Below are 72,089 nucleotides of genomic sequence, written 5' to 3'. Positions count from 1 at the left end.
TTGGAGAGAAACAATTATAGCGAGAGGGACCTTGTCCGTCTTAAGGAAGATCTTGAAAAGTCTATGAGATAGGGAAGATAATCTAAACTAATGTAAAGTACCACAAGCCAAAGTCAACATAATGGGAAATGTCTAGGAAGTCCAAGCATTTATCCTCCCTATAATCCTCACAGTAAATATGAGTTTGTTTCTAACAAGTTTATTTATCTTCATTGCGGTCGTAATAGCCATTTTAGAAGGATTGTCCAGCTCTTAAAAGGTCAACAAAAAATTTGATGTCTTATTCTACAAAGAAAAATATAAAAAACAAGGGACCTTCTCCAATTTCAAAAGTGTCTAAAATGAGAAAGAGTGATTTGACTCATTGGGCTAAAAGTTCTCTTATCATACCTTTATCTGCTTATATGGGACTCAGACTCAATTGGGTTCCCAAGTCTAATAAGAAATCTTTATTGCAAGAGACTGGAGGAAGTGGCAATCATTGGTAGTACATGGACAATGTATGTTCAAAGCACATGATTGGGAGGGCTGACAACTTTATATCACACAAGACACTTCAAGGCAGAGGTATCTCTTTTGGAAATAGAAAGACAGGATACATTCTTGGGGTTGGAAGAGTGGGAAAGTTGTTGGATCACCTTATTGAAAATGTGCACTATATAAGTGGACTGACATATATTCTTCTAAGTGTATCCCAAATATGTTACAACGACAATGAAGTAAAGTTTTAATAAAAAAAAGTGTGTAGTTATTAATCTGGTAACAAGGGAAGTAATTCTAACTGCAAGAAGGAAAAGGAACATGTACATTGCTGATCTAGATATTTTTTAGGGAGATGAGCTTACCTGTCTCTATGCTCAAAGTGAGAATGTCGATCTATGGCACACAAGGCTCAGACATGTGAGCTCCTCTCTACTGAACAAACTTTTTTCAAGGGACCTTGTCCGTGGGTTACCAACAGTAAAATTCAACGACAACAAGATGTGCGATGCATGTGTCTAAGGAAAACAAACAAGATCCACTTTTAAGTAAAAGAAGCAGTGAGTTCTTCACGTTCCCTTAAACTTATTCTTATGGATATAAGTTAACCTATGGGGATACAAAGCAGGTGTGGAAAGAAGTACATTTTGGTAATTGTCAATGATTTCTCAAGATTCACTTGGACTATGTTTCTAAGATCCAAGGAGGAAAGTTAATTTGTGTTGATAACCTTCTTAAAAATGATTCAGGCTAAGCTAAATGGGAAGATTGCAGGGAATAGGTCTGATCATCAAATGAAATTTGAAAATACAAAGCTCTACAACTTATGTGCTAAAATGGAATTCATAATAACTTCTCAACTCTAAGAACATCTCAGAAAAATGGTGTTTTGGAAAGGAAAAAACCTAAACAAAACCCACCCTACATAAGAACACAACCCAAACCAACCCTAGATGCATCACAATAAATAGTGTAATTCTCATCACACTTTGGCAAAGTAAGCACTGGGGCTGAAGTGAGTCTGTCCATTAGCTCCTGGAAACTATTCTCACAAGTCTCCGTCTATTCAAATTTGAATTTCTTCTTCGTCAAAGTTGTGAGTGGAAGTAAGAGGTTTTGGCCAGCTTCTAACAGCCTCAGTCTTCTTGGGATCTACCTCCACACCTTTATTGGACATAACATGACCCAGGAAGGTCACATATCTGAGCCAAAAATCACACTTGCTGAATTTGGCATACAACTGATGTTGTCTAAGTACCTCCAAGGTTAGTCAATCTCTCGAAGGGGAGAAACTCAAAGCAAATAATCAGGAAATACATCTTGGAACTCATTCACTACAGATAATGAGTCTATGGAAGGAATGTCATGATCTAAATCATTAACACTAACAAGATTACACAATAACCCCTTGGACATCATTTTATTGGCCTTAAGCTTCGAAGTCAAGGGATTAAGACGAATCGAGTTGTACCCCTCCTAGACTAGTCTTCTTCATCAGGGAAACGAAATCGAAGAACTGTACTACAGCAATCCAGGCAAGCATAACAACTATGAAGCCAGTCCATCCCAAGAATAACATCAAAATCATGCCTTGGTAACTCAACCAAATATGCACACATAGTCTTACCACTTACAATTATTGGGCAATCATTGTATACCCTATCAGTTCTTACATTTTCTCCTAACAACATAACAACCACTAAAGGATCATGTGAAACTTCAGGTAATATCTTAAAAGTGAGAGCAAGAAAAAGAGTTACTAAGTAAAGCGCAAACCATGGATCAAGTAAAGCATAAACAGAAGTTGAGAAAACTTGCAGCATACCTGTGACCAAATAAGCGGACTTCTTCTGCTCTTCCCTTCCCTTCAGGGCACAGAACATGTTCCTTTTAGGAGGCTCGGCTGCTGCTGCACCCTTTGGATTAGGCCTAGGATGAGCATTATCTCCAGCCTGACCTCTTACACGTGGGCAGTCTCTAACAATGTGGCAAATCTTACCGCCACCGAAGCAGGCTATAGTGCCGTGTCTGCACTCTCAACTGTGAGCATGACCACACATAGCAAAATCCTTTCTGGGATGCTGCATCTCACCTCCATTGCCCTTCTTGGGCTCATGTATACCCCCTCTACATTATGTACTCCTCTGAGAATTAGAGTTTCGAGAACTCCGTTACCTCTTTTTGAACCTGGGCTGCTCACGGATGCCAAAATTATTTCTGTGGCCTGCATGGTTGGGACCTGCCTGATCTTGAGGCTTAGGCCTCCTAGCATCACGAACGCCCCTCTTCTTGCGTCTTTCCTCTACTTGTTGGACATGCACCATCAACCTTGAGAGGTCCATGTTATCATGGAGCATCGCAGACCAACACTCCATCTCCATATCTCCGTTGATTCATGTAAGGAACCTACTCATCTCATCCCTGCAGTTAGATACAAGTAAAGTAGCATACCTGGATAGTTTAACAAACTTCAGTACCTATCTCATCCTTGCTGTTGGATACAAGGGAAAGTAGCATACCTAGATAGTTTAACAAACTTCAGGCAATACTCCTTGAGTATTATTGATCCTTACTTAAGGTTGATGAACTCCTCAACCTTTTGCTGCATCATCACCCTGGGAAAGAATCTCTTTAAGAAGGCTGTTATAAACATCTCCCAAGTGACCGGACCTCTGCCCAAAGCTCGGCTATTCTGCCACATCTTGCACCAAGTCTATGCAACATCCTTGAGTTGATAGGAAGCCAACTCTGCTTTCTCAGTATATGTGGCCCCCATAGCCACCAAAATCTTATGCACCTCATCCACAAACACCTGAAAATCCTCTGCATTCTAGACCTTGTGAATATAGGAGGATTAATCCTCGTGAAGTCTCTCATCCTGTCAGCCATGGTATTAACCAGTGGGTTCTCCCTCTGAACATTTTTCCGGTTAACCTCGTCAGTCATGGCCTGGCCCTGCATGGTGATGGCATGTGCCATCTAAGCCAAATATGCCTGCACCTCCGCATCAGTCAACCCAGCTGGGTTGACCGGCATCACCACTCCTTCAGCTGGAGCCAGGGATGGAACCTGATTGTCTCCTCTCCTCTGACTAATGGTTCTCCTAGTATTCATTCTGTGGAAACAAAAAGCATTGATGTTAGATACGTTCATAAAACCAATCAAATAAGACATTAGGTAAGGCATGATAAGATTAGAAGAAGGGAAATTTTCCTATGCAACATGTACTCTCTAATCTGGGATAGTGGTGCACTTCACTATCATGACTTAAAAACTACTCAATGTGGTTGGTCTGAACTTATTATTTTTGGAATTTAACCTAGCGCTCTCATACCTACTTTGTCACGACCGGATTCTAAACCCAGAAGAGATCGACATCGTTGACCTCTCAGAGGTCGCAGCAAGTCTACATACGTCATACTTACTTCATCTAGGTTAATTTTAGCGGAAAGTTAGAACTTTTTGTTTTCTTAAAATACATGTATATATACTACTTAATATCATGGGCGTTCAAAAATAAACCATCGAATATATAGATAATCAAATGAAAGAAACAATCATAATTTCATTAACTTATTTTTGCCAAAATGGCACCAATACAAAGTATGAACCAAAGATTAATGAAACACTAGTGGAACATGCTCGACTAGATATATCCTACATCTAAGATAGATAATAACGGTAGACATCCTCGAAAGCATGAGGGCCTACCAATTTTGAATGAAAACTCCACGTCTGGATAGCTGCAACGTTAACCTATAAGCTATAGCGTCCACCTTTGCCTGCACCTAAAATTGCAGAAATTTATGGGATTATTACACACTTTTACTAAGTATGGGTATATTCAAGTACACACCAAGGAGATGCATGAGTTAGAATGGATCTTTCCTAATAACATGATTTATGGAAAGTCAAGTCAGTGGACTTTCCAAATTTGGATTAGGAAATTAGTGACTTTCCAAACTTGGATTAGTAAAGTCATGCCATGAGAGTAACATTCATCATCATACTTCTCATATTGCACACATCACATAACATCTTGCACATAGTACATAACATATTGCATATAACACATAACATAATGCATATATATCACATAACGTCTTTCATATCATTTGTTCATATTCCATGAGACCTTGGAATCATGGACTTGACTTCAAGTCTTTTCCAAAAATGAGGGTTCAACATATGGGACCTCAACTAGGGAGCCTTATTTGGGAAAAACGGAGTCGGATTCACTCTTTCATACGTGCTTCATTTCATTTCATTCATAGAATAATGTGCACACCACCTATACCTAGGATGTAGTTTAAGACTTTCATCGGGTTTGCTGTGCAATAATCACGACTGACCTAGTGTCATTACATAAGTCTATCTCACCTCTTGGTTATCCTATCCTAACACCTTTGGTATCATTTGTTTCATTATGTGCATCATTTGTGGTTTGCCTCATTCTTTCATGGAGAACTTTAACTCTAACTGACATAGATCATGTGAGCATCATGAAATCCTGTGTCTCTCTCACACAAAAAGAAGTGGAATCACCGACCAAAATAACCCAAAACATGCACGCGTATATGGGAATTGAACCCTGTCAGATCCCTATATTGGTAGTATAGGTTCGAAGACTAGGAGATATAAAGAGACTTATACCCTGCGGGACAGTCTCATCTCATGAGAGTCAAGTGAACTTCCTCCCTTCATGAAAGAAGACATGATTTCTCATAGCTAGTCTATCGGTGCTCACTATATAGTTCCATTACATTTAACCCATACGTCAAAGAAGTTGTCTTCTAGTATGAGGAGATCATAGCTTAATAGATGATTTCTCATCTCATCATTAGTATTAATTGTGTTAATCTCAATACATTAATTAGTGTTTTCATAGAGAGTGGTCTCATCATTAACTTTACACTCTCATAGGTAAGTATGTTTTGGTAACATTTACTCACGCTCATTTGAGATTGATCTCTTCTTTTATATTATCCTCCTATCATGTTGTAACCACATTCATTAACATTAGCACATTTGATCTTTATAATTACTTACCCCTTTTTACGTGAATGTTCATTTCATTATATCACAATGCACTTGGTCATTTAGTGTGTTTCACACTCTTACTTAACCTTTGTGGGGTTTCATCATTTCATTGTTCATTTAAACTATTCCTTGTTCATTTCATCATGTGCCAATGCACTTGGCCATTTAGTGTGTTTTACACTCGTACTTTACCCTTCTAGGGATACATCATTTGATAAGATATATCTTAGGTTCACTTATTCTTTAACGTATGTTAGACTTATGGGTGTACACATACAAGCCATGAGGCTTCATTCACAGTTCGTTTAAGTGATTCATATCTTTCAAAGATTATTTGGAACAAAACTTATGCATCTTGTATATATGCAAAGATCTCAATTTCAATCTTAGTAGGCAACATTATTCTTGAATATTTAATTCACGTATGACCTATGTATCAATACGGAATTCAGGAAAGGGAACTCGGTTTCGAATCCCTTGGACAACACTTCAATTTTATTTTTCATATTAATTTGAACCATGTGGCTAGAGGACTTAACATCGTGACCCAAGGCCTTCATTTTATTTTTTCCCTTAATTTTTCTCTTCATTTTTTGCTCAATGGGACTGAGAGGATGTTGGACAACACTTCCATTTTATTATTCATTTTTATTTGATCTATGCGGCTTGTATTTCCCTTAAGTTTTCAATTCTTTTAATTTCTCTTCTTTGGCCGAGGGGGTGTGGGTTCGAATCCCACCGTCCCACTTTAATTTATTCTTCTTAATTTCCTTCGGTTCTGCCTAGAGTTCATGGGTTTAATTTCCACCCGCCTCACCCTTTATTTTTCTTTTAATTTTCTTATGTGGACCTGGAGGTTGTGGGTCGGAATCCTACTCCTCTCATCTTATTTCATAATTCATTTTCCAACCAAGGTCATGGGTTCGAATCCCACACGCCACATTCCCTTTTTCTCACCTTATTTTATTGATTTTTAACATAAGGAGGTCACGAGTTCAATACTCAGTGATCTCACATATTTTAATCCATTTTCTTCATAGCATTAAAATCCCCTTAACTTGGCCGAAACTCATTAACAAAGATGCTGGAAATTTTTGCAGCCTATTTTCTTACTTCTTTAACATTAAATGTTTAAACATTTAAGTAGTTTTTAGTGAGTTCTTTAGGTGAATTTTCAAGATTTCATTCGATAAATAAATGCACTCAAATCAGCATATTTACAGCACTTATGAACCTCATGATTTTCATAAACATGTGCGAATGAAATACAAATAACTAACATCACATTTTAGAGCCTTAACCCCAAGGCACATAGTCACGGTTCACATTGCATACACGCACAGAGTTTTGGATCACATAGGTTGTCATTTATACGATTTTAAACATATATTTATGAAAATATTCATCATGAAAACAAAACACACGCCTAACATCTACAAGCAAATATACCCAACCTACGAATCATTGGGAGCTAGTGACAGGGACATGAAACGGGAACAACCCTAGTTTTTGGAATAGATTCGCCTAAACCTTAGGGGTCTTTTGGGAAAGGGACTAAGAGATAAGAGAATCCATACCTTGTATGAATTTAAAACCTTGTAGTTTCTCCCAAAACATTGTCCAACAATCACATCAAAATCCAAGTTTCAACACCAAACTTTCGACGGAAAATCTCGTCCCTTTGCCTAACGCTTTTGATTAGTTGTTTGTTCAAATTTTTTTTGTGAGTTTTTCAAGTGTGAAAAAATTAGATTTATATTCTGTTCTTGTACGTTATTCGCAGAGAGAATGTGAAAAAGAAGAGAGATCGAACGTGTATTGAGAGATAGATGTGAGAGATGGATAGTTTTATTAGGCTTAGGAGTCTAGTTTAGGACTTAGTCAAATAAAGATTTTATTAAATGATAAAATATGATTTACATTTTATTTAAATCAGCTAATAAATAATAAATAATAAATAATTACATTAATTTACCAAATTAAATTTTTTTAAAAAAATTCATTGCTTCCACCTAGGTTCGAACCCGGGTGAAGCAAGACTTCACTCTAAGAGCCAATTTTTAGCCCTCTCAGCAAAATTCCCTCCAACTTATTAATTAAATATTTAAATATATATTTAGGATAATTATGATACTATCGTTAGCCTAGTAAAAGACCATTTAACCCCTAGACCCTCAAAACCTACGATTTTCCCCTTTTAAGTCCTGTTAAGACTCATTCGAGTAAATCGTCGTATTCGGAAGCCCTACATGGCTGGACCAACCATTTCCTAGATAAAATAACTCCCCAAGTTAGTTGTCTTGGCTGCCACAAGGGTTCAGAAGTGTGTTTCTACGCGCATCAATCCGTGTGAACCCGGACTAATCATAGGCATCTAGACACATTAAGCATTACTTAGCATCTCTATTTTTAGGCTTGTTACATTATCCCCCCCTTAGGAACATTCGTCCCTAAATGACACTAATAACTAGATTGCGTATTCATGTCAGATCATAACATAGTTATTGTACACAATTAATCAATAACAACATGAATGGAGAGATAAGGAAACTTAGTCTGAAGAGTAGGAAGTCTAACCTCAAGAGCTGAAAAGATGAGGGTAGCGGGATCTCATATCAGCCTCGACCTCCCACGTAGCACCCTCAACTAGATGATTACTCCACAATACCTTCACTGTAGCAATCTCCTTGTTCCTTAACCGCATGACTTGTCTGTCTAACATCTAAACAGGTACCTCCTAATAGGACAAGTCTTCATCGACCCCCAAACCTTCAACAGGTAGAATCGATGATGGATCACCTAGGCAATTCTTTAACATACAAACATGAATGAATGGATGAACAGAAGCTAACTCTTCAGGCAATGCCAACTCATAGGACACCTCACCTACAAGTTGTAGGATCTCATATGGCCCAACATATCTCGGCCACAGCTTCCCCTTGCTACCAAACCTCATCACCCCGTTCATAGGTGATATCTTCAAATAGACCTGGTCATTAACATCAAACTCTAAAGGCCATTTTCTGTTGTCTATATAAGACTTCTGCCGATTGTAAGTAGCACCCAACCTATCCCTAATCACCCTGACCTTCTCTAAGGCCTCATGAATGATCTCTGGACCCAAAATATATTATTCTCCAGCCTCGAACCACCCAACTGGAGACCTACACCTCCTACCATACAATGCTTAAAATGGTGTCGTTCCAATGCTGGAGTTATAGCTTTTATTATACGATAACTCTATCAAAGGTAAATGTTCATCCCAACTACCTCTGAAGTCAATCACGCATGCCCTCAACATGTCGTCCAATTTCTGAATGGTGCGCTCTGCCTGCCCATCAATTTAAGGATGAAAGGTTGTACTAAGCTTCACCTGCACGCCTAAGCTCTTCTGGAAGGATCTCAAGAAATGTCAAAGTGAAGTGAGCTCCTCTATCTAAAATGACAGACAAAGGAATCCCATGCCATATCACAATGTCATCAATGTAGAGTCTCGCATAATCCTCGGCTCTCTAAGTAGACTTCACAAGGATAAAGTGGACAGACTTAGTCCTCCTGTCATCAATAAACGTATGGAGTCATGTTGTCTCCTATTATTCGGAAGACCAACCACGAAGTCCATATTAATGGCCTCCCATTTCCAAGTTGGAACTTCAATAAACTGAGTAAGACCGTCAAGCTTAAGATGTTCTGTCTTAACCTATTGACAATTAGGACACTTGGCCACATATTCTGCAATGTCCTTCTTCATTCCATCCCACTAATAGATCTGCTTAAGATCAGGATACATCTCGGTGGAACCTATATGTATGGAATATTTGGAACCATGGGCCTGTACAAAAATCCTAGTTTGTAAATCATCCACATCTGGTACACACAGCTTGTCCTGGTACCTAAGTACATTGTCACCTCCAAAATCAAAAGACTCATTCATATTAAGTAACACTGAGTCCTCCAGCTCAATCAACATAAGATAAAGTTGTTGTCCCTTCTTGACTAAAACTACTAAGGATGATTCGGAACTAGGATTAACTAAAACACCCCGACTAGTAGAGTCAACTAACCGTACACCCAGTCTGTCCAGTCTGTGTACATCCTTCACCAACTCATTTTTCTCATCCTAAACGTGGGATGTACTTACTATGCTCATCTTACTCAAACCATCAGCTACAACATTAGCATTACCTAGATGGTAGTGGACATTCATATCATAGTCCTTCAACAACTCCAACCATCTCTGCTTATGTAGATTCAACTCCCTCTGTGTGAACACGTACTGAAGACTCTTGTGGTTTGTGAATACATCCACATGCATTCCATACAAGTAGTGCCTCCATAATATTAGTGTAAACACCACAGTTGCCAACTCCAGTTCATGAGTGAGATAATTCCCTTATAAACCTTGAGTTTTCGGGACGTATAGGCTATCACCTTACAACCTACATAAGAGCACAACCCAAATGAACCCTAGATGCATCACAATAAACAGTGTAATTCTAACTACACTTAGGCAATGTAAGCACCAGGGCTAAAGTGAGTCTGTTCTTGAGCTCCTGGAAACTTTTCTCACAAGTATCCGCCCATTAAAACTTGACTTTCTTATTCGTCAAAGATGTGAGTGGGGCAACAATGGAAGAAAAAACCTCTACAAACCTTCGGCAGTAACCAGGCAATCCCAATAAGCTACGGATATTAGTGGGATTAAGAGGTTTTGGCCAGTTTCTAATAGCCTCAATCTTCATGGGATCTACCTCCACACCTTTATCGGACACAACATGACCTAGGAAGGTCATTGATTTGAGCCAGAATTCACACTTGCTGAATTTGGCATACAACTGATGTTGTCTAAATACCTTCAAGGTTAGTCTCAAATGTTGTTCATGCTCTTCCTTTTTCTTAGAGTAGATGAGAATGTCATCAATGAATACTATGACAAAAGAGTCAAGGTATTCACAAAAAACATTGTTCATGCGATCCATAAATGCAGCTGGTGCATTAGTGAGACCAAATGACATGACTAAGAACTCATAATAACCATAACGGGTACAAAAGGCTGTCTTTGGGATATCTACATCCCTAACCCTAAGCTGATGATACCCTTAATGAAATCAATGTTAGAGAAGAAACTAGACCCTTGGATCTAATCGAACAAGTCATCTATTCAGGGAAGTGGATACTTATTCTTTATAGTGACTTTATTGAGCTGCCGATAATAGACACACATTCTAAGGGTCTATCTTTCTTTATCACAAACAACACTGGAGCGCCCCAAATGGATATGATTGGCTGAATTAATCGCTTATCAGTGAGATATTTTAACTGCAGCTTGAACTCTTTGAGTTAAGCTGGAGCCATTCTCTAAGGAGGAATTGAAATTTGTTTAGTATCGGGTTCTAAGTCAATTCCAAAGTCAATCTCTCGAAGGGGAGGATCTTCAAGCAAATCATCAATTAATACATCTTTGAACTCATTCACTACATGTACTGAGTCCATGGAAGGAATGTCATGATCATAAGATGACACAATAACCCCTTGGACATCATTTTATTGGCTTTAAGGTTTGAAGTCAAGGAATTAGGAATACTCGAGTTGTACCCCTCCCAGACTAGCTCTTCTTCATTAGGAAAACAAAATCTCACAACCTTACTACGACAATCTAGGCAAGCATAACAACTATGAAGTCAGTCAACCCCAAGAATAACATCAAAATCATGCATGGGTAACTCAATCAAGTATGCACACATAGTCATACCACTAACAACTATTAGGTAATCATTGTATACCCTATCAGTTCTTACATTTTCTCCTAACGATGTACTAACCACTAAGGATCATGCAGAACTTTAGGTGATATCTCAATAATGAGAGAAAGCAAAGGAGTTACAAAGGGAAGTGTAGACCGTGGATCAAGTAAAGCATAAACAGATGTTAAGAATACTTACAGCATCCCTGTGACCACAACAGTGGACTTCTTCTACTCCTCCCCGTCCTTCAGGGCATAGAACCTATTCCTATTAGGAGGCTTTGATGCTGCTGCACCCTCTGGATTAGGCCTAGGCTGAGCATTACCTCCAACCTGACCTCTGTTCTGTTGGTAGTCTCTAACCATGTGCCCACTCTTACAGCAACCGCAGTAGGCATAAGTGCCCTATCTACACTCTACACTGTAAGCACGACCACACTTATTACATTCCTCTATGGGATGCTGCATCTCACCTCCATTGCTCTTCTTGGGCTCAGGCCTTCCCTCTCTAGGTTTTGTACTCATCTGAAAATTAGAGTTCCCAGAACTCTGTTGCCTCTTTTTGAACCTGGGCTGCTCACGAACGCCAAAATTTTTTTTGTGGCCTCCATAGTTGGGACCTTCCTGATCTTGAGGCTTAGGCCTCTTAGAATAAAGAATGACCCTCTTCTTGCTGCTATCCTCTACTTGCTGGACATGCACCATCAACCTGGAGAGGTCCATGTTATCATGGAGCATTGCAGTCCGACACTTTATCTCAAGATTTCCGTTATTTCTTATGAGGAACCTGCTCTTCTCATCCCTACTGTTAGATACAAGTAAAGTAACATACATGGATAGTTTGACAAACTTCAGTACCCATCTCATCCTTGTTGTTAGATACAACGGAAAGTAGCGTACCTGGATAGTTTAATAAACTTCAGGGAATACTCTCTGACTATCATTTATCCCTGCTTAAGGTTGATTAACTCCTCAACCTATGGCTCCCTCATCTCCTTGGGAAAAAAACTCTCCAAGAATTTTGTCATCAACATCTCGCAAGTGACCGAAACTCTGCCCAAAGCTCGGCTATCCTTCCATATCTTGCTCCAAGTCTGTGTTACATCATTGAGTTGTTAGGAAGCCAACTCTGCTTTCTCAGTATCTGTGGCCCCCATAGCCACCAAAATTTTATGTACCTCATCCACAAACTCCTGAGGATCCTCTGCATTCTTAGACCCTGTGAATATAGGAGGATTCATCCTCGTGAAGTCTCTCAGCCTATTAGCCATGTTGCGAACCGGTGGGTTCTACAATTGTATATTTTGGTTGTTGACCGGGTAAGTCATTGACTAGTCCTTCATGGTGATGGCATGTTCCATATTAGCCAGAGATGCCCGCACCTCCACATCAGTCAACCCAGCTGGGTTAACTGCATCCCAAGTACTCCTTCAGCTAGAACCTGGGGTGGAACCTGATTGTCCTCAGCATCTGCTCCTCCTCTGCTCTAACCAATGGTTCTCCTAGTATTCATTCTCTAAAAACAAAAAGCATTGATGTTATAAAATCTCATAACACCAAAAAAACCAGACATTAGGGAAGACACGATAAGATCAGAAGAAGGGAAATTTTCCTACGCAACATACAGTCTCTAATCCAGGATAATGGTGCACTTCACCACCATTACTTAGAAACTACTCAATATGGTTGGTGTGAACTTATTATTTTTGGAATTTCACCTAGCGCTCTGATACCAACATTGTCACGACTGGAGTCTAGACCCCAGGCGAGACAAGCGTCTTTGACCTCTCTGAGGTTGCAGACAAGCCTACATACGTCATACTTACTTCATCTAGGTTAATTTTAGCGGAAAATTAGAAATTTTTGTTTTCTTAACATAGATGTTTACATACTATTTAACATCAGGCGTTCAAAAATCAACAATCTAATATAGATATAATTAAATAAAACAAATAGTTAATCATTTCATTAACTTATTTTTGCCAAAATGACACCAATTCAAAGTATGAACAGAAGTGCAAAGAAACGTTAGTGGAACATGCTCAACTAGATATATTCTACATTTAATACAGATAATAACGGTAGGCATCATCGAAAGCATGAAGGCCTACCTATTCCGAATAAAAGCTCCATGTCTAGATAGTTGCAACGTTAACCTGTAAGCTATAACGTCCACCTGCACCTGCACCTAAAATTGTATAAATGTATGAGATTAGTACAACTTGTACTAGGTATGGGTTTATGGAAGTACACACCAAGAAAATGCTCGAGTAAGAATGACTCTTTCCTAACAACATGATTTATGGAAAGTTAAGTCAGTGGACTTGCAAAATTTGAATTAGGAAAGTTAGTGGACTTCCAAAATTTTGATTAGGAAAGTCAAGCCACGAGAGTAACATGCATCATCATACTTATCATATTGAACACAACACATAACATCTTACATATAGCACATAACATATTGCATATAGTACATAACATCTTTCATATCATTCGTTTATATGCCATGAGACCTTGGAATCATGAACTTGATATCAAGACTTTCCCAAAAATGAGGGCTCAACATATGGTACCTCTAGTAGAAAGCCTTCTTTAGCAAACACAGAATCTGCTTCATTCATTCATACGTACTTCATTTCATTTAATTCATAGGCTAGTGTGAACACCAGCTATACCTAGGATGTAGTTTAAGAATTTCATCGGGTTCGTTGTGCAATGATAAAAAATGACCTAGTGTCATTACTTGAGTCTACCTCACCTCTTGAATATCCTATCCTAACAACTTTTGTATCATTCGTTTCATTTTGTGAATCATTTGAGGTTGACCTCATTCATTCATGGGGAACTTTAACTTTAACAGACATAGATCATGTGAGTATCATGAAATCCAGTGTCTCCTCCACACCGAAAACAGGTGCAATCACCGGCCAAAGTGACCTAAAATATGCTAGCGTACATGCGGATTGAACCCCGCCAGATCCCTATATTGGCAGTATAGGTTCGAAGACTAGGAGATATAAGGAGACCCATACCCGGCATGCCAGACAGTATCATCTCATGACAGTTACGTGAACCTCCGCCGTTCCTAAAAGAAAGGCATCACCACACATAGCTAGTGTATCGGTGCTCAGTATAAAGTTCCAATACATTCAACTCATATGTCATTGAAGCTGACTTCTAGTATGAGGACATCATAGCTCATTAGATTATTTCTCATCTCATCATTAGTACTAAGTGTGTTAATCTCAATACTTTGATTAGAGTGTTCATACAGACTGGTCTCTTCATTGTGTGTTTATATCAATACTTGAATAGAGTGTTCATATAGACTAGTCTCTTCATTAACTTTACACTCTGATAGGTGAGTACATTTTGGTAACATTTACTTAGGCTCATTTGAGATTGCTCTCATCTTTTATATTAGCCTCATATTATGTTGTCACCGCATTCATTAACATTAGCACATTTTCTCTTCATAATTACTCACTCTTTTTGCGTGAATATTCATTTCATGATATGCCAATGCACTTGATCATTTTGTGTGTTTCACACTCTTACTTAACCCTTCTAGGATTTCATTATTTCATTGTTCATTTCATCATTTAAATGTTGATATCATCATTTTCTTGTTCATTTCATCATGTGCCAATGCACTTGGACATATAGTGTGTCTTACACTCTTACTTAACGCTTCTAGGGTTATATCATTTGATTACATATATCTTAGGTTCACTTATTTTTTAACGTATGTTACAGTTATGGGTCTATACATCTAAGTAGGCAGCATTATTCTTGAATATTTAATTCACGTATGGCTTATGTATCAATACGAAATTTGGGCAAGGTAACCCAATTTCGAATCCCTTGGATGACACTTACATATTATTATTCATTTTTATTTGATCCATGCGGCTTGGAGACCCAAGATCGAACCCCCACAACTTCATTTACTTTTAGTTTTCAATTCTTTTAATTTCTCTCCTTTGGCCGAGTGGTTTGTGGGTTCGAACCCCCACAACCCCACTATAATTTCTTCTTCTTAATTCGAATTTGTTTTGCCTACAGGTCGTGGGTTCGATTCCCACGCGCCTCACCCTTTATTTTCCCTTTAATTTTCTTATGTTGACTGAGAGTTTGTAGGTTCGAATCCCACTCCTCTTATTCATTATTTTCATAATTCATTTTCCAGAAGAGGTCATATGTTTGAATCCCACATGACACATTCCCTTTTTATCACCTTATTTCATTGATTTTTAATATGGGGGAGGTCACGGGTTCAATCCCCAGTGATCTCATATATTTTAATTCATTTTTTTCATAGCATGAAAATCCCCTAAACATGGCTGAAACTCATTAACAAGACACTGGAAATTTTTGTAGCCTATTTTCTCACTTCTTTAACATTAAATATTTAGACGTTTTAAGTAGTTTTAACTGAGTTCTTTAGGTGCACTTTCAAGATTTCATTGGATAAAGAATTGCACTCAAATCGGCATCTTTACATCACTTATGAACATCACAATTTACATAAACATGTGTACATGAAATACAAAGAACTAACATCACATTTTAGAGCCTTTAACCCTAGGCACATAGTCATTGTTCACATTGCACACAAGTAACATAGTTTCGGATCACATATGTTTTCATTTATACTATTTCAAACACACATTCATGAACTTATTCATCACGAATACACAACACACGCCTAATTTCTACAAGTAAACATACCCAACCTACGAATCAATGGGAGCTAGTGACAGAGACATGCAACAGGATTCAACCATAGTTTTTAGAATAGATTAGTTTGAAACTTAGTGGTCTCTTGGGAAAGGGACGAAGAGAGAAGAGAACCCTTACCTTCTATGTCATTCAAACCTTGAAGTTTCGCTCCAAATCTCACGTCCAAATAAAAGTTTCAACACAAAACTTTTGACGGAAAATCTCCTCCATTTGCCTAACGCTTTTTATTAGTTGTTTGTTTAAAATTTTCGTAATGGAGTTTTTCAAGTGTGAAGAACTATGGTTTATCTTCTGTTCTTGAACGTTACTTGGCAGAGAGAATGTTAAAAAGAAGAGAGATTGAACGTGTGTTGAGACATTGACGTGAGATAGTGAGAGTTTTACTAGGCTTAGGAGTATTTTTTTTGTGCATTGAACGACTTTGTGATGGGTCAGAGGCTAAGCAACACCCCCAGGCCTTATCATTCATAAAATCGAAGATTACATGAAGGGGGACATAAACCTTACCTTCTATCATTTGGTAGGTATAGAATTGACTTACCTACTAAGGTTAGTCAATTCAACCTTATACAATAAGATGCACTCTATAGAACTAAAAATACCTAGAGAGGACTCCTCTCTTAATACATTTTTCTAAGAATACATGAATTAGGGAGACTCTCCCTTTACAAGAAAAGATAAACAAGAAAAAACTATTCACCTAACTATTCCTAGTCAATGAATAAGTTTAAGTGTCATTTGCATAAATCCAATCATTTGCTGCCTTGTAAACATGCTAAGGTGGTTGTTTGATCATCTTTATTTTTCTTCTTCTGAAATTTTGTATTCCCATCTTTTCCAATATGTAGCTTCCTCTAATTGATCCAATTAAATGTTGTGCAGTATAGAAGTGTTGTAAGATATCCAGATTATGACTCCATTTGGTAACAAGTCTGCCGTACCATTTGCTCCTCTATAGACATGCTTGCATTGAAAGTGTTCCATTTTTCTTCTTATTTGTTGAATTTGTTGGACTGATTGCTGACATTTCCTAGGAAGGCTTATTGTATTATTGATCCATTTACTCAATAATTATGAGTCTATTTCCAATACAATGCTTTTGTATCCATGTATTGCACACCAATCAAGTCCATAAAGTGCAGCCTTTATCTCTGCAATATATTTAGTGCCAAAACCCAAAGGTAAAATAAAGGCATAGATCAATTTACCTTGATGATCCCTTAAAATTCCTCCTCCACCTATCTTCCCTAAATCTTGCAAGACATTTCCATTAGTGTTTAGTTTGTGTATGCCTTCATCTGGTTTATTACAACATACCATGGTTACCTTAAATTGCTGTTGACAATGATCAACAATATTGATCAAACTGTCCCAGCTTGGCTGCAATGGTATGATAGGAAACACTATTCTAATAACTTGCATGATATATTTAAAAATACCATATTGTACCATTTGTATACTTGATTTTTTTCCTCCATATTTCACAGCACACATGTTCTTCCACAAATTCCAACATATAATGTTACGTAAAATATGAATAAGTAATTTATGTACCTCATTTTGTACAGGCAGATTCCTCCAATATAATAGCAAACTTCTCAAATTTGTTTTTCCTTGCATTGCACCAACTTTTGCTGCATGGTATTTCCAAATGTAGTTGGCAAAGTTTCCTGTAATTAATATATGGTTGATATCATCTTTGCCTTTTCTGTAACAACAATAGCAGTTTGCTTCAGCTCTTTCAAATTTCTGTAATGTTTCATTAGTTGGTAGTTGGCCCCTCAAAGCTCTCCAAATAAAAAAGGCTATTTTAAAAGGAATATTCTTATGCAAAACCATGTTGTTGATTGGGTCTTTAATTTTTTTCTCTCTAATAGCTTCCCATGCAGATGCAATAGTGAAATTTCGATTCTCCTCAGGTATCCATATGGAAGTATCAGCAATTCCTTTTTATAATTACTATTTGTCTGAAGAATATTAGGCACCAACACAGGAGGCACCTGTTGCCTAACAAATCTCTCATTCCACTTACCATCTGTTAAGAATTCAGACACTAAAACATTGTTTAAACTGGAAATATTGTCACAATATTTAGCTAGTGGACCATTTCCTAACGAGTTATCCCACCAGAAGCTGCTTGTCCCTGAGTGAATATGCCAGTTAATATGAGGTTATACATCCTCTCTATTTCTAGTAAGATACCTCCAAACCAAAGAATCCCCTGAATCATATTTCTTAGCCAAAGGGTTAGCTCTTTGACAATATTTGGCCTTTAAAAATTGACTCCACAAGGACTTCTTAGTTCTATACTCCCACCATTATTTATATTGAAATGCAGTGCAAACATCATCTAACAGCCTCACACCTATGCCTCCTTCATTAGTTGGATAAGCCAAAGTTTCCCAAGATGCTCAATGATACTTCTTCCCATCTTTATCAATACCCCAAAAAATCAGCAATTACTCTTTTAATATAATTGAGAGTAGTCTTGGGAGGAGATATAGCAGCTAATGTGTGAATAGGAATAGACTGTAGTACATGTTTTACAAGAGTAACTTTTCCTCCAAAATTAAAAATCTTAGTTTGCCAACCAGAATTCCTCTTGATCACCTTCTCCACTACATCAGAATAATAAATGATTCTTTGACCACTGATGTATAAAGGATAGCCTAGATAAATGATAGGACTTTTTTTCATACGAAAACAAGTTTCCATCTTGATATCATCAATAATATCTTGTCTAGTTTTAGAAGTTACCATGAAAAAACTTTTATCCTTATTCACTTTCTAATCAAACAGTAGTTCATACTCCTCAATAGTCTTCATGATTAGGTGTAATGAACTTCTATCAGTGGAAGTAAATATGATTATATCATCTGCAAAGCTTAAGTGATTAATTTGTGGGCCCCTAACTTCCATGTGAAAACCATTATAAAGATGATTGTGATAGAACATATTGAGCAGTCTTGAAAATACTTCAGCACCTAAAATAAATAGTGCTGGAGATAAGGGATCCCCTTGTTTAAGACCTCTAGATGAATGAAAATAACCATGTCTTATACCATTGATCACAATAGAATACCAATTATTACTCATAATTCTCCAAACTCTATCAATGAATAATTCACCAAATCCCATTTTTCTTAAAAATAAAAATGTATAAGACCAAGATACTCTGTCATATGCTTTCAGCATTTCCAGTTTGATAACTACATTCTTCCCTTCTTTAGGTAATTTTATACCATGAAGAAACTCCTGAGCCAACATAATATTCTCAGATATACTCCTTCCTTTTACAAATCCAGATTGATTATCTGAAACTATAGTATGTAAAATAGGAGCTAATCTAGAACTCATGATCATGGAGATAATCTTATTGGTAAAATTACTAAGACTAATAGGTCTAAAATCCTTTAACTTGTTTGGATGATCAACTCTAGGGAGCATAATGAGGCGGGCATGAGACATATATTTAGGCATATCATAACCATTAAAAAAAGAATTCACTGCAGCAAGTATATCTTCCTTAATAATATCAAAGGAAACTTGATAAAATTTTCCTCCAATACCATCAGGTCCAGGGGAAGAATTGGGATTCATACTGATTACCACCCTTCTCAATTCCTTCTCTGTAGGCATTCTTTCCAAATCTGAGTTTTGTTCCTGAGTAACCATATTAGGAATACACTGAAGCATATCCTCCCTTATTTTCTCTGTTTTACCAATGAAACTATTTTGTGATAATCACGTGCTTCTCTAGCTAGATTCTCCTCCCCTTGAATCCATGCACCACTGTCAGCCATGACTTTATGAATAAACATTCTTTTCCTTCTTCCTCTAATCACAACATGAGAGTATTTAGAATTTGCATCACCTTCTTTTTACCAATGCAATTGAGTTTTTTGTTGAAGAATTGAATATTATAGCTTCAAATATATAATAAATTGAGCATTAGCGGCATATATCTTTTCTCTGTTTTCCTTACTATTATCCATAATAATATTTTCTTCAGCATTTTTAACAACCTCCTCATACTGTTTCACTTTGTCAAAAACATCTCCATATTCCTTCTTTGACCAACACCTTAGAGTTTTAGTTAATCTCCTCCTGTTTGTATGTAAAATCCACATAGGATTGACTACAACCTTTCTTTTCCAACAATTTTCAACAGTTTGTAAGAATGATTCATTATTAGTCCAACAGTTGAGAAATTTAAAATACTTAATCACAGTTGCCTTATTATCATTCATTTCCATCAGTAAAGGACAATGATCAGATCCTACTGATGGGAGATGAGTAATATTAGTTTGTGGCATATTTTCCAACCACTTGTCATTAACCATACCTCTATCAAGCCTTTTCCTAATTCTAGCACCATCCTTCCTATGATTACACCAAGTATAAGTCTGTCCATTTTAACATGTTGTCCCATAATGGTGTCCTCAAATGATCCTCACACTTGGCATAAACATAAGGCATAAGAAATTTCTCACTACACTCATCATGGCTTACTTCACAATTGATATGCTGTTGATCACTCTCCAGAATATTACAATTCACCTTATTTGACCAAAGTAACCATATTTTGTTATTAGGATTACTATGTCCATTGTTCATCAACAATTGCATTCTATAAGAATCTATTTGAGAATGGTTAGCAAAAGGTTCTAAAATAGCAATCATAGACAGATTATGGATTTTCCTGAGATTAATTAACCTTTTCAGAGTACCAAAAGTATTAATGCTCCTAGCATTCCAACAAATCATTTTGATCATCATAAACCTCTGCTTCTAGCTCTAGTATTTTGTTTACTAGTACTAGCATTTTTATTTTGTTTTAAGAGCTTTCTTCCACTTTGTGAATGTCCTTGTTTTCAAGTAACCTCCCTTATATCTTCATAATTAGAGTTATGAAGCATAGGACCTTTTTGATGTTCATAAGAAGTAGTTATTTCCTCCCCTGGTTCAGTACGCTCATCTAAAGATTGAGTATCCGCATCATACTCATCTTCAGAATCAGGTTCCCTATATTCATCAAAAGTATCATCTCTTTGATGACTAATAGGGTCCTTACCAGTATTAGATTGACTTTATTCTTTTTCTTATTACTTACCTGTTGAAAATTATTAAAATTGATTTTATCAGGTGGTTCCCTATCTTCATTAGTAAAAGAACAATGTTCATCAATTTTATCTTTTCTGTTAGCAATTCTAGCTTGATTAATTCTATTTTCCTACTGACCACTACCAACCTCACCTCCAACAACTACTCCAACAGAATCAGTATCAATATGAAGGGGTGTAGGGAGGGTGAGCATTGAGTCAATACCTGATCTATTTATTGCATCTTGTTGATAAACAGTCTGTTCAGTCATATTAACCTGAACTTCCATCCTTTGTTGCTTATTTCTTTGCTCTCTATTCACATTGCTTCTTTCAATATAGGCATGGCTTTGAGATTGCCTGTTTAATTTATCATTGTTCTGAGGCATCTGATCATGTATTTGCTCTGTATTTTCCTCAGTTCCTTCTCCAGAAGTTGTAAATTCTTGCACTTCTAAATCAATATATGTTTTTTTTTGTAGGGATAGAAACAATACCTGTTTGAACCTGTTGTTGTTGAACCACACCCCTGTCTGTATTGAATCTTACTTGTTGATTGATGTTTCTTCTTCTTTGTGTATTCCATTCCTCTTGTATCACCTGTTGTTGACCTTCATGACTTTGATACTTTTGTTGATTGTAATCCACCTCCGTTCTTCCTATTTCCATGTTTTTAGAAATCTGCAAATCTTTATGAGCATTTTGACAACTGTCTTTCCTAGGCTTATTTTTATTCAACTCTTTCCTTTTTTTATTTTCCTCATCTCTTTGTTTAATGATACAATCAGACTCTTTATGACTTGATGCTTACAATAAAAGGAGTAATCAGGTATGCTGTCATACTCAATTTTTTGCCATCTCCCATCAGTTATATCTTCACCAATATAACCCATCCAAATGTGAGGGGGTCTGTTTTTAGTTAGGTCAACTTGAACCTTAACTCTAGCCAGACTTCCCCTAGTTTTATTAATGGATACAGACTAGTAATGAACTCTTTAGTGTAGCAGTGCCATGGAAATTCTTGAAGAGAAATCCAAATAGGCACTAAAGGAGTCTTTTCATCAGGTTTAAAGGTAAGGGTCCAAGCCTGGATTCTCATAATGATCCCAGCTATAGTCATCCTTTGTTTAGTCCAAATCATATTGTAATCTAATTCGTTATCAAGGTCAATGTAAACATGCCTAGAATTAAAATGAGCAATCTTAGCACCCCCAGATAATTGAGTTTGAAGGATAAAGTTTTTTCTAATTAATTCAACTCTAGGCATGGTGTAAATGAATTTTCCAATGAGAGTAAATTTACAACTCGAAGCCAAATCCTTAACCACTTCATCTTTAACATATAAAACAGCAGGAAGACCCTGTTCCTAATGATTTCAGGTTCAGTCAATTTGATACTAACTCCTCTCTTAGCCTGATTATATCTTAACCTGTCTGCATAAGTTTGAATTACATTATAGGGAGCAGGTTTTGGTATATGATCTTTCTTAGGAAAATTGTTAGTATTTCCTGAAAAAGGATCATTTTTCTCAGTCAAACCTCTATGAACAGGACGATCGAAATTGCTAGAAATCTTAGGAAAATTGTCTTGATAATCTTGATTCCTACCAGCTCCATATAAATTCTATCAGTCACCTTCAACGTACCATCATTATTGTAAGTAAAATTGGTTAAAGTAATGTTACCTTGAAAATTTTCTGATCTTTTGGGAAAACCATACGTAGACTCACCAATTTGCCTATTTTTTGAAGAATTAACAGCTTCTCTCGACCCTTGATTTCTCGCTGTTGTATTTACAGGTCGTTGAAGTTGTAGAGTGACCTCTTTTTCCTTGTTCAAGTTGGGAATACGTTGTTGTGTTTGTACAGATCGATTAACTGATTGTTGTTGATCATCGTGATTTTCATGTTCTTGAAGCCTTCATTGCGATTCACCCATTTCTCCTTCCTGTCGCGTTTCAATTTGAACTCCCATAGCCTCCCCAATTTGTTGAGTATGTGAATCGGTAACAGGATATGAATTCCCAATACCAGATTCTTTTCGATTTCCCTGCGATTGGGTTTGGTTATGAATCAATTTCGTTGCCTCTTTCTCCTGCGATGTGAAACTTGCCAATCCTGTCTGTTCATCTACCCTTTGGATTTCTCCTTCCTTACCGCTAATATTATCACCCAGTTCAACATTGTGACATGATTCATCCATGTCCGCCTCCATTGTAGCAATATGGATGGCTTCTTCTTTCAATTGCGAAGAGGTGGACGATGACTCTTCTGTCACTTCATGAATTGTTGACTGAACATTAGGATTCCCCACCCCTAAAGACGGATCTAGGGGCCTAAAGCGATCATCCGCTGGAATTCCAGCCTTCCCGAACTCAAAATTCCAAATCAATTAGCAGATCAGCTTATGCGTACACTTACAATCCTTGAGAGAATTCTAGAGAGAGAAAATTTAGAGAGAGAAAATTCTGAAAATGAAAAAGCGATAGGAGTCTAGTTTAGGACTTAGTCAAATAACGTTTTTATTAAATAATGAAAATATTATTTCCCTTTTATTGGATTCAGATAATAAATAGTAATGTCAATTTATTACATTAATTTACCAACTAAAATTAAAAAAAATCAATGCATTGCTTCCACATAGGTTCGAACCCAGGTGGAGCAAGACTTTACTGTAAGAGACAATTTTTGGCCCTCTCTCCCAAAAATGTCCCTCCACCTTACTAATTAAATAATTAATTATATATTAAGGGTAATTACGATACTAACCTTATCCTAGAAAAAGACCATTTTACCCGTACACCCTCCAAACCTAAAATTTTCCCTTTTTAAGTTCTGTAAAGACTCATTCGAGTAAATCTTCGTATTCGGGAGCCGTATTTAACTTGGCTTCCACAAGTTATTTAACTTGGCTTCCACAAGGGTTCAGAGTTCTGGCTCTACGCGCATCAATCCGTGTGAATCCGTTCTAATCTTAGGCATTCAAGACAAGTTAAGCATTACTTAGCATCTCCACTTTTAGGGTTGTTACATTGACTCAAACCTACCAAAAACTTCTTGTTACATGAACAAATAATGTTTGATCAGGTCTCTACTGAACAAGACTCTATATAAGCTTCTATTCAACAGAAATCCCCAACTGAACTACCTAAGGGATTTTGGCTGTAAGATTTTTGTACTTAACAATGTCAAGGATGATCAAGAAATATTCAATCCTGGAAATGGCGAAGAAGTATTTGTAAGATAATCATCTTCTAAGAGTGTACAACAAAAGAAATTAGACATTAAGGAAAGCATTCATGTGATCTTTGATGAAGCTGGTGCCTTTTGTAACATAAATCGTTGAGACGAGAATGAACTAATAGAACCCCATCATATTTAGAGAGATAAAGTGAATAAATCTCTGACTGAAATTGCTCATGATCCATGAGATGCTAACTATAAGTCATCATAAAAAGTGAAAAAAGATGATGAGTCTAGAGAGCGACCAAGTAACTCTGCAAACGTAGACTCTATGTCCATACCTGGAAAAATGTTCTTGAGGATAAATAAGAAGAAAAACATATATCAATCTCATATTGCTATGTCAATGTGGAAGCACCAGTCACCTTATACTCTTTATAATCTTGTTTCTTCTTTGCATTTTTGAATGCATACCAGATCCAAAGTAAGAAATCTGGTTGCATTTTCAGCCTTCATATTCAGTATTGAGCCCAAGAATATCAAAGAGTCCTTGATAGATAGTGACTGGTAAAATCTATGAAAAAAGAACTCCATCAGTTCGCGGGAAGCAGAGTATGACATTGTGTCCTTAAACGTGCTGACAGAACTATCATTGGGACCAGATGGGTTTTTAGGAACAAGCTTAATAAAAATGGTCCCATCACAAGTAACAAATCGAGATTGATGATTCAAAGTTATAATAAAAAAGAAGGCATTGACTATGGTGATACATTTGCTCCACTTGCCAGAATGGAGGTCATAAGAATCCTTATTGCATTTACCTCCTATATGGAGTTCAAGCTATTTCAGATAGATGTCAAAAGTGCATCCCTAAATGGTGATCTGTTGGAGGAAGTGTATATAAAACAACCACTTGGGTTTGAAGACATTTATGTCCCAAATCCTTTGTTGAAGCTGGACAAAAATCTCTATGAACTAAAACAAGCTTCTAGGGCATAATATGAAAGGTTGTCCAGCTTTTTGTTAAAGAATGATTTCGGAAGGAGGACGGTGACAATACCTTGTTCCTAATGAGTAGAGGGAGAGAATTGCTTATCATTCAGGTGTATGTGGATGACATTATCTTTGGAGCCACATTCGAGGTCTTATGTAAAGAATTTTCTACTTTAATGGGAAATGAATTCAAAATAAGCATGATGGGAGATATGAAATTTTCTCTAGGTTTTCATATCAAGAAAACTTCAAAGGGGACTTCAATCTATCAAGAAAAATATATCCAAAAATTGCTGAAAAAATTCCAAATGACTAATTCAAAGCCATTTGATACCCCCATTGGAACCAACTCAAAATTGGAAAGTAATGAGTCAGGTGGTTTGGTAAATCAGACTATGTAAAGGGGAATTGTCGGTTCATTAATGTATCTTACAACGGGTAGACTTGACACTATGTTCAACGTAGGAATGTGTGCAAGATTTAAAGCTTGTCCTAGAGAGTCTGACCTGAACGCTGCCAAAGAGATTTTGTAGTATGTGAAAGAAAGTGTGGACCTGGTCCTCTTCTATCAACAAATAGATTCTTTTGAGTTAGTACGACTCTAAGATGCAAAATTTGTAAGATATCTGGTTGACAGGGAAATACCTTCGGAATGACCTATTTTTTAGGTTCCTCATTCATCTCATGGGGAACAAAGAAATAGAATTTAGTGGGTTTCTCCCCTACAGAGGTAGAATATGGGGTTTCTGCCTTTTACTGTGCGCAAATAGTTTGGTTAAAGCAACATCTGAAGGATTTTAGAATTATCACTTATACAATCCCTCTCATATGTCAACCAATATTGTCAAGATGGGGACCTATTCTGTGCAACATAAGAGAACCAAGAATATTGATATTAGAAATCACTCCCAAGGAGCAATGTAGGGAAGGGAATCATTTGTATGCGGTATTTCAGAACTGAGGCTCAAATTGTTGATCTTTAAGAAATGATCGATTTGTTTCTAGTAGGCTGAAGCTCGGAATGCTAAAGATGGACTGAGTTGCCATTTCCTAGCCATCCAACCCTCAATGTCTATGATATGCGAAGCATGTATCCTTGTTAATTGTAAGATCCTACATGTTAGACCAATCTTGTTCCTATTTAGTATGTATACACTTGTAGGAGTTAAAGATGAAAGGATGGATATGAACCAGTTAGAATAAATCTGTCTCTATAATTATACAGGGAACCTGGTCCTATCTAAAGGTTTGTATTCTTTTAATTAATTTTAAAATTTTCATTAAGAACCATTGAGTCTTCCATGAGTTATTCATCTGTTACTCTAACCGTTGAGTCCATTGCTTTAAGTTCAAGCATCGCATCTCTGAGGGACCTGACACATCCTTTCAAGTCTTTTTATATCTTCTCCTCTATTTTTTTTTAAATCTCCTTTTTCCTTGCTCCACCAAAACTTTAATATCCCTTATTTGAAGAATCCTCTTGTTCCCTCTTATCATCACGTCTCAATAATCTTGTCCTCCTAGAAGTATATGCCCTACTTCGAGTGATATAGATCCTGTCGATTTCTACCAATCTTCTTAAGTCTCCTCTTCAATGAAATCATCAATTCCCTTTCCAGTAAAGGTAAATGAATCAAGTTCATTCACTCCCTAGTCCACCTTTGATCTCAATAATTTGACACCTCTTAGCCAACCTAGTCCTCATATGTCTACCCTTTTTGATTGCTTGTTTGAAGGTGATGACTTCTTAAGTCAAATATCCTTGCTACTAGTGAGAAAATGGTTATAGAGAGTTTAACACATGTGCGGGAAGGTTTGATACTTGTAGAAATTAGTGGCTTTGGTTAAATCTCTCTTGTAAACAATGAACCAATATTTGACAAGACTCCAGAAGTTAGACTTCTTGTCGCTAGAGACTCAGATGACACTAAAGAGTACAAAAAACCACTAAAATGGTCAATGCAAAAAATAATGGTGCCCATATCTGTAAAAGGCAAGGAAAAGGCTATGAATTAAACTCCTAAAAGAAAACCTGTCACTATGTCTACTAACACAAAAAATTATGGGTGATGCCATGAAGTCAAACAAAGCCTCTACAGAAGAAAATTGAAAAAGGAGAAACGACGAAAATTGGGAGGTTGATATACATGAAGAAAGAATAATGATGGTCGAAAGTGAAGTAGAAGATACCCCATAGGATTCTCTATAGAGGAAAAGGTGGAACAAGAAAAGAAAATTTGGGAAACCTAGATATGTTTCTGCACAAAGGGTTATTGAGGAAACAAAAGAGACGAGTAAGACGAAGGCAAAACAAAAATAAAAATAAAAGGTGGAGACTACTCCTATTGCTAAGAATGTATCAGATTAAAGATCAGGTCCAAAGATAAATCACAATAGCAAGGAGGACATTAAGCATGATACTTTTGACAACCTTCATTTGTAGAATGTCATAGGTGGAAGAGTTTTTTCTCCTACGATATTCAGGAAACCTCGAATTAACTCATTCCCAAATTTGGTGGAGATTCAATTATGGACTCATTTATTCATGAATAAATCTCATGTAATGCATAAAGATTAAGTGAGGGAATTCTATTAAAAATGTGAAGTTAAATGAGGATAGAAGTCTTCATACCTTAGTGAGAGACAAACGTATATTATTGAATGAGAAATTATTGGGAGAAATTCTAGAGTTACCTGTTGAAAGGATCAGATCTGTGGATGGAAAGCTTTGCACTTAGCACTTTTCCAATGAGTGCTCCAAACATCCACACATGAATCGTGTAGGTATTCATTAGAAGCTTATGAAAGTTAAATTCTAATTGTTGTTTCAGTTTGTGAAAAAAGTAGTTCTTCCTCTATTTGAGAAGCGTACACTTACTTGCAAATTCAGCAGATTTATTCCTAATGGAATCACTCTGCAAGTTTGAGGCAATAAATCTACCAGCACTCATGTTGGAACATGTGCACAAGACGGTGATAGAGCGTAAAGGAAAGCACCAAATGGGATATGGATACTTTCTCAAGAAGGTATTCGACCATCTACGAGTTTTAGGGGGAGCTTGTATTGTTGGGATGGTTATGCAATCCTTCTTTCTCAGTACCTTAATTGAGTGTTAATGCATCGAGGTTCATATGGGAAAACGGAGCAATGTGTCTCATTTTGTGACTGAACGAGATCAAATCAAGCATGAACTGGAGGATCTAACTGACCTTGTTGCGAAAAAAGAAAATGAAATGGCACTGTTGAAGGCATAACTGGTTAAGGTTCAGCTAAAAGAACTTTGTATTGAAGAAGTGAACGAGTTACGTCTGAAAAATGCAAATCTTCTTACTTAAATTGTCGATTTTCTAGGGAGATTGATCAATGCTCATGACTTTGCACACGGAAAATTTTGCCTTTTTTTATCAAATCTCTTTCCCATAAGCCTCCCCCTTCCTAATTCCTTCAATCTATGTTCATTCCCTTTAGCTGTTAATTCTCAATTTTTGAGTGGTCAGTGTCCTAGGTTCTCTTTATCTGTTTATTCGCAATGTATTTATTGCTTATTTTGTGCAATGAAATGGAATTCTGTTATGTTGTGACTCCTCCAGTTTAAGTTTTTTCTATGATGTGCTGCCATAAACTATGGTCTTTCACTGCAGGGCTACTCTTAATCCTGGTTTACGACACTCTCTTTGTTATGATGTTAAAAGGGGGAATGGGGTTGCGAGGAAGTAAAAGGAGGAGGAAAGAATGATGTTACATGTCGAAGGGGCACTAGAGTTTATTATATCAAAAGGGGAGAAAATATTATTCGCATTGATGATTTAACAAACAGGGACCTTTTCAAGAAACCTTCACTTTTGAACTTTTATTTATACAGTTCAAAGCTAGGACATTTATAGCATTGATGATTTGACAAATACGATCCTTGTCTGCATTTTTGCACTTTGATTTGTAGAGTTGACAGCTGGAAAAGTACACCAGTTGAAAATGTTGGTGCACGGTGTCCAAGTGCTGCGGAAACCTTGGCCAATGGCATGGCCTTGAGGTGTGTATTTTTTTTATAAGAACACCATTAAACAGACAAAATATTAGTTTTTGCATCTCAAATTTGAAGAATCGAAAGGCAAAAAGAACTCGTCTCAAGAAGTACTTAATAAAGAGCAACAAGGACAAGATCAAGCGACTTGTGTCTAGTTTTCTTAGGTTTTAACTTTAGTGCGTATCATCGTAAATCTCAGCCTGAAATATAAACGAATTAGATCTTTTGTTTTGTTTTGTAAAAGTCTAAATTAGTTGGGTATAGTTGGTTTAGTGGGCAGCACTGTTTGCTACGTAGTTAAATCATAAGTCATCTAGTGTTAGGTGAGTTAGTGGGCAACCATGGGTTTCTTAGTGAAGTCTAATTTATGTTGTGTCGAGTAGCTTAGTGTGCAATATAACAATAATGCTTAGTTTACTCTATTTGTAGTGGGAATACTACATTTATGGGGAAGGGATTTAGAAGTAAGTTCCTACGTATCAAGATGTTGTAATCTCAATTGCTAATCAATTTATATGTAATGTAGTTTGGTTTGAAAAGACTACAAGGTCAGGTCGTGGTTTTCGCTGCCGTTAGATCAAGGGACTTACCACGTTAAGTGATAGTGTTGCATCTGTTTTGTTCATTATTTACTGTTACGGTTTGTATTTGGTTTTCTTATTATGTCAACGGACTTGGTCCATTGAAAACCAGTGGAAACCTATACTCTAACAATCTTGATGATCCAAATGTTATATTTCTCTACGGTAAAAGTCAGAGGACTCGTCGTTAGTTGATTTTCAGGTGACATGAATTTTTTTAGAGATGAGCCAAACAAAAAAAATTTGATTGAGATTGCGTAAGGAATAGGTTCTTATACCATGTTAAAAAGAAAAGGAAGAACTTCAAGGCTACACGTTGTAAGCAGTAGGAATTGCAACTGTAAATTGCTATATAAATCTGAAAATGAAAATGAAGATAGGAAAGGCTTTTCCTTTTGAGCTCTATATTTCACTCTCGATGTTCTAATTTTCTAGAAGTTTTATACATCAGGTTTATATATAAATAAGAGGAGAAAAATACAACCACATAATAAATAAATAAGCAACTTTCACATATAGCAAATAAAAAATTCATATGTGTATGCTATAACAAATTTTGCATAATTGCGCTCCATCGCAAACATAGAAACTGTATAATTTGCTATACATATACAGTTGAAGCAAATTGTATAAAACGAAGTGTATAAAACAAGAAAGAGAAAGACACTTGGGCAGAGAACTGTATAAAAACGAATTAAATTATTATAAGTGTATAGAACGATTATATACAATTTGAATTTGTATAAAATGAGAAAGGGAGAAAAACAAAAGAGACTTGACAAGGAATATACAATTGAATCGAATTGTATAAAACGAGAAAGAGAGAAAGTAGATACAATTTGAAAATTGTATAAACCGAGAAAGAGAGAAAGGTAAAAGAAACTGGGCAGGGGAGTATTTTTGTTGTATAATTATAAGAGTATAGGACGAAAATATATGTACTTGCATGTGTATTTACAATTTTCTCACGCTTTATACAAACAGAAACACAATTTATACATTTCACTTCTGTTTGTACAAGTGAGGAAGGCGAGTGTGGCGAGCGAGATTTGGGAGAGTGGAGAGCGAGACTTGGAAGAGGGGAGAGAGGGGAACAAAAAATATATGTATTTATACAATTTTCTCTGCTTTACACTATTAGAAACAATTTTATACACTTGTGTTTCTATTAAAAAGTGAGGAAGCGAGCGAGAGATTGGAGGAGAGTGGCGAGCGATATATTTGGGACAGAGGCGCCTAGCAATTTTTGCAAACGTTTGCTATGGAGCACAATTAAATAAAACCCTAGCTACTCCATTTATTTTAGGTTATTAGTTTGCAATTATATACAATTTTCCCTAAATAAAATATCCCACACCAGACTATGCACATATGTAGCTCACTAACAAGCACTCGTTTCTAAATCAAAATACTATCTACTACAAAATATATACAATCTTGGACTTTCTAAAGAAATCCTATTTTCATAACAGCTAAATCATCTGTTATGTGGTTTCTCACCTTTATCATCCCTATCCCTATCATCACTGCCTTCCCATTGTTAACCTTTAACTGACAATTCATCATCACATGTCTATCATTCACAGCCTTACTAATGCTCCAGTTGAACCTATACGAAGAACATTATGATAAACTCTTAGAAGATCACTTAGGCATCATACCCTCCCTGCACATTTTCCAGACTACATCTACACCCACTACATAAAAAAGGATCATTAGCGGCAATTATTTCTTAATTTTTGCTAAATATATATTTTTAGCGGTAATTAACATTTTTTTTTATATTTCCTTAAAGACTTTGTCTACATTGGTTCGAATAAAACTTAAATTATGTCAGTAAAGTCATTAACACTCTTCATTAATGTCAATATTTAATGCCGCTAAAAGTTATTTTTGTTGTAGTGAGCATGCCAACTTTAAGTCTCCCGATGGTAGCTCCAGCCCAGTACCTTATATATGAATGCTTTCTTTTCAAACCACAATCATGTCTCCCTCAATTTTATTGCTACTGATAACATGATTTTGTTTTAAACTGTTTGCGCGAACAATGAGCCAATTTTGTATGACGAGTTAGCATTGCTCCTACTTGACAAGCACAAACAAAACATGAACTTGAAGCCCTCAACATCGATCATACTTTGGACAAGGCCTCCATGTCAGTGGAAGGAGGTTGTAGGCTGTAAATGAGTATATAAAAATCAAACGTAGAACATATGGGTGTATTGAGAGGTTTAATGACAGGCTGTTTGTCAAAGGTTATACTCAATAAGAAAGGATTGATCACAAAAAAATTCTCACTTGGTGTTCTGATGAATATTGTCAGAGTCTTAATACAAACTATACTTTAAAACAATGGTGTATTTCTCAACTTGATGTAAATAAAGGATTTCTCCATGGAGTTTTAAATGTAGAAGTCTACATGGAAGCTCCTCCTAGTCTCATTGTTACCAATCCTGACCTTAATTGAAAACTAAACAACTCACTCTATGGTTTCATACAAGCAAGTAGGTCGTGGTATGCCAAAATAGCTGATGCATTATGTTCCGGAGGGCAGAGGATACACTCACTCTATGAAAAATTACTCCTTGTTCTACAGAATGTTTTTTCTTTAATGTATATTTCAGTGTATGTAGATGATGTTATCATCATAGGATTTGAATCAGGACAAATTTCTTATCTTAAGGATTACTGACATGGTATGTTACACTATATTTTGGTTTTTGAAGTTCTATACTGAATGGATAGAGTCATTATCTCACAAAGGAAGTTTGATGGTGACTTGTTAAAGGAGTACGATTATCTTAGTCTTAGCAGCTTCACTTCTCTTGATCTCTCCCGTAATACTAAATGATAAAGAACGTCCAGCAATATCAGATGCTTCTTTTTATAGAAAGATAATAGGGAAGTCAAAATTTCTTGGCAAAAACTACGCTGGAAATTGCCTATAGTGTACAACATCTAAGATAGTTCATGCAAAATCCAAGGGAACCCCACTCACAAGCATCTTGCATTTGCCCATGTATCTCAAGAAAGACGCTAAAATTGACATTTTTATCTCAAATAATCCTGAGTGCACCATAAGCGGTTCATATTGGGCCACTTGCAATGTTCTTTGTGTCCCAACTACTAAATCTAATCTAATTTGTGTTGGCCAATTCTCCAAAACTTATAGTGTGTGTTAAATTTTTTCACGATATTTCTCTATGAAGGATCTCAACACTAGGGAGGTCGTGCTACAAGGACAGAATAAAAATGATGTCTATGTTCTTCCAACGTCATCCCCACCTATAGTTCAAACACCATTAAAGAACTTATCGCTGATTTACATTGTTGTCTTGGACATCTTGAGGATAGGATTCTTCGTGACATCATCCACACTGACTCTCTACCATTGTTATCATCATATCTTAAGTTAAAGTTATGTGTCTCATGTGATTGGTATAAAATCCATCGACTTTCATTTAGTTAGTCTACTATTCGTAGTTCATCTCCTTAGAGCGGATTTTTCAGTGATGTATGGGGTCTGATCCAGTTGAATCTATTTACGGTTTCAAATATTATCTTATTTTAGTTAATGAATGCTCTAAGTATATATGGCTTTACCCATTGAGGAGAAAATCATATGCCATCAACTTGCTTTCCAAATTTAAATCCTTGGTTGAGAACACTTCAAAAAAACAATAAAAACTCTATTTACTGATGGTGGCACTGAATATCTTAAACTCAAAGAGCTTTTTTTATACTCATAAAAAATAATTCACTTAACATCTCCATAATACACTCCACAAGACAATGTATATTCCAAAAGTAGACACCGTCAAATAGTTGAAACTTGGCTCACTCTTCTTCACCGAACTTCTCTACCTCTATCATTTGGGACACATGTCTTAAAGTAAACACTTACATAACTAATCGTCTACCTGCCCAGACACTTTGTAGAGGATAACACACCCGGATATGATGCCTTCCTACATTTACATCAGTACTCAATAGAAAGGGGAACTTTTGCCATTTAAATCTTCATATGGGACAAAGGTTGTTTCAAAACATACCATTATTGTCATTCCTCTAAAGTGGAAAAACTGTCTCCATTCAAAAGTAAATATTTCCCCACCATCTCAAGTTTCATATTTTCCCCCCTTTTACGTACCAATGACTATATTCACTGCATAATGAAGAAACTCTTTCCACTCTAGCTACATCGGCAATAACACTCACCATGCAAATCACCTTTACTAATTTGTAGATGCAAATGGAAATATAACCCTATTAAATTTGGTTATGATGTAAATTTAGGAGGGCATCATATTCATGTTTTTCATCCTATTAACTTTTCTCGTCCACTACCAATGACATCTTCACCCTGTCAAAATGTTGTTTGAAAAGGGCTCATCAATTAAAATCTGAACATAATGGATGTAGTTGAGATATTACTGGCAAAGGATGATGGAATTCAAAATTATTAAACACCTTGATATGATGCCCTTATACATATACATCAGTACTAAATTGGAAAGATCGCTCCTTCATTTGCATGTGAAGATAGCAGAGGTGATTTTCATGCTTAGAGTTATTGCAAATACTTCTGAAATGGAATGAGTATATGCATTCAGTAGTAAGTATGGCCTCACCATTCATATATTTAATCCTTGTTCCCCTTCTACATATTTATGGCCATATTTATTGCAGAATGCAGACACTCTTTCCACTTATGCTAAAATTGCAGTAGTATTAAGCATAGTAATTGCCTTAGCCCCATTTGCAAATATAATTGGAAAAGCCTCTCTTTCAAATTTGGTAATGATGTAAATGTAGGAGGGCATAGCATTAAGATATTTCATCATGTTAACTTGTCCCGTCCTCTACCAATAATATTTCCACTGCGTCCATGGCGATGTTGTTTGAAAAAGGTTAATCATCTTATAATTAAACATGTCGGGGGAGGAAAGTTGATTTATTGGTAGAAGAAAAGATAAGTTAATAAGATGAAACAGACGATTATGATTACCTCCTACATTTACATGAATACTGACGTGATTAGGGAGATCTTTCCATTTGCATCCTCAGATTGGGAAGAGGTGGTTTCCTATCTTAACATTTTTTACCTTAGATTATTTTTAAGACTTTAAACAGGGAAATTAACTCATAAACATATCGTCAAACATAAACTTTATATTAAAATCAAATCAAATACAAAGGACTCACTTGTTGGAACAACTAGTATGTCCAACCTCGACTTAAGGTGCAATCACAAGCCGATTGCTGCCTTAGACACCTTTTTAAAGCCATCACATTTTTCTATGTTTCTTGCTGAAATTCCAGGCATTATCTTCCCTCGTTCACCCTTAGGATAACAATTCATCCTATTTTTTATATTCCAAAAATGTCCAACACACAAGGCTCTCCACTTATAGAACAAGTGGCAGCCTTGTGTCTTACATTGCATAGTTCTGTGTTACAATGTCTAACACTTGTCAAACACTTATATCACTAAATTAAACTTCAATTGACATCCAGAAATGATAAGGAATTTAAATTTTCAAATTCAAAAAGGTTATTGCAAGATTTAAATGAACCTTGAAACAAGCGATTACATAAAGCTAACCGCCGCATGTTCTTGACTGACTGGATTTCGGCCCTTTACTGCATTATACCTCCATAATTTTGGATCCAATACAATGTATAAAAAATGTATAGTCATTATCTCATCAAAGTCCACCGAAGTCCATCCGCCCATTTTCCATACTTGTGCACCATCGACGCCTTGTCATTTCTTGCCGCTGCCTTTCCTTGGCCATGCTAACTTTTAATCCACTTGTGTCATCCATAATTTTATTGCTACGTTTCATTCATATTTCATTATGCTTTGATTTAAATCAGGTAAATATTCTTACACTTTACCAGGCTATGTATTTTTCGCACGCAAACTTCGCCCATAACAAATGTCATTCAGAGCGCATGACATCTCATGGCTTGTTGACTTGCCAATGTCCATTTCATGTCATCAAAATTATATGACACCACTAATTCATGCCAAAAAATTTCTCACACAAAGCATGATTGATTCAACCTGTACTTTGACCCTTCAAAAAGTCATTTATGCCAATCTTTTACCGTCACCGTGCTATGTCGAGTTACTAGATCACGACCCTTATTCATTCTGTCAACTTGTCTTGTCCTCTACCAATAAAATTTCCACCCCTTCCATGCCGCTGTTGTTTGAAAATTGTTCATCATCTTAAAATTGAATATGTCAGGGATGGGGTGCTAATTTATTGGTAAAGGAAGAGAGAAGTTAATAGGATGAAACACCCGAATATGATGTCCTCCTGCATTTACATTTGTACAAATTCAATATGGAGTCTTTTCCATTTGCATATTCAAATGGAGAAGAGGTGGTTTCCTTTGTTAACTTTTTTGCCAAAGCATCTGAAGTTAAAAGAGTGTCCACTTTCAGTAGTAAATATGTCCTTACCATTCTAAACATTCATCATTGTTTTCTTCTACGTACTGATGGCCATATTTAGTGTAGAATGTTGAAACCACTTATCTACATTTTTAGATGCATAATAGAAAGATCTACTTTCTCAATTTGGTACTCATGTAAATTAAGAGGGCATCCTATTCAGGTATTTAATCTGGTTAAATTATCTCGTCCTATATCAATAATATCTCCACCCAGTCCATGTCGATTTTGATTAAAATAATCTCATCATTTGAAAATTGAACATGTTCGGGATAGGCTGGAAATATTATTTGTAGAGGAAAAGAGAAGTTTATAGGATGTCACATTCGAATATGACACCCTCCCATATTTACATCAGTATTGAATTGAAAAGGGAGCCCTTTCTATTTGCATCAGTAATGTTAATGTAGGAAAGCATAGTATTTCTGTGTTTCATCTTGTTAACTTCTCTCATCCTCTACCAATAATATCGCCACACTATCTATGCCGATGTTGTTTGAAAAAGCTTCATCATCTGAAAATTGAACATGTTGGGAATGGGGTGGAGATGTATGGCAAAGGATAACAAAAATTAACAGGATAAAACACCTGAATACGAGGCACTGTACATTTACATACTTACAAAATTGAAGAGGGATCTCTTTCCATTCGCATCTACAAATGGGGCAAATGTTGTTTTCATGCTAAATGTTATTGCCAATGCATTTGAAGTGGAAAGAGTTTCGCATTTACCAGTAAATATGGCCTTACCATTTTCATCTTTCATCCTTGTTCCCCTTCGACGTATTCATGGCCATATTTACTGTAGAATACACACATTCTTTCAACTTTACTTGAATTCAAAATAACTTTAAGCATGACAAACACGTTTCCCAATTTTCGTATGCAAACGGTAAGATATCCCTTAAATATTTTGTACTAATGTAAATGTGAGAGGGAATGTATTTCAGGCATCATTTCATCCTGTTAACTTCTCTTGTCCTCAACGAATAATATCTCCACCCAGTTCATGCATGTGGTTTTTGAAAAAGGTTCATTATCTAAGAATTTAACATGTTTGGAATAGGGTGGAGATATGGTAGAGGATGAGAGTAGAGGCATCTCAACCCAATCGAAGGCCTAAAGTGATATTTCAACTAGAGGCTTAAAATCTAAATAAACTTCATATGGATTATTTCTTTAATTAAAAGTTCATACATTTTTAAATGCAAAGTGTATATACTTAATATTTCATAAAAATGATTTTTTATTTCTTTTTCAATTATCACCTTTAGTTAAGATTTTATCAATTCAACGTTATAAAATATCTTTGTACTCTTGCAATTATCAATTGTTCACATACTTCTATAAGTAATAAGTTGAAAATTTCAAAAAAAGAAAAGAATTAGAGCTACAGAATAAGATTCAGGAAGTTGATAATTTGTTTACCCAACATTTTACTATGTTTTTTTGTAATGCTTGAAAATCCAAGAATAAATAGAAAAAGAATTTACGAGTCACTTTGTTTAAAACTTTTGAACTATTGATTAATAATTTTGAGAGAATACTACTCTAACTTATAAAAAAAATTAAAGAAGAGAGTGTAATAGTGTCATGCCCCGAGATACCCGCGAGACGCAAACACGGAACCTAGGACCACAAGTGATCTCAATCTAACCCTGCTGGCATGATAATGAGCATACTAACGATAATAAACTGATGCGGAATCTAAATCATAATTAAATCTGAAAAGATGGGGAATACCCATAATGTATAACTGAGATATTTGAAAACAATGAGTTTAATACAAAGGAAATATTAACTCAATACTAAGCAGAATGTAACTATGTCTGAAATAAGACTCTCAACTGGACTAGAAATACTGGGACAAGACCTATCTAAATCTAGCAAAAACTGAAACTAAATGACTAAAGACTGAAATGATACTCATGACTGTTGTCCTCGGAGAATGAGGACTCACGACTGAATCTGCTGAACCGGAGATCGAAAGTCGATATATGCGTGATCTTGATGCTGAGAACCTGAACATGCATCACGAGAAGATGTAGTACACGTATGCGTCATAACATGAAAGGTATCGAGCATGTAGGATAGAATTAAGCTGAAATAAAAAATAACTGGACAAACATAAAAGCAAGTATAATAATTTGATATGATAATTTGAATTCTCACCTAACTGGATGCAATGACTAATTTATAACACGCTAAAGCTGAATATTGAATATACTGATAAGTGGTCAATGCAGAGAGTCTGACTGATCTGTGGAGCTACTAATAACCGGTAATAAAATGGCATGATCTAATTGTGGAGTACAATGCATACGCCTTATCGAGAAGACCCAATATACCCTGCCAAAGGTATAAAGGTATTCTAGCGTGATCGCTCAACTGATTGCCCATAGAGGGGACTTACAACCTACTTGGCTAGTAGTTGTGGGACTAATTTGGTATGCTAAGCCTAGTCCAAATCGGTATTATACTACTCCAAATGAATTTTGTAAATTAAGTGATTATATCTGAGTTTCTGTAAATGTTGGATAGCTCGCAATTAAACATGCAAATTGATAATGCAACAATTAATCTGGTAATTATACATTTATAATGAAGGCATGTATATCTGAACTGTCTGAAATATCTAACCTCGCATGTGTAATTCAAGAATAAAAGAAATACAAAGCTAGGGTTTTGAAATTCATAATATGGGTAATAACATGATAATCTGATTTGGAACTTATATTTAATAAATTCATGAAGTTCTATCAAAGTTCTAAAAACATAGGTCTGATCATGACAAGAGAATCAAAAATCTAACTGAAAACTAGGGACCCAATGGGTGAAAGAACCCATTACTGAAATACCACATACCTGGTGATGATATCCATTGAAAAATACTTAAGTTTAAAGGCTGGAACTACTAGAACTTGTTGCGTTCTTGAACTAGGGTTCTTGAACTTTTCCTCCTCTCTTGCTTGTAATTTTCTAAGTTTTGATTTAATGATTTGACTTAGATATGTTTTAGTTATGTTTCCAGGCTTAAAATGACTAAAATCTTATGATTTAGGGTCAAAACTTCGTATCTTAAGGTTTAAACGAAGTGGGAAAGGTCAAAAAGACCCCTGGTAAAGTTCATGTCGGACCAAACAACAGCTAGGACTGACGGTCCATCATCTGACCGATGCCCCGTCGTTGGGTCCGTCGATTGGGCCTCGACAGTCTTTTACTAAAATAAGCATAACCTTTTACTTGTATGTCTAAATTTATCAAGGTTGGTGACTATGGAAAGATAATTCAATTATCTATCTGTGGCTAAGTCATAGGACACCTAATTCGTTTTGTGGTTAGAGTCCCATCCCCAACTGAGACCACTCGACTGATTTCATCCACTTGAAAACTCGTGTAAAAGTGGCTAATTCGACTTTCTAATAGACTTGTTAGTTCCGCAGCTCGGAGAGAAAGTTCCATAATGAAATGGTTGATAGATAGAAGGGAGAATGCCGCTGACAAAGAGGAGATCTACCAGTCTCTTCTTTTTTTCATTCCTTCAAAGACTAGATCTAAGTCCTGTCGAGCAATCGCTTGCAAAACCCTTTTATAAGGCAGGCTGCGATGGGTTATAACCATTTGAAGTTGACACAACTGCATTTCCGCTTAACTGCCTTCAAATTTTCCACCTATGGACCGTGCTGGTTATCCGTAGATCTTGTAAGAGAGTGGGTGAATTGGGGTATCAATCGATGATCACAAACTACAGACCGTCATCTGACCTACGGACTGTAGGTCCGTCCGTCGATCAACACTTAGTCAATTTTTTCCCAGAAGAGTTTTTGGGAGTCTCTGATTTCATCGATGGTTGTGCAGGATGGACTGTTTGTCAAGCTACGATCCATCCATGGTCTCATTTGTTGTAGCTGCAATTTTCTTAAAATATGAATTTTTGTTTTTTAGCTATTGGGTGTTACATTATCTCCCCCTTGGAAACATTCTTCCTCAAATGAAGACTAATCTAGCTGAAAAAGAGGGGGAGAGCTACAAACCCCACTACTAAACACGGAGAACTGATTTTCTGACTAAATAGAGTTCTGAGTACATGCAAATCCGCTGGAAATGCAAGTACAAACTGTGGGAACATGATTCTCTATGACTTAATTTACGCATGAATGACTAGAAAACCTAAGAGGAACTAGTACCTCAAGCTGGAGCGGAATCGGAAGGAAAGAGGTGAGGATACTTGGCTTTCATGGCTGCTTCTGCTTCCCAAGTAGCTCCCTCTACGGACTGACATCTCCACAAAACCTTGACTGAAGCGAAATTTTTGTTCTCAACCTTCTGACCTAATGGTCAAGAATCTCAACTCATACATCCTCATAAGAAAGACTATCTTTCACCGCCATACTCTTTATTGGCACTATAGAGGCTGGATCACCCACATACTTCTTCAAGAGTGAGTCATACTGTCTGCGAGTACAATTTAACCATTTTATGAAGTCCATATTGATCACTTTGAACTTCCAAGCGGTAATATCAATCACTTGTTGTCAATTGGGGCACATACTCACAAAGTCTTCTATATCCCACTTAATGCCATTCCATCAATAGATTTCCCACATATCGCGTTACATCTTAGTGGAATCCGGATGAATATAATACCTTGAGTTATGGGCTTCTGCAAGAATATGTTACCTTAACTTGCCCACATCAGGAACACACAATCTATCCTGGTAGTGAAGTACACCACCTTCCCCTTGGGAGAAAACCTCCACTCTCCAATCGTGGACTGCATTCTTAAGCTCAAGCGAAATTGGATCACTGTCTTGCTTTGCATTAAACTCCACTACCAAAGAAGATTCTATCCCATTCTAAACTGTTACACCATTCTCTGATATGCTCATAAGGCAAACTCCTGAGCAAGCAAGCCTGTGAACATCCTTCACTACCTTCTTCCTTTCTTCCTCAACATGGGATGCACTATCTTCTACTACATTTGCCTTATCGGGATGATAATGCACACTAATATCATAAACCTTAAGGAACTCAAGTCATCTCCTCTGGCGAAGATTGAACTCTTTATGGGAGAACACATAATGAAGGCTCTTATGGTCAGTGAACACATCTACGGAACACCATACAAGTAGTGTCTCCAGATCTTGAGTGCAAACACCACTGCTTCAAGCTCGAGGTCATGAGTTGGAAGATTCTTCTCATGGTCCTTAAGTTGTCTACAGGCATACGCTATAACCTTATCCTGCTACATCAACACACAACCTAGGTCAACTCTGTATGCATGACAATATATTACATACCCCTCTGAACCCTTTTGTAGTGTCAAGTAAGGACTTGTAGTAAATCTAGTTTTCAATTCTGTAATGTTTTTCTCACAATCATCTGAAAATTGGAACTTGACCATCTTCTGAGTCAACCTAGTCAATTGTGAGGCTATGGAGGAGAATACTTCCACGAAACATCTATAATGATCAACTAGACCTAAGAAACTTTGGATATCTGTAGCAAAAGTAGGTCTGGGCCATTGTTTCACTTCTTCTATCTTCTGTGAATCCACTCGGATCCCTTCACTAGATAAAATATGACCAAGGAAAGCAACAGATTGCAACTAGAATTCATATTTGCTAAACTTAGCGAATAGATGGCGATCCTTGAGAGTCTATAAAACAATTTTCAAATGAATCGCATGTTCTTCCTCATTCCTAGAGTAAATGAGGATATCATCAATGAATACAATACCGAACAAGTCCAAGTACTATTTGAAAACTCTGTTCATCAAATTAATACATGTTGCAGGAGCATTAGTTAGTCCAAATGACATAACTAAAACTTCATAATGACCATACCGAGTTTTGAAGGTTGTTTTCTGAATGTCACTATCTCTGACTCTAAGCTAATTATAACGTGATATGAGTTCTATCATTGAAAAATGGCTAGCACCCTGAAGTTGGTCAAAAAAGTCATCAATCCTGGGGATGTGATACATATTCTTGATTGTGACCTTGTTCAATTGTCTATAGTTAATGCAGATTATGAGAGAACCATCTTTCTTCTTTATGAACAACAATGGTGCACCCTATGGTGAAATAATAGGTCTAATGAAGCCCTTATCTAGAAGGTCTTTCAACTGCTCTTTCAATTCCTTAAGCTCTGTAAGGAGGAACATAAATAGGTTGAGTATCTTAAAATAGATCAATTTGAATGTCGATTTCCCTTTTGGGAGGAACTCAGGGAAGATCTTCTGAAACACTTCTAGAAACTCACAAACTACTAGTAGTAAACAATATGTGAGTCACATCCTTGAGTTGGTAGGATGCAAATCTCACCTGGAAAGGCCAAAAAGACCCCTGGAAAAGTTGTTGTCGGCCCAAATAATGACCAGGATTGACGGTTCATCGCTTGACCGACGCCCCATCGCTGGGTCCATCGACTGGGCCTGTTCCACAGACCTTTACTAAAATGGGCATAACATTTTACTCGGAGGTCTGATTTTAGCAAGGCTGGTGGCTATGGAAAGATAATTCAATTATCTATTTTAAGGTAGGTTATGGGTCACCTAATTGATTTTGTGCTAAGAGTTATGACAGTGTAAAGTTGACACAACTGCATTTCCCTTTAATTGTCTGCAAATTTTCCATCTACGGACCGTGCTGATCATCTGTAGCTCTTGTTAAAGAGTGGGTGAATGGTGGTGAGGATTTATTGTCACAGACTATGGGTTGTAGTCTAAACTACGGTTTGTACGTCCGTCCGTCGATCAAGACTTAGCCAATTTTCTTGGCTGAGTTTTAGAGAGTCTCTGATCCCATCAACGGTTGTGAAGGATGGACCGTGGGTCAGGCTACGGTCGATTGTGTCATCTATTTCACCTGTAGATTTTTTGATAAACTAATTTTTTTTCCACGGGGTGTTACATTATCTCCCTTTTGGGAACATTCATCCTCAAATGAAGACTGATCTATCGGAAATAGAGGGAGAGAGCTGCAAATCATACTACTAAACATGAAGAAATAAGTTTCAGACTAAATTGAGTTCCGACTACATGCAAATACGCTTAAAATGCATGTACTAACTAAGGGAACATGATTCTAAGACTAAATTTATGCATGAATGACTAGAAAACTAAGGAGGAACTAGTACCTCAAGATCGAATCGGAAGGAAAGAGGTGAGGATACTTGGCTTTCATGGCTGCTTCTGCTTCCCAAGTAGCTCCCTCTACGAACTGACTCCTCCATAAAACTTTGACTGAAGCGACTTATTTGTTTCTCAACCTTTTCACCTGATGGTCAAGAATATCAATTGGTACATCTTCATAAGAAAGACTATGTTTCGCCGCCACACTCTCCAATGGCACTATACAGGCTGGATCACCCACACACTTCTTCAAGAGTGAGATGTGGAAGACGGATGCATTGTTGCTAATTCTGCTAGCAACTCTAACTCATATGTCACCTTGCCAACCCTTTTCATGATATTTTAAGGGCCTACATATCTAGGAATGATCTTCCATTTCTTTCCAAATCTCATCACCCTTTTCATATATCAGGAAAAAAACAATCATCATCTTGGAACTCTAGTTCCCTTCTTCTTACATCTGCTCAAGATTTCTGACGACTTTGGGCTGTCTTAAGTCTATCTTTAGTGAATTTCACTTTCTCAATAGTATTAAGGACTGAGTTTGTCCCTATCAAACCTTCTTCATGTACTTCAAACAAACTAATAAAAAATCTACATATACGCCCACATAAAGACTCATGAGGGGCCATCTGAATGCTGGAATGGTAGTAATTTTGTTGGCAAACTCAATAAGAGGAAAGTGATCATGTCAACTACCTTTGAAATTGATCACACAACCTCTCAAAATATCCTCAAAGGTCTGAATGCTACTTTCTACATGCCCATACGTCTATGGATTAAATGTTGTACCAAGGTTAACTTGAATACCAAGACCTTTCATAAATGACTTCCAGAAATGAGAGGTAAACTGAGGACCTATATATGAGATAATAGACAAAGTAACCCCATGCAACCTCACAATTTTACTAATGTAAAGCTTGGCATAGTCCTCTGCCAAATCTGTAGTCTTGACCACCAAAAAGCGAGAAGATTTAGTCATCCTATAATTATCACCCAAATGGAGTCATGCTCTCTGCGAGTACGAGGTAACCATGTTATGAAATCCATATTGATAACTTCCAACTTCCAAGTAGGAATGTTGATCTCTTGAGTCATACCTCCTGGTTTCTAATGTTTTACCTTGACTTGCTGGGAATTGGGGAACTTACTCACAAAGTCTGCTATATCCCTCTTCATTCCATTCCACCAATAGACTTTCCAAAGATCGCGATACAACTTAATGGCACCCAGATGAATAGAGTACCTTGAGTTATGGGCTTCTACAAGAATATGCTACCTCAACTCGCCCACATCAAGAACACACAATCTACCCTGGTAGCCAAGTACATGAGCTCCCCCTTGGGAGAGAACCTCCACTCTCTGATCGTGTATTGCATTCTTAAGTTCATGCAAATTTGGATCACTGTCTTTCATTTCCTTAAAATCCACTACCAATGAAGTTTCTTCCCCAATCTGACCTGTTACACCATTGTCTTATATTCTCATAAGAGAAACCCCTAAGTGAGCAAGATTGTGAACATCCTTCACTAGCTCCTTCCTTTCTTCCTCAACATGGGCTACACTACCCATAGATAGTCTTCTAAAGGTATCTGCTACTACATTCGCCTTACTTGGATGATAATGCAAACTCATATCATAATCCTTAAGGAACTCAATCAATATCCTCTTGTGAAGATTCAACTCTTTCTAGGTGAACACATAATGAAGGCTCTGATGGTTAGTGAACACATCTACGTGAACACCATACAAGTAGTGTCTCCAAATCTTGAGTGTTAACGCCACTTGTTGCATCAACACACAACCTAGTCGAACTCTTTATGCATTACAATAGATTATATACCCATATTAACTCTCTGGAATAGTCAAGCGAGGAGCTGTAGTCAATCTAAATTTCAATTCTGCAAATTTTTTCTCACAATCATCTGAAAATTGGAAGTTAACGATCTTCTGAGTCAACCTAGTAAATGGTGAGGCTATGTAGGAAAATCATTCCACGAACCTTCTATAATAACCAACTAGACCTAAGAAAATTCTTATATCTGCAGCAGAGGCAGGTCTGAGCCACTGTTTCACTAGTTCTATCTTCTGTGAATCCACTTGGATCCCTTCACTAGATAAAATGTGACCAACGAAAGCAACGGATTGCAACCAAAACTCACATTTTCTAAACTTAGTGAATAAGTGGAAATCCTTGTGAGTCTTAAAAACAATTCTCAAATGACTTGCATTTTTTCCTCATTACTAGAGTAAATGAGAATATCATAAATGAAGACGATAGTGAACAAGTCCAAGTATTGTTTGAAAAATCTGTTCATAAAATCCATGAAAGCTGCAGGAGCATTAGTTAGTCCAAACGACATAACTACAAATTCATAATGACCATATCAAGTTCTTAAGGCGGTTTTCAAAATATTAATATGTCTGACTCTGAGCTGATTATAACCCGATTTGAGGTCTATCTTTGAGAAATGGCCTGGGATGGGAGACTTAATCTTGATTGTGACCTTGTTCAATTGTCTAAAGTCAATGCACATTCTGAGAGAACCATTTTTCTTCGTTACGAACAACACTGGTGCACCCCATGGTGAAATAATAGGTCTAATGAAGCCCTTATCTAGAAGGTCTTTCAACTGCTCTTTCATATCCTTAAGCTTTGCTGGAGCCATTCTGTAAGGAGGAATAGAAATAGGTTGGGTATCTCGAAGAAGATCAATTTCAAAATCGATTTTCCTTTTGGGGGAACTCAGGGAAGATCTTCTGGAAATACTTCTGGAAACTCACATACTACTGGAACTGACTCAAGAGATGGGGTTTCATGTCTAGAATCCTTAGCCCAAATTATATGATAGAGATAACCCTTAGATATCATCTTTCTGGCCTTAAGGTAAGAAATAAATCGACCCATAGGCGCTAAGCTACTACCCTTACATTCAGTGATTCGTTTGTTTGGAAACTTAAAACGAATAATCCTAGTTTTACAATCGATTGAGGCATAACATGAGTGTAACCAATCCTTACCTAGAATGACATCGAAGTTCTATCATTTCTAACTTACTAGGTCTGCGGAGGTAACAATTTGAGACACTCTGACAAGGTAATTTTGTCTATACCCGTCTAACTCTGACTGGGTCACCGACAGGAGTAGAGACTGTGAAAGGTTCTGAGAGAGTTTAAGGACTAACACTTAATTGGACTGGTATATTGAGTTACAAAAGACAAATTCATGTTTGTTGTCTTTCCACTAAGTGAACCATATGTGAGTCACATCCTTGAGTCGGTAGGATGCAAATCTCACCTATCACTACCAGTTCCTTACATCACACCAAATATTTTCTTGACCTCATCAATGAATTTCTGTAGGTCCTTACCAACTTCTGTCTCTAAAAACATAGGTGGATTAATCCTAACAAAATCACAAACTCTAGCTGCCACAAATCGGTCATTTATATTAGTAGGAACTAGAACCTGTTGATTGTTCTGGTTGGTCATACTCTGAGCCAACATCTGTATGACATTCTTGAACTCAGCATTAGAGACTTCCTAATTTGGGATTGGAGGAGTTGCGTTTGCATTTCTAGCGTTCGCATTCCTAGCATTAGCTCTACGAGGAGGCATTATCTGAAACATAGAGCATCAGTTTAGAGTGAAATAAGATCATACCTTACGCACAATCAGAGTAACAAGAAAGTAAATTTTACCTAAAACAACCTCCTTATCATTAAATATGGTGCATTTCAAACTTATGAAAAGGACTCTACTTAGTGCGGCTTTTTAGACATCCTAGGAATCATGAACCTAGTGCGCTGATACCAAGTTTTGTAAATCCATGAGCTACCCCCGAGATGCGCACATGAAACCTAGCACCACAAGTGATCCCAAGCTAACCCTGTTGGCATGATCATTATCATACTACAGATAATAAGCTGATGCAGAAGCTAAATCATAATTAAATCTGAACAGATGGGGAATACCCATATTCTATAATTGAGATATTTGAAAATAATGAGTTTAATAAAAAGGAAATATTAACTCAATACTAAGCTAAATCTAACTATGTATGAAATAATCCTCTAAACTGGACTAGAAATATTGGGACAAGCCCATGCTAAATCTAGCAAAAACTGAAACTAAATGACTAAAAACAGAAATGACACTCATCACTATTGTCCTAGGAGAATGAGGACGCGCCACTAAATTTGCTAAACTAGAGATCGGAAGTTGAATTATGCGTGATCTAGATGTACAGAACCTGAACTTACATCACGAGAAGATGTCGCACATATATGCGTCAATACTTTAAAGGTACTGAGCATGTAGGATAGAATAAAGCTGAAATAAAACATTACTGAACAAGCATAAAAGCAAGTATAATAATTTGACATGATATACTAAATTCTGAGCTAACTGGATGCAATGACCAATTTATAACATGCTGAAGCTGGATACTGAATATACTGATAAATGGTCAATGCAAAGAGTATGACAGATCTCTGGGAGCTACTAATAAGCGATAATAAAACTACATGATCTAAATGTGGAGTCCAAGGTATATGCCCCATCAAGTGGAACCAATATACCCTGGCAAAGGTATAAAGGCATGTTGGTGTGATCACTAAACTGATTGCCCACAGAGGGAACTTACAACCTACTAGACTAGTAGTTCTGGAACTAATTGGGTACGCTAAACCCTAGTCCAACTCGGTATTATGCTACTCACAATGAATTATGTAAATTAAGTGATTATATGTGAGTTTTTGAAAATATTGGTTAGCTCAAAACTGAACATTTAAACTGAGAATGCAACAATTAATCTGGTAATTATGCATTTATAACTGAGGCATGTATATCTGAAGTGTCTAAAATATTTGACCTAGCATGTGTAATTGAATAACTAAAGAAATACGAAGCTACGTTGCTGAAATTCATGCAATAATATGGGTAATAACATGATAATCTTATTTGGAACTTATATTTAATAAATTCATGAAGTTCTATCAAAGTTCTAAAAACCTTAGGTTTGATCATGATAAGAGAATCAAGAATCAGACTGAAAACTAGGGACCCAATGGGTGGAAGGAACCCACTAGTGAAATCCTACATACCTAGTGATGAAATCCACGGAAAAATACTCAAGTTTCGGGGCTGGAACTGCTAGAACTTGTTGCATTTTAAAACTAGGGTTCTTGAGATTTTTCTCCTCTCTTGCTTCTAATTTTCTAAGTTTTGATTTAATGATTTGACTTAGATATGTTTTACTTATGTTTCTAGGCATAAACTGACTAAAATATGATCATTTAGGGACAAAATGACTTATATTAAGGTTTAAAGAAGTGGGAAAGGTCAAAAAGACCCCTGGGAAAGTTGTTGTCTGACCAAACGATTGCCAGGACCGACGGTCCGTCGTCTGACCGACGCCCCGTCGTTGGGTCCGTCAACTGGGCGTGTTCGACAAGCCTTACTAAAAAGGGCATAACTTTTTACTTGGACGTCTGATTATACAAAGGTTAGTGGCTATGGAAAGATAATTCAATTATATATCTGTGGGTAGGTAATGGGACACCTAATTATTTTGTGCTAAGAGTAATGACCATTTGAAGTTTACCCAACTGCATTTCCCCTTAACTATCTGCCAATTTTCCACCTATGGACTGTGCTGGTCATCCGTAGCTCTTGTTAGAGAGTGGGTGAATAGGGGTCTCGATCGACAGTCATAGACTACGGACCGTCAAATAAAACTTAGCCAATTTTTTCCCGGCTGAGTTTTTGGGAGTGTCTGAGCCCATCAATGATTGTGCAGGATGGACCATGGGTCAGGCTACGGTCCGTTGATGGTCTTGTCTGTTGCACCTGCAGGTATTCTGAAAAACTAATTTTTGTCTGCTTTAGCTACGAGGTGTTACAGACAGGAGTTAAAATAATACAATAATGTGAATGTGTAAGAAAATAAAAAAAACTCTTCTTAATTTCTTCTGTTTAAATTAGATTAAAGAGAATAAAATATTATTTAAAAAAAAATTAGATTATTTAATCATAAATAATGAATTTATACCACAAAAGATAAACATATAATTTATTCTTGGTAAAAAACGAAGGCCCTTAAAATTTGGGGCTAAGGAAAATGCCTTATTCAAATAAGCATAGAGTCAACCCTGGATGAGAGAAGTTAACATGATTAAAGAGCTAAATACAATGTCCTCCTACATTTACATTAGTACCAAATTGAAAGAGGGATGTCTTTCCGTTTGTAATTTCAAATAAGGCAAAGGTGATTTCAATGCTTAATGTTATTGTCAATGCACTTGAAGTGGAAAAAGTATTTTCATTCAGCAGTATATATGGCTGCAACATTCACAGTTTTCATCCTTGTTCCATTTCTAGGTATCGACAACCATATTTACTATATGAATGTTTCCACTTTATCCTCATTGGAAACAAAAATAATCATGAAAACCTCCTTTGACCTATTTGTAGATGCAAATGGTGTTGGGTTTTATTTGCCCTGATTTCTTACCATAAATAGGTTTTCCTTTTAGGAAAAGGTTTTTGATTGACTAATCCTTTTTCTAGTAAAAAAAGGTTGAGGACTCTATAAATAATGGAATGTTCCTTCTAACTTAATCAGCATTCACAATGTAGTTTTAAGGGCTTTGAGAGTTTTTGTTACAGGGAGAATTTGTGGGTCACAAGCTTGATACGTGATCACTTGTGTGAACCTCCCATGTATTCCAAGTGAATTGGTTGAGGTTGTTTCCCTCTCTATTTTGTACTCTCATATTTATAGTGGATTGCTCATCTTCTTTGTGGACGTAGGTCGATTGACCGATCCCCGTTAAATCTTTGTGTCTTTTGGTATATTTCTCGTTGTCTTCTTACTCGTGGTCTTTTGAGGTTTGCTTTGCTAGCTTCCACATTTACACCTCCTTATTTCTGGTGCTAACAAGTGGTATCAGAGCTAGATTCAATAATGGAGTCAGGTTTTATGGTTCGATAAATGATGATTGAACCAAGTTAGAAAGATGTATTCAACTTGACGGGGTGTAGATCTAGCCGCAACCTTTTTGACAGTAATGAAGATTTTGTCGGAGAAATTGTTTCAGAGAGGTTCTCTGTGTTGAGACACAAATTTTGCAATGGAGATTATGGACAGGAGAAGCAAATTGTTGAAGATTAAGTAAAGAAGGTGGACAAATTTATTTTGTCAGAAATTCAGGCCAAGGGGGAGATTTGTTAGGTTTTTTTTGCCCTAAATTTCTTACCATAAATAGGTTTTCCTTTTAGGAAAAGGTTTTGGATTGACTAATCCTTTTCTTGTAGGAAAAGGTTTAGGACTCTATAAACAGAGGTATGTTCCTTCTAACTTAATCAGCATTCACAATGTAGTTTTAATGGCTTTGAGAGTTTTGGTTAGAGGGAGAATTTGTGGGTCACAAGCATGATACGTTATCACTTGTGTGAACCTCCCATGTATTTTGAGTGAATTTGTTGAGGTTGTTTCTCTCTGTATTTTGTACTCTCATATTTATAGTGGATTGCTCATCTCCTTTGTATACGTAGGTCGATTGACCGAACCACGTTAAACCTTTGTGTCTTTTAATATACTTCTCGTTTTCTTCTTACTCGTGGTCTTTGAGGTTTGCTTTGCTAGCTTCCGCGTTTACACCTTCTTATTTTCAATCCTAACAAGTGGTATCAGAGCCAGATTTAATGATGGAGTCAGGTTTTGTGATTCGATAATTGATGATTGAACCAGGTTAGAAAGAGGTGTTCATCTTGGCGGGTGTAGTTCTAGCCGCAACCATTTTTGACAGTAATGAAGATTTTGTTGGAGAAATTGTTTCAGAGAGGTTCTCTGTGTTGAGACAAAAGTTTTGCAAAGGAGATTATGGAGAGGAGAAGCAAGTTGTTGAAGATTAAGTAAAGACGGTGGACAAATTTATTTTGTCAGAAATTCAAGCCAAGGGGGAGATTTGTTGGGTTTTATTTGCCCTGATTTCTTACCATAAATATGTTTTCCTTATAGGAAAAGGTTTTGGATTGACTAATCCTTTTTCTAGTAGAAAAAGGTTGAGGACTCTATAAATAGAGGAATGTTCCTTCTAACTTAATCAGCATTCACAATGTAGTTTTATGGGATTTGAGAGTTTTGGTTAGAGGGAGAATTTGTGGGTCACAAGCTTGATACGTTATCACTTGTGTGAATCTCCCATGTATTCCGAGTGAATTGGTTGAGGTTGTTTCCCTCTGTATTTTGTACTCTCATATTTATAGTGGATTTCTCATCTCCTTTGTGGACGTAGGTCGATTGACCGAACCCCGTTAAATCTTTGTGTCTTTTGGTATATTTCTCGGTGTCTTCTTACTCGTGGTCTTTTGAGGTTTGCTTTGCTAGATTCCACAGTTACACCTGCTTATTTTCGGTCCTAACAAATGGAATGTGCTCCTGTTTCAATTTGGTAGTAATGTAAATGTGGGAGTACATCCTATTCAGGTATTTTATCCTCTTAAACTCTCTCATCCTCTACCAATAATATATCCACCGTATCTATGTCGATGTTTTTTTAAAAAAAGGTTCCCCTTCTTAAAATTGTATATGTTGGGGACGTGGTGGCAATATCATTGTTAGAGGGTGAGAAAAGTTAATTGGATATAACACTTGAATACGAAGTCCTCCTACATTTACATCACTACCATATTAAAAAGAATATCCTTCCAATTGAATCTACAAGTGGATCATCAAAATATTTTGAGGATCGCCAAAGTGGGGCTTTGAATCATAAAAATTAAACAATTTGTGAAGCTTTTTGGGACATTTTGGCAATATAGTTCGGCAATGTAAAACATCTTCAGCGATTCACCGAACTTATGGGTGTTAATCACTAAATTCAACCCAGATATGTTTTAGTAAACTAACAGTAACTTTATACCCATCATTGAATTGATGGATGGTCGGTGGCGTTGGAAACAAGACTCAATCTTCTTTAATCTGATAGGTTGTGTCTCAACTAACTCATCAAATTTTAACATATATAATCTTTTCAGTTTTACTCTTCATGATCTTATGAAAACTTAATTGATAGGGAAGCTTTGTACTAGTCAAAGTGCTAGAGGTTGCTTATGACCTAATATACATATGATACACATCCCACATTTAGAAATTGATCTTAACACATGGACAATTGATAATAACCTCGTATAAGACTATTTCCGTACAAAGAATAGTTCAGATGTTAGCTTAGAAATTTTTGATAAGTTACATAACATACCTTATGGATAAACTCTATCCAATAGTTATTTCAAACTTCTTCCATTCACACATTCAGGGGTGCTAAACTTCCATCAAGTTGAGGAAAATATATTTTTCATCACATTCTCTTTCATCAATTCGTACACAATATATGGGTGATGCGACTGGCAAAATAAGAAAGAACTTTTGTCGCTTTGAAAATCCAAGTGACCTACACATGACACACTACCCAATCAAAGCAGACCAAACTCATTTGCTACACCTCAATAATATGCGTTAAAAACAACCATGAAATTTATACACTTCCAGATCAATCATTAATAGTTATTAATTTTAAAACAACATTCATTAAAGGTATTAAATTAAGCAATTGAAAAAAATACAAAAGAGTAGAATGAAACAAAAAACAAAAGAGAAGGAAAGAATACAAGTAGTCTTTAAACCCATCAGTAAGATGAACAAGGGAGTATACTCTAAAGAGATTTTTGGTGAAAAGTTTTAGCAAGACACTCTTGAGTCCTCAAAAAGAAAAAATGGGAGTATCTACCTCTTTTTCTAGTGAAGGAGCACGAATAGGTTTCAACACCTCAAAAGAGGAAATAGTAAATTCATATTGCAAGGTAGTGTTTTATTTTGGTGACAAGTCTATATATATATATTACCATGAGTTGAGTTGTAACACCCAAAAGTTTATAAGCTAAGATCCGAACTATTCTTCATTTCGTATAAGGTCATTTTGAGTGATTGTTGAATTGTTCTTTTAAGTGTTACAGTTTTAGTATGAGAACAATTTTTTATATGAATTAAGGTCACTAGAGTCCCCTAACACAAAGTTTATTTGAAAGATTCTTTACCGATTAAGTTTTGATAAAAGATATCTCCTAGCATATAATGAATTACATGTTACTTAACCTATCAAATTGAAGGTTTATGAGTGATCTTGAAAACATCACAAAGTTTGCCTCGTTTTGAGTTACGAATAAACGGTTATGCCCATTTTAGTAAAACCTTGCAGTCCAATTTCTCTGGGTGACTACAACGGATGGCGGAATGTTCCACAAACCGTAGAGCCATCCAGGCTTGCTGCCTTTTTTCACCAACAACATCCAGAATGCGTTCCAGGGTTATTTTGGTATTTTCAAGCTTTTAACCCTGTTCTAAGTCGTGTTTGAGTGTTTTAACTAATTAAATCATTGAACTAACTAGATTTCCTCTCAAAATTCATCGTAAAGATTCAAGTATCTAAAAATTCTCCTAAAACTCACCTAATTTCCTCTTTTTGATCAAGAACCATAAAACTTCTATGTCAAAAATTCAATATAAAAAGGAAAATTTTCCATCCAAGATTTTCCAAAGTTCTTCCTCTCTGAAGATCAAGCCCAGGATTCCATGTTCAAAGATTTCCCCGAATATGATGAGAGAAGTTAACATGATGAAACACCTGAATACACTATCCTCCTACATTGACATTAGTACCAAATAAAAATAAAGTTCTCATTCCATTTGCAATTGCGAATGGGGCAAATTTTTTTGGATGCTTGATGTTATTGCGAATGCACTTGAAGTGGAAAAAGTGCCTTTATTTAGCAGTAAATATGGACGCACCGTTCATATTTTTTATCCTTATTCCATTAATAGGTATAGATACCAATATTTAGTGTAGACATATTTCCACTTCATCTTTTGTAACACCCCGTATTCAAAACAGACCAAAAATTAGCTTTTCAAAAATCTGTTGGTGCAATCGACAGTCACTTTGGACGTACCATAGTATGATCTATGGCCCGTAATGTTCAACCGTCGTTTTCCATTGAAACTCTCCCAAAAAACTCAGCCTAAAAAACGACGAAGTGTCGATCCGGAGATGGATCTACGGTCCGTGGTCTGTGTCTATAGCTTAAGACTCAAGTTACCCAGCCTCTGACATGAACTACGGATCACCAACACGGACCGTCGTTCGATCTACGGTAGGTCTGACCGTAGATAAAAGTTAGCACTTAGTAGGGAGGAAATGTTGTTGGGTCAACTTCACATGGTCATAACTGTTAGCACAAAATGAATTATGTGTGCCATAACCTATCAAAAGATAGATAATTGAATTATCATTCCATAGCCATCGAGTTTGCTAAATTCCAACCTCCAAATAAAAAGTTATATCCATTCTAGTAAAGTATTGTCGAGAACATCCAAACAACGTACCTTCGATAATCGACAGCCCATCAGTTCAGGTCATCGTTTGGTCCGACAATAATTAACTCAATGAGATTTTGGTCTTTTCCTACAATAGTTCGGGACATGTATGCAGATGAGGAGAAAGAATTTCTTATATACTTTGCTATTCCCTCCGTTAAAACTACTTAATTTGTGGAAACTTCACTCTTAAAAATCGTAAGTTATCACAAAAATATTGTGCCCAATGAGATGATAACAATAGTGGGTGAGACAAATAAGACACGTTAGCCTCTCCATCAAGTGTTGTCTCCCACATATGTAATAGTATGTCTGGAGGTTGATAGACAGACAAATTGGATAGAAGTAACAGAAGAAATAAAAGAAGCATAAGAGATGTTTGAATTAATACATCAATGTTTAGTCTTCCGAAATTGTCTCTTACTTTTTCAAGAATTCTCTTTAGAATTTCGTAGTACATGTACCTAGTAAATTGTGATACATGTATTTAATTATTTGTGAAAGACTTTTTGTTTTCTTTTTTAAGTAGTATAAATAGTGATGTAGTTGATGTTTGTAATCATCTCAAGTGGCCTTAAATAGCCTAAAATAAACTTGAGCATTCTCTAAAGATACCATTTTCCTTCCATATTTCCTACAAATGGTATCAGAACAGGTTTTCATTCTTAATCTGGGGTTAGGTGAAGAAAAAAATATGGCATCCAAAACAACTGAAGGTGTTGATTCTTCAATTGTTCTTATTCTATCTTTTTATGGAACTTATTTTGAATACTAAAAGATAAGAATAAAAATGCATTTGAAAGTTGAAGGTTTGTGGACTATTGTAGCAAGTAGCAGAGATGAAAAATCTTGAGGCTAAGTATCGTCAAGATGCAAAAGCCTTGAGCAAAATCCAAATGGGAGTCGCAAGAACAAATTTTGCAAAAATTGCTACTTGTGAGACTGCAAAGGAAGATTGGGATTCTCTGAAAACTAAGGTGTATGGTAACGAAAAGGTACGCACTATAAATCTTCAAACTCGTAGAAGAATGTTTTAAAATTTAAAGATGATGGAATCTGAAAGGAATGATGAATATTGCACAAGAGTAATGACTATTGTTAATGAAATGAGAAATCATGGTGATAAAATTTTTGACCAACAAGTTGTGGAAAATATTCTAATTAGTGTCACAGAAAAGTATGAGTACGTTGTTATTATCACTGAGGAGACGAAAGATCTTTATAAGCTTTTCATCAAAGAGCTAGTTGGATTATTTCGTGCACACGAGAAGTGAAGGTATTTTCGTAAAGATCAACCCAAACAGATGGTTTTCCGTCTAAAACAAATGAGAATTCTCAAAATTTCTCAAAAAGTCAACAGAATTACAAGCCAAAAGAGAAGCAGGATCATGATGGTTCTTTCAAGAAGGTTGAAGAAAAAGGTGAGAAAAACTCTAGTTTTTTTTTGTAAAGTTTGCAAAAAGACTAATCACAATGCAGAAAAATATTCGCACAAAGTCAAGCCCCATGTAATTGTTGTAAAAAGTTTGGTGATGTTGAAAAGTATTGGTGGCACAAGAAATGGGAGCAAGCAAATTTTTGTGAAAAACAGGAGGAAGAAAGGGAAGAAAACCTTTTCTTTGCTTCCAAATTTGATGCATACACCGATCCCTAGCATTTCCAATTATAAGATGAAAAGCATCTTCAAAACAATATTGGTACAGATTATATGCCACCTCACCACCAATCCTCCTGCGATATTTATCCAAATTTCCTAAAGTTGCTGAAATGTGAAAAAATTTGCACCTCTTCTTAGATTAAGGGCAACAACACTAATGTATTGGAACCTAGAACGTAGTTACACTACTAGGTGTCAGTGGTAACATGAATGGAACAAAGTTGGCTCTCTAGAAGAAAGCAATGCGTCTTGTTTTTGAGAACGTGGGGCTTTTCAACCAACTTGCTATTGTTACTTTCTCATCTATATCTCATAGAAGCTACCTATTATGATGGATTATCAAACAAGAGCATCAAAATATGTATTAGCTATAAATGGCATTTCATTAAATTATGGGATTGAAAAAGGACTCAAGATGGGAGATCATTTTCTTGAAGAGAGGTGCAAGTTCACAAAGCTTAATATTTGATACTCCTTGTTGAACAATTTTTTCTATAATGTTTTACTCACTACATTTTCTTCTACTATTCTGCCTTATCATGTTTCCATTAGTCATTTAGTGAATCAGGTTATTTTAGTTCGAGTGAAAAATTTAGATTTTACAACTTTAAATCTAATGACATTTTCTATTTAATCTTAATTCTACCTTCCTAATACTTTACTTCAAAATTATTGAGTATTTGTATATTTGTTATAGAATTTAATAACTTCTTAATTAATCATAAATTTAAGTTATTTAAGACAAGTGTTCCTTACATAATTTGTTATTTTAAGTTCATTTAATATTAGAAGTTGGTTGATGACTACAAAGTCAGTGAACTTTCGATTTTGAAACTAATGTGAAATAAATTTTAATATAGTTACATATTGTACGCATTAGTATGTATATGGATTTTAGGCTCTAAACATGTACATTGATGTCTCAAATATTTTATACTCTGTTATCAATATGTCAAATATGATGAACTCAACATGACTAAACCTAAACAATTGAACATAAATACCATAGAATCAAGATAATGAGATATCTAAGTACACGAATGTAAGAAACATAATGATTATTAAAATCAGTTAATACAACAAAAGAGTTTAAAGTGAACTTCTGAAACTGAGTAACTTATGACTAAACTATATATCTATATGCAATGAGTTTTAGAATACTCTTTTTAAATGGTGGAGAAAATAATCATTCATAAAATTATAATCATAAGAATAATATATTAGTTTCCTAAAATAACATACCATTTCGGATAACCCGACATAGCAACCATGAGAGCACATGGAGTCTGGTCGTTGCCCCATAAGTTAAGACACCATCTACCTTGTCAAGCGTCATACATTTCTTCTAGATCCATGATAAGCTTTTCCAAGGGGCATATAGAGGAATCATCTCAATAACTAATATAATCCTTGCCTACAATGGTATACATAGTTTAAGGCATTTTTATTTAAGTTTATGCGTACTATTACTTAAAAATGTCATGAAATAGCTTTAAGCTCATACATCGTAATTTTACATAACACCAATAAAAACATGTTTACCTTTAAAATATAAACATCATAACATAAATCATATGCATGTCTTGTAGAGATTATAAGAAAACATACTTCAAAGTTCATAGGATGAAATTCATTGAAAGATATTTGAAATACATATATCATAGTTCATGATTTAAAATCATGTGAGTCATATAATATATCACATGGTTCATAGTTTTAGGCATAACTTCGTAGTATTAATGCTCAAATAAATTTTATAAAAATCATATTTCATACTTTTGCACTCTCATGTGAAAAAAGGGACAAACTTTTGAAATAAGATTTGCTAAGATAATGACTGATATTGTAGGGGTTAAGAGGCCATAAACACTAGTCACAAGAAATATGAATTTTCTACATAAATAAAATGGCAGTTCATTATGGAGGTAATTACATTGTCTTAAATAAATAAAAAATCATGGAAGATTTCGTAAGGGCATCAAGAGTTGACGAAATATATGACAATTTCATTGGTCTTAATTCTAGGGTTCCTAATATAATAATAATTTTTAGGGATTCATCAGCAATACATCAAGTAAACATTAGAAAGTTATTAAGAAGCCATTAAATAGTTTTCAAGATAGAAACAACTAGTTTCATAATTGTTCAAAATTTCATGGAAGCAGCCTTATAAAATTCATGGTGGTAAGATATTTATTGGATTTAGATACTTCTATGAATAATTCTTGGGTTTCATGAAGATTTAAGAATAATTCAAGAACATCGATTTCGTATTAACCCTAATACATTCATGAAAGATACTCTTAAACATAAAAATGTAATCTGTTGGACCGATCAAAATGTTCCCATATACAAACATAACCTTAACGCTTAGAAAAACAAGAGTTCTTGAAGATAAAGGTTTGTGCTTGTAACCTTACATCTTGAACATAATAAATAATTCTTTGGAATTATCAGCGATAATGTTTGGGGGAATAATCTTGATTCAAAACCCTAGGATTCTCGGAGCGAATCTTGAACATGGAGGCTTTAGATCTTGAAAATTGGGAAAACTCATTTGATGTTCTAGATCTTTTGGATAATGAGAATTAGGGATTTTGGGACTTACCCACACACAGACGTAGCTTTACATACCAAGAAAAACAAGAGTTCTTGAAGAAAAAGTTTTGTGCTTGAAACCTTAAAGGTCGAACATGTGAAATACTTTTATGGAATTCTCGGGGATGAAAATTTGGGAAATAATCTTGATTAAAAACCCTAGGATTTTATGTGCGAATCTTGAACATGGAGGCTTTATATCTTGAAAAATCGGGAGAACCCACTCATGATGTTCTAGATCTTTGGGAGAAGGAGAATTAGTGATTTTGATAGTTAATCTATGTATTAGGATGTTATTAAGTTATAAAGGATTAGGGAAGTTCATATAGAGTAGAAGGTCAATAATACCCATTTTTGAAAATAAGAATAATAGGAAAATAAAACAAAATGACCTTGTAATGAATCTTGTATGACACTTCGGTGACTTGTAGGCCCCATTGTCAAAATATTTTGAGCATTGCCAAAGTGGATCTTTGTATCATAAAATTTAAAAATTTATGAAGATTTTTGGGCCATTTTGACGATGCAGTTCGGCAACTTTAGTAATCTAACATTAACTTTATACTCCATTGTTCAACAGATGGATGGTCGGTGACGTTGGAAAGAAGACTCTAGGTCCTTTAATTTGATAGGATGTGGCTCACCTAATTCATGATATATTAAGATATATAATCTTTTCAGTTTTAATCCTCATGATCTTATAAAAAACTTAAATGACAGGTATGCTTTGTACTCAACAAAGTGCTACAGGTTCCTTATGACCCTAATTTACATATTATACACATCGCCTATTTAGAAATTGATCTTAACACATGCACAATTGATAATAACCTGGTATAAGACTATTTCCATACAAAGAATAGTTCAGATGTTAGTAGAAATTTTTGAGGTGTTACATTACATACCTTATGGATAGACTCGTTCCAATAGTTATTTCAAACTTCTACCATTCACACATTAGGGGGTCTCAAGTTCTATCAAGTTGAGGAAAATATATTCATCATCAAATTCTTTTGCATCATTTCGTACAAAATATATGGGTGATGCGACAGGCATGATATGAAAGAACTTTGGTCGCTCTCCAAATCCAAGTGACTGTCACCCGACACACTACCCAATCAAAGCAGACCAAACTCATAAGCTACACCCCAATAATATTCATTAAAAGAACCACAAAATTTATACACTTTCATATCAATCAAGAATAGTTATTAACATTAAAACAATATAGACTAAAGGTATTTTATTAACCAATTGAAAAAAAATATAAAAGAAGATAGAACGAAACTAAAAATAAAAGAGAAGAAGACAATACAGTGGTCTTTCAACCCATCCGTAACATGAACCAGGAAGTATAAGCTAATGAGATTTTACGTGAAAATATTTAGCAAGCCACTCGTGTCCTGAAAAAAAATGGGAGTATCTACCTCTTTTTCCAGTGAAGGAGCACGAAGAGGTGTCAACAACCCAAAAGAGGAAACAGTAAATTCATATTGCAAGGTAGTGTTTTATTTCGTTTACTATATATATATATATATATATATATATATATATATATATATATATATATATATATATATACCATGAGTTGAGTTTTAACACCTAGAAGTTTCTATGATAAGATCCGAACTATTCTTCATTTTGTATAAGGTCATTTTAGGTGATTCTTAAATTGTTCTTTTAAGTGTTACAGTTTTAGTATGAGAATAATTTTGGAGATGAATTAAGGTCACTAGACTCCCCTAACACAACGTTGAGTTGGAAGCTTCATTACAAATTAAGTTTTGATATAAGATATCTCTTAGCATATAATGAATTAGTTGTTACTTAACCTATCAAATTGAAGGTTTATGAGTGATCTTGTCAACATCACAAAGTTTGCCTCATTTTGAGTTCGGAAAAAAAGGTTATGCCCATTTTATTTAAATCTTGCCATCCAAGTTCTATGGATTGCAACAAAGGATGGCAGAATGTTCCACGAACCATAGAGCTATCCGTGGAGGCCTTCTGCATTTCTTTGTCCAGCAACATCCAAAATGCGTTCTAGGATTATTTCGGTCTTTTTTCAAGATTTTTGACCCTTCTCTAAGTTGTTTATGAGTATTTTAACCAATTATATCATTGAACTAACTAGATATCCTCTCAAAATTCATCAATATAAATTATCAAGTATCTAAAAATTCTCTAAAAACTTAACTAGATATCCTCTCAAAATTCATCAATATAAATTATCAAGAACCCTAAAACTTCTTTGTCAAAAAATCAATATATAAAGAAATACTTTCCGTCTAAGATTTTCCCAAGTTCCTTCAATCTCAAGATCAAGCCACAAGATTCCATGTTCAAAGATTTCTGGGAATATGATGAGAGAAGTTAACATGATGAAACACCCAAATACACTATCCTCTTACATTTACATTAGTACCAAATAAAAAAAGGGTTCTCATTCCATTTGCAATTACAAATAAGGAAAAAAAGTTATGCTTACTGTTATTGCCAATGCACTTGAAGTTGAAAAACTGCCTGCATTTAGAAGTAAATTTGGCCACACCATTAATAATTTTTATCCTTGTTCCCATTCTAGGTATCGATAACCATATTTAATGTAGAAATCTTTACACTTCATCTTCATTGGCAATAACATTAAGCATGGAAACCACATTTTCCCCATTTGCACATACCAATGGAGAGAGCTCCCATTTCAATTTGGTACTAATGTAAATGTAGAAGTGCATATTGTTGGGGTATTTCATCCTTTTAAATTCTCCCATCCTCTACCAATAATATATCCATCTCGTCCATGCTTATATTGTTTGGAAAAGGTTCCTCATCTTAAAATTGAACATTCTGGGGATGGGGTGCAGATATTAATGGTAGAGGGAGAGAGAAGTTAATTGCATAAAACACCTAAATATTATGTTCTCCTACGTTTATATCACCAAAAAATTAAAAAGTGATCTCCTTCCATTTGCAGCTCCAAATGGGGCAAAAGTTTTTTCAATGTTTAACATTATTGCCAATACCACTAATGTTAAAAGAGTGTCTACATTTGATCATAAATATGACCAACAATACATTGAATGGGAACAATGATGAAGGCTTAAAATGGTGAGGCCATATTTATTATTGAATGCAGACAATCTTTCCACTTTAGATGCATTGGCAAAAACGTTAAGCATGGAAACCACCTTTGTCCCATCTGCAGATGAAAATGGAAAGAGTTACCCTTTTCAATTCGATATTCATGTTAATGTAGGAGGACGTCGTATTCGAGTGTATTGTCCTGTTAACATCTCTCGTCTTCTATGAGTAATATCTATAACCCTTCCCAAGCATGTTAAATTTTCATATGATGAGCCTCTTTTTAAAAAGATTGGCACGAATTATACAACCTCACCTTTGATCCTAGTGGGATATTTATCTGAATTTCCTAGAGTTGCTAAAAATGTGCGAAAATATGCACCTCTTCTCAGAGTAAGGGAACCACCAATAAAGGATTGGAACTAAAAAACACACACCTATTGACCTAGTTACAGTATTAGATGTCACTGGGAACATGAATGGAACAAAGTTGAATCTCTTGAATAAAGTATTGTGCCTTGTCATAGATAACTTAGGGCATTTCTATTGGAATTAATTCATTCACTTCACACCTTCATGGTTAGTATTTAAGTATTCTCTCTTAGTTTCCCAAAATGTCTTTTAGAATTTTGTAATACATATATCTAGTAATTCGTGATACATATATTTAGTTAATTGTGCAAGACTTTTTGTTTTCTATTTTGAGTAATATAAATAGTGATGTAGTTGATGATTGTAATAATTTCAAGTGGTCTTACGTAGCCCATACAAAACTTGAGCATTCTCTAAAGATATTATTCTTGTTGTATGTTTCCTACCAATTTGTATAAGAGCAAGTTTTGTTCTTAATCTAGGTTTAGATGAAAAAAAAATGGCATCCAAAACAAATGAAGGTTTTTATTCTTTAGTTGCTCTTATTCCATTTTTTTGTCGAACCGATTTTGAATACTGGAAGATAAGAATGAGAACACATCTAAAAGCTCAAGAAATGTGGACAATGGTTGTAAATGACTATGAAGAGCCAGAAAAAGATGGTGAACTTTCAATAGTAGAGATAAAAGATCTTGAGGCTAAGTATCGTCAAGATGCAAAAGCCTTGAGTAAGATTCAAATAGGAATCTAAAAATCATATTTTGCTTACAAAATTGCTACTTTGTGAGACTGCAAAGCAAGCTTGGGAGTCTTTGGGATTGAAGTGTATATTGACGAAAAATTACACACTATAATTTGTCAAACTCTTAGAAGAGAGTTTGAAAACATGAAGATGATAGAATCTGGAAAATAGATGAATATTACACAAAAGTCATGAATTTTGTGAATGAAATAAGAAATCATGGTGATATAATTTCTAACCAACAAGTTGTGGAAAATATTCTAAATAGTGTCACAAAAAAACATGAGTACATTGTTTCTATCACTAACGAGACGAAAGATCTTTCTAAGCTTTATATAAAAAACCTAGTTGGATCATTTCCTGCACAGGAGAAGCAAAGGTTTTTTCATGAAGATCAACCCAAAGAAACGACTTTCCAGTCCATAATAAATGAGAATTGTCAAAATTTCTCAAAAAAATCAACAAAAGAAGAATTACAATCCTAAAAAAGAAGCAGGATCATGATGATTCTTCTAAGAAAGTTGAAGAAAATGGTGAGCAAAGTACTTTTCTTTTTTGTAAAATTTGCAAAAGGACTATTCACATTGCAGAAAAATAATGGCACAAAGTCAAGCCCTAATGTATATTTTATAAAACAAATTGTCCACATTGAGAATGATTTTTTCCACAAGCACCTGGAGAAAGCAAAATTCTGTGAGGAACAGGAGGAAAAAATGGAAGAAAATCTTTCTTTTGCTTCTTAATGTGATGCTTCAACAAAATGCAATGAATAGTATGTTGATAGTGGTTGTAGAAATCATATGACTGGAGACGAAAATTTTTTCTTCTTAATTAATAGTTGCATCACTATTAAAGTGAGGATGGGGAATGGAGTCGTAGTTGATGCAAAAGGTAAAGATATCATTTCAATCATTATCAAAGGGAGCGGTGATGATGTTCTTAATTGACTTGAAAGAACATTTGCGTAGTGTTGGTCAATTCATGGAAAATGGTTATATCTTATGTTTAGAGATAATTATTGCAATATTTATGATAAAATTGAGCCAAATCAAGTCATAGTTGATGTACCGATGATAAAAATAAAATTTCCTTTACAATTAATTCAAAAAAAAAGTTGTAGATAATTCATAGCTTGACACAAAAATTGTCACTGGAATTTTCTTGGTTTGAAGTTTCTCAAGTAAAAAGACATGATACAAGACCTTTCTGAAATACATACTAAGAATAAGGTAGATAATATTTTTATCATATCTTTAAATGTGTCAAATCAAGAAGAGGGCGAGCAAGAGTAAGATGTTCCTCAAGGAAGATAAATATTATATTTAGATGATGAAGAATCACTTCGAAGAGGAATAAAAATGTTATATGACATTTTTCAAAGAATAAACTTTTCCAGTGTTAAGAAAGAAAATTATGAGGAGGCAATAAAGCATGATGTTTGATAGAAAGCTTGATAGAAAAAAATCGGAAGATTGAGAATTATTATACTTGGGAGTGTGTGAGTATACCCAAAGAAAGAGAAGTTGTAAGTCTAAGGTGAATTTCTAAAACCACACTAAATCAAAAAGGAGATATTCAAAAACGTAAGAGAAAGGAAAAATTCAGTTGGAATTATTGTCAGACAGGAGAACAACTTCTTGACGTCTTCACCACAACACTTCCGGTGAAAAGTTTTGCCATCTTCTAGAAGGCATTGTAGTTTTCAAGCAAATGTATTAAGGGGGAGTATTTGAATTAATGCATTCACTTCACACCTTTATGTTTAATATTTCAATATTGTGTCTTAGTTTCTCAAGAAATCTTTTAGAATTTTGTAATACATGTATCTAGTAATTTGTAATACATGTATTTAGTCAATTGTCCAACACTTTTTATTTTTATTTTGAGTAGTATAAATAGTAATATAGTTGATGATTGTAATAATCTCAAGTGGTTTCAAGTAGCCTATATATTTCTTGAGCATTCTCTAAAGATAGTATTATCCTTGTATATTTCCTACACTTTCTACCAACTTGCTATTGTTACTTTCTCATCTATAACTCATAGAAACTTCATGCTAATGGCCTATCGTACAAGAGCATTAAAAGTTGTATTGGCTATAAATACTATTTTATTAAATTGTGGTATTGAAAAGGGACTCAAATTGGGGGATCGTGTTCTTCAAGAGAAACATGAAAAGAGTCCAATTGCGAGTATCATTCTCTTGTATGACGGGAGAGACAGTTGTGTAATGGTGATACCTTCAATCAACACAACATAAATCCAAACCTTATATACTCAAAGCCAATATTGATCCCTTATATGAATCGGATGCCTTATTCAGTTCGTCCTAGTAATAGACAAATGGCATTGAAAATGTCAACTTTCCTTGTTCAGACTTTTTGAATTCAATTCAGACCATGATTCTTCTGCTCTTTATGCTATTTCTTATGCATCAAGCGGAACATTTTCATTTATTTAATGGTTTATTACTATTCAAGAAGCCTTTGCAATGTGTATTAGTGGTATCATTAGTGTCGTATCCCATGAGTTTTAACGTAATTGCATAGCAGCCTCACCTACAATAAAGAATATTCCATATCTTCGGACATATATATAAGTGAAATTTTCGAACGTCAAGAGCAACCTGTAATTATTATTGGGGACATGTATGAAAACAAGGAGAAAGAATTTCTTATATACTTTCCTATTCCCTCCGTTAAAACTACTCTCAAGTTGTGGAAACTTCTCTCTTAAAAATCGTAAGTTATCACAAAAATAGTGTGTCCGATGAGATGATAACAGTAGAAGGTGAGACAACTAAGACACGTCAGCCTCTCCATCTGGTGTTGTCTCCCACAAATAAATAGTATGTAAGGAGGTTGATAGGCAGATAAATTAGATAGAAGTAACAGATGAAATAAAAGAAGCATCAGATAGAGCAAATATGGGGGATCTTGAGGATGCATGGCTCGATGAATTATCATTTATCAACAATATCTTCATCCTGTCCATGTCGATTTTGTTTGAAATAGGCTTATCATTTTAAAATTGAACATGTTGGGGATGGGCTGGCGATATTATTTGTACAGGACAAGAGAAGTTAAACCCTCCTATATTTACATCGGTAATGAATTGAAAAGGTACCACTTTCCATTTGCATCTACAGATGAGGCAAAGATGAATTCCATGTTTAACGTTATTTCAAATGCCTCTGAACTGGAAAAGTTGTTTGTATTCAGAAGTAAATATGGCCTCAAGGTTCTCAACTTTCATCCTTGTTCCCCTTCTATGTACCAATGACCATATTTACTCTAGAACAAAGACATTTTTTCAGTTTAGCTCCATTAGCAATATCATTAAGTATGAGAACCACCTTTGAGCAATTTGTAGATGCAAATGGAAAGAGCTTCATTTTAATTTGGCACTAATAAAAATGAAAAAAGGCATAGTATTTCATTGTTTCATCTTGTTTATTTCTCTCATACTCTACCAATAATATCTTCACCCTGTCCATGTCGATGTTTGTTTGAAAAAGGTTCGTCATCTGAAAAATTGAACATGTTGGGGACGGGGTGGATATATATTGGCAGAGGACAGGAAATTTAACAAAATGAAACATCCGAATACTATGCGCTGCTACATTTACATACTTACCAAATCTTACAAGGATCTCTTTCCATTTGAATCTATAAAATGGGGCAAATGTTGTTTTCATGATTAATGTTATTGCCAATGCATCTAAAGTGGAAATATTTTCCGCATTCACCACTAAATATGGCCTTACCGTTTTCAGCTTTCATTCTTTTACCTATTTGACGTATTCATGGCCATATTTAGCATAGAATACACACATTCTTTCCACTTTATCTGAAAATGGAAATAACGTTAAGAATGAAAACCACATTTCCTAGTTTGCATATGCAAAGGTAAGGGATCCCTTTAATATTATTTTGTACTAATGTAAATGTAAGAGGGAATGTGTTTCAAGTATTTCATCTTGTTAATATATCTCTTTCTCAACTATAAATATCTCCACCCCGTCCATGCTGGTGTTGTTTGAAAAAGTTTCATTATCTAAAAATTTAACATGTTGGGAGTGGGGTGGCGATGTTTTTTGTAGTTGATGAGAGCAGGGGCGGCTCAACGCAATCGGATGCCTAAAGTAAATTTTCAACCAAAGGCTAAAATCTAAATAGACTTTGTATGCACTTTTTTTAAAAAAAAAAAGTTCTTACATTTTTAAATGCAAAATATATATATTTAATATTTCTTAGAAAAATTATTTATTCGATTTCTTATTCAATTATTATCTTTAGATAAGATTTTATTAATTCAACTTTGGAAAACATCTTTGTGCTCATCCAATTATTATATCAATCGTTAACATACTTCTGTAAGCAATAAGTTGGAATTTTTCAAATAAAGATAAGAGTTCGAACTACAAAATTTGATTCAAGAAGTTGATAATTTGTATACCCAACATTTTACTATGATTGTTTTGTAATGCTTGAAGATCCAAGAATCAATAGAAAAAGAATTTATGATTTACTTTGATTAGGACTTTTCGACTACTGATTCATATTTTTGAGAGAGTAATACTCTAACTTATAAAAAAATTAAAGAAGATAGTGTAATAGGAGTTGAAAGAATACAATAATGTGAATGTGTAAGAAAATGAAATAATTCTTCATAATTTCTTCTATCTAAGTCGAATTAAAGAGAATAAAATAGTTTTTTTAAAAAAAAAGTTATTTACTTTAATCATAAATAATTAATTTATTCGATAAAAAAACACATAATTTATTCTGGGTAAAAAACAGAGGCCCTTAAATTTGAAGGCTAAGGCAGATGCATTATTCAAATAAGCTTGGAGCCAATCCTGGATGAGAGAAGTTCACACGATGAAACATCCCAATACAATGTCCTCCTTTATTTACATTTTTACCAAATTGAAATAGGGATATCTTTCCATTTGCAATTGCAAATAGGGCAAAGGTGATTTCAATGCTTAACGTTATTGCCAATGCACTTGAAGTGGATAGAGTCGATATTTAGTAGTAAATATGGCTGCACCATTCTCAATTTTCATCCTTTTTTCCCTTTCTAGGTATTGAAAACCATATTTACTACAAAACTGTTTCCACTTTATCTTCATTGGCAATAACAATAACTATGAAAACCCCCTTTTCCCTATTTGTAGATGCAAATGGAACGAGCTCCGAATTTGGTAGCAATGTAAATTTTGGAGTGCATCGTATTTGGGTATTTCACCATTTTTAATCTCCATCCTCTACCAATAATATCTTTACCCCGTCTATGCGGATGCTGCTTAACAAAGGTTCCCCATCTTAAAATTGTATATGTTGGGGACAGGGTGGTGATATCATTGTTAGAGAGCGAGAGAAGTTAATAAGATAAAACACCTGAATATGATGTCCTCTTACATTTACATCACTACAAAATTGAAATGGGATGTCCTTCTATTTGCATTTCCAAATGGGGAAAAGGTTGTTTCCATGCTTAACATTACTTCTTATACAACTAAAGCTAAAAGAGTGTCTACATTTGACAGCACATATGGCCAACGATACCTATAATGCGAACAAAGATGAAGACTTAAAATGTCGACGCCATATTTACTTTTGAATGTAGACACTCTTTCCACTTTAGATACATTTAATAAAATGTTAAGCATTGAAACCTCCTTTGCCCCAACTGTAACTGCAAATGGAAAGAGCTTCCTTTACAAATTGATATTGATTCAAACGTAGGAGGGCATCATATTCGCGTTTTATCCTGTTAACTTCACTTGTCCTCTACCAATAATATTTGATACTCCTCGTTGAACAATTTTCTTCTATCATGTTTTACTCACTACATTTTCTTCTGTCATTCTGCCTTTTCATGTTTCCATTAGTCAATAGTGAATCCGGTTATTTTAGTTTGAGTGAACAAATTAGAGTTTACAACTTTAAATCTAATGACATATTTTCTATTTAATGTTAATTTTACCTTCCTAATACTTTAGTTCAACATTATTGAGTATTTGTATATTTGTTATAGAATTGAATTCTTCTTAATTAATCTAAAATTTTAGTAACTTAAGACAAGAATTCGTCACATAATTGTTTTTTTTATGTTCATTTAATATTAGAAGTTTGATGATGACTACAAAGTTAGTGAAATTTCGATTTTGAAACTAATGTGAGATAAATTTTAATGTAGTTACATATTGTAAGCATTAGTATGTATATGAATTTTAGGTTCTAAACATGTACTTAGATGTCTCAAATAGTTTATACTTTGTTATATGCCATCTAAGATGAGAGTATTATTCTCCCGGCTTAACAATAAGTGAAAAGCTATGGTGACATAATATTCAGTACGTCCTAGAAGAACAAAAGGCTCTTAAAAGTTTAGGTGTCTACTTTTAATAATTTTTCCTTTTGTCATCGAAGAAAGAATTTATTTAGGAGGAGGATAAGCTGATGAGATAATAGGCTACATAACATGTCACACCCCGAGCCTACACCGTAAATGTGGCTAGCACCCAATGTCATTTATGACTCGAGTGTACCCACAACATGGCATGAAATATGACCATATAGATCTATAGGAGACGAATGTATTTTTTTAAAAAAAATAGACTATTTGAGAAATTCATCATAAAAAGGAAAATAGGTCTTTGAATAAGAGTTTTTCAAAAATAAATTATTAAAATTTTGAAGAATAATGACACCAAGGTATAAACTTGAATGCATGTCTAATTGTCTATATATGAAACCTCCAACTTACCTTTGTCTAATTGGATAACTACTAACTACAAAGATGAACTCAACATGACTAAATATGAACAATTGAACATAAATAGGATAGCATCAAAATCATGAGATATCTAAGTACACGAATGTAAGAAACATAATCATTATCAAAATCAATTAGTGAAACTAAAGAGTTTAAAGTGAACTTCTGAAACTGAGTAACTGATGATTAAACTTAATATCTATATTCAATGAGTTTTAGAATACTTTTTTCAATTGGTGGCGAAAATCATCATTTCTAAAATTATAATCATAAGAATAATATATAGTTTTATAAAATAACATACCTTTTAGGTTAATCCGACATAGCCACCATGAGAGCACATGGAGTCTGGCCTTCGCCCCATTAGTTAAGCCACCACATACCTTGTCAAGAGCCATACATTTATTTTTGATCCATATAAGCTCTTCCAAGGGGCATATAGAGGAGTCATCTCAACAACTAATATAATCCTTACCTAAATTCTTATACATTGTTTCAGGCATTTGTTATTTAAGCTTATGCCTACCATTACTTTAAAAAAGTCACGAAATAGCTTTAACTCATATCATAGTCTTACATAACACTCATAAAAAACATGTTTACCTTTAAAAGATACTTCATAACGTAAATCCTATACATGTCTTGTAGAGATTATAAGAAAACATACTTCAAAGTTCACAGGATGAAATTCATTGAAAGATATTTGAAATACATATATCATAGTTCATGATTTAAAATCATGTGAATCATATCATAAATAACATGGTTCATAGTTTTAGGCAGAACTTCATAGGATTAATGCTGGAATAAATGTCATAAAAATCATAGTTCATACTTTTGCAATCTCATGTGAAAAAGGGACAAACTTTTGCAATAAGATTTTCTAAGAGAATGACTGATATTGTAAGGGTTAAGAGGTCATAAACAGTAGCCACGAGAAACATGATTTTTTTGTACATACATAACTTGATATTTCATGGAGGTAATTACATGGTCTTGAAAGAATAAAATAATTGTGGAAGATTTCATAAGAGCATCAAGAGTAGACAAAATATATGATAATATTATTTCTCTTAATTGTAGGCTTCATAACATAAGAATAATTTTTAGAGATTCATCAAGAATACATAAGTAACCATTAAGAAGTTATTAAGAAGCCATTAATCTTTGTTTTCAAGTTAGAAACAACTATTACTTTCATAACTGTTCATAATTTCATGGAAACAATCTTATAAAATTAATGGTGGAAAGATTTTCATAGGATTTAGATACTTTTATGAATAATTCTTGAGTTTCATAAAGATTTAATAATAACTCAACACATATGATTTTGTTCTAACCCTAATACATTCATGAAAGATAATCATAAACATGAAAATATAATTCGTTGCACATAACAAGATGTTCCAACACACAGATATAAACTTACATACCTAGAAAAACAAGAGTTCTTGAACAAAAAGGTTTGTGCTTGAAAACTTATAGCTTGAACATTATAAATAATTCTTTGGAATTCTCAAGGATGAGGTTTGGGAGAATAATCTTGATTCAAAATCCTAGGATTCTTGGAGCGAATCTTGAACATGGAGACTTTAGATCTTGAAAATTGGGAGAACCCATTTGATGTTCTAGATCTGTTGGAGAAGGAGAATTAGGGCTTTTTGGAGTTACCCATACACAGACGTAGCTTACCTACCAAGAAGAACAAGAGTTCTTGAAGAAAAAGTTTTGTGCTTAAAACCTTATAGCTTGAACATGAGAAATCCTCTATGGAATTCTCAGGGATGAAGTTTAGGGGAATAATCTTGTTTAAAAACCCTAGGTTTTTTTGTGCAAATCTTAAACATGGAGGCCTTAGATCTTGAAAAACTGGGAGAACCCACTCTTGATGTTCTACATCTTTGGGAGAAAGAGTTAGGGATTTGGA

At 35.3% G+C, this 72,089-nt stretch overlaps 2 protein-coding genes and 1 long non-coding RNA gene across 3 annotated transcripts; all 3 read right to left on the bottom strand.

The window, feature by feature from the left end:
• Positions 1–1,961: 1,961 nt before the first annotated feature.
• LOC138342039 (uncharacterized) lies at positions 1,962–2,861 on the bottom strand. Its single transcript, XM_069294220.1, has 2 exons — positions 2,656–2,861; positions 1,962–2,508 (listed from the first exon to the last, which is right to left on the bottom strand). The coding sequence occupies exons 1-2, from the start codon at positions 2,859–2,861 to the stop codon at positions 1,962–1,964; spliced, it is 753 nt and encodes a 250-aa protein (XP_069150321.1).
• An 8,633-nt stretch (positions 2,862–11,494) lies between these two features.
• On the bottom strand, positions 11,495–12,534 carry LOC138342037 (uncharacterized). The gene is made up of 3 exons (XM_069294219.1): positions 12,442–12,534; positions 11,684–12,163; positions 11,495–11,638 (listed from the first exon to the last, which is right to left on the bottom strand). The coding sequence occupies exons 1-3, from the start codon at positions 12,532–12,534 to the stop codon at positions 11,495–11,497; spliced, it is 717 nt and encodes a 238-aa protein (XP_069150320.1).
• A 25,586-nt stretch (positions 12,535–38,120) lies between these two features.
• On the bottom strand, positions 38,121–71,215 carry LOC138341699 (uncharacterized). Its single transcript, XR_011214552.1, has 3 exons — positions 70,467–71,215; positions 57,826–57,997; positions 38,121–38,375 (listed from the first exon to the last, which is right to left on the bottom strand). It is a non-coding gene; the product is annotated as an uncharacterized lncRNA (long non-coding RNA).
• Between the last annotated feature and the right edge of the window lie 874 nt (positions 71,216–72,089).

Source organism: Solanum lycopersicum, chromosome 2 (genome assembly GCF_036512215.1).
Source record: "Solanum lycopersicum chromosome 2, SLM_r2.1".
Lineage (NCBI taxonomy): Eukaryota > Viridiplantae > Streptophyta > Magnoliopsida > Solanales > Solanaceae > Solanum > Solanum lycopersicum.
The sequence above is the reverse complement of the archived record's forward strand: the minus strand, read 5'-3'. Positions and strand labels throughout refer to the sequence as shown.

Excerpts from the sequence above, each read along its gene's own strand:
- LOC138342039 (XM_069294220.1), bottom strand. The coding sequence starts at position 2,861 with ATGGAGATGGAGTGTTGGTCTGCGATGCTCCATGATAACATGGACCTC. Across the intron at positions 2,509-2,655 it reads CAGCCCAGGTTCAAAAAGAG|ACACGGCACTATAGCCTGCT; the intron begins GTAACGGAGTTC and ends TTGAGAGTGCAG.
- LOC138342037 (XM_069294219.1), bottom strand. The coding sequence starts at position 12,534 with ATGGCTAATAGGCTGAGAGACTTCACGAGGATGAATCCTCCTATATTC. Across the intron at positions 12,164-12,441 it reads CTCAGGAGTTTGTGGATGAG|GTACGCTACTTTCCGTTGTA; the intron begins GTACATAAAATT and ends TAAACTATCCAG. Across the intron at positions 11,639-11,683 it reads AGTGTGGTCGTGCTTACAGT|AGTGGGCACATGGTTAGAGA; the intron begins GTAGAGTGTAGA and ends GGTTGCTGTAAG.